The following is a 55867-nucleotide window of genomic DNA, read 5'->3' on the forward strand; positions in this document are numbered from 1 at the left end:
CAGAATTGACATTGCTGTATCTTTGTTGTAATGTGCTCTGTCATTTTGGGCCACCACACTGACTGGCTAGCTCTCTCTCTGCACTTAACTATCCCCTGGTGCCCGTCGTGTATTCTCTCTAAGATCACCTCCCTCATCTCTGTGGGAATGACGATACGACTGCCTCTGATGACTAAACCATCTACCTCAGATAACTCCCCTCTCACCTGATAAAAGTCTCTGACTGTCTCCGGCACTTTATCGACATACTCAGGCCAGCCGTGTCTGATGAAGCCCAACACTGCCTGGCGCTGCAGATCCCCATCTGTGCTCTGTTTTATCTCCTGCATCCTTTGAGGTGTGGCAGGCACCTGGCACATGATGGCATCAATGTGCGCTGCAACATCATCATGAGAAGCACCATCTCCGTAGCGCTGCTCTGGGCCTCTGGAGAGTGCGTCAGCCACAGCTAAAGTTTTGCCTGGTGCGTATTCAGCCACTGCATTGAAACGCATCAGCCTCATTAACAGTCTCTGGCACCTAATGGGCACATTATCCAAGTCTTTGCTGTTCATGAGAGGCACTAGTGGTTTATGATCGGTGACAAGTCTGAAATTGTCAAGCCCAAACAAGTACTTCTCGAACCTTTCACATGCCCAGACGCTGGCTAACCACGGAGGAGAAGCAGCGTTATCTGCAAAAAAATCGAGTTTTTAGAATTGGATCCTTATCTTCTATCCAAAGACCAATTAACCCCACTTCAGTCTGCTATAGATCTTCCTAATTTTACGTTTCACGACGTTTACGTGTACCTCGTCCACAATCCCTCGCCATACTCAGGCGAAGCCCCGAAAGCCTTCAAAAGCACTGAAGCCTACCGCTACTTCACCGCAGGATGGGTAAAGGACGTCAAAGTGAATCATGTAAAAACGAAAAAGACTGTTCGTCTTTACAGGAAGGGTAAGTGACAGTCTGATGATAAATGTCACATTAGCATCAGTGCACAGGACACATCTATGAAGCTAGCTAGCCTTGCAACAACACTGTCTTGTTACAAGGCTGTGAAGCTAACGCGGTAGCCAGCTAGCTAACGTTAGCTAGCTAACGTCAGCTTACTTACCCGAAACAAAATGCTCACTGCATAGCCTTGGCGTGTTCTGCGGGAATCCAGTGGTCCCTTTTGATCGCTGCGATCCGTTTATTTCGACGATCGTGGTTTTTAGGGATTCTGTAAAATTGTAATCCATTTGTTTGTGACTTTTTGTGATCACAACCCACAGCACAACAGATCGAAGGCATTTTGGCATCCGTTGGTCCTCAAGATGGCGGCGTGACGCGCCACTCAAATGACGTGAAACCATGAAATGGGTTTCCTGTGTAGGGTGACTGGGCTCAGCCTTAGCGATAGGGTGAGGAGCTCGAACATCCGGAGGGAGCTCGGAGTAGAGCCGCTGCTCCTTCGCGTCGAAAGGAGCCAATTGAGGTGGTTTGGCATCTGATTAGGATGCCACCTGGGCGCCTTCCTTTGGAGGTTTTCTGGGCACGTCCAACGGGGAGGAGACCCCGGGGTAGACCCAGAACTCGCTGGGGGGACTACATGTCCAGTTTGGCCTGGGAACGCCTTGGGACCCCCCAGGAGGAGCTGGAGGGCGTTGCTGGGGAGAGGGACGTCTGGAGTGCCCTACTTAGCTTGCTGCCCCCCGCAACCCGACCCAGGAGAAGCGGCTGATGATGAGATGAGATGATTTTTTTTCATCTTTTTGTCTTTATGCATGCTCAATAATCCAGGTAAGGAAATCACAGAAAGGCGAATCAGTCCATCTGGACACAACGTTTGTAATAGTTTTTTTTGGTGTATTTCTTGGTTCACACTCCAACACAGTAGATGGCGGTAATGTGCATTAACGCTGGTTACCACCCATCATAAAGTGGGAGAGGATGAAGAGAAGAAGAAGATTTTTTTTTTTAAGAATTAGAAGAAGAATTGGAAGCCGAAGGGGAGAGGAAGCGGAAGAGCGAACGTTGGTAACGATACGGAGAAAGGGAAAGTAGTTCCTCAGTCAGCTGTCGGACGCTGGAAGTCGTTGACGTTCCCGCTTCACCGGGTTTCGGGCCAGTCTATCTAGCTATAGCAGAGATGTCGACACCACCTCCTGTAAGTTATTGAGCTGGCGAAAGGAATTTCACTCCTAAACCGATTTAATTTACCACAGATGTAATAGACTACACGACTTCCGACCATTTCCCAGAGCCGCGGAGTTTAGTGTTTCTGAATAGGCTTTTTGCCCCCCTACCTTTTAGGCAGCCGTTGGTTTCAAAGTTACGTTAAAACTGCGTTATCCCGAAACGATGACGTAGTCTGACTAAAAAAATAAAATAAGAATAAAGGCGACTTAATGTTCAGAGTGATGGATTACCTGTTCAAGTCTGTAAATATCTCGCTGACATGAATGGAAGCCAGTGGCAGTACAGGAGGTGGGGATAAACATTCAGAACACCCGAAACACTTCAATAGTCGGGAGTGATGCGTTGTAAATTGGCTAAAACATGCAACAACCCCCCCCCCAACACCCACCCGAAAAAAGCAAAACAAAAACAGTGTGGTCCTTTAAGTATTCCCGTCTATCCGTTAGTGTGGTGGTTATTAAATTCTTTTCAAATGTTGTCTTTATTGTATATGTAACTAGATCAGGACAATTTACAAAAGGCTGGTTGTCACTCGGGCGGCGCAGTGGTTAGCGCGGTCACAGCAAGAAGGTCCTCGGGTTCGAGCCCCGGGGTAGTCCAACCTTTGGGGGTCGTCCTCTGTATGGAGTTTGCATGTTCTCCCCTTGTCTGCGTGGGTTTCCTCCGGGTGCTCCGGTTTCCTCCCACAAGTCCAAAGACATGCAGGTCAGGTGAATCGGCCGTACTAAATTGTCCCTAGGTATGAGTGTGTGTGTGTGTGTGTGTGTGTGTGTGTGTGTGTGTGTGTGTTGGCCCTGTGATGGTCTGGTGGCCTGTCCAGGGTGTCTCCTTGCCTGCTGCCCAATGACTGCTGGGATAGGCTCCAGCATCCCGCGACCCTGAGTTCGATAAGCAGTGTGGATAATGGATGGATGGTTGTCATTCTGTTTTTCATTGCGAGTAGATGCGGTTTGGCTACTTTGTTGAATTTTTGCTCAAATACATCCAAAACACAGATTGGTACAATGTAAATGAAGAAGGGCCATATGAGTAAAGCGCTTCCATTAATATTTTCACTTGGAGTAACAATGAAATTAGTTTGTTGTTAAAGAAGTATTTATGGTCAGATAATCAGAACACCGAGAGACGACGAATGCAGGCAGTAATGTGTTGAATGTTATAAATAATGGAGTCAGTCATGTTACACCTGGGAGTTACTGAAATATTTAGACTGTTATACAGATTCAGTTGAAATATTATCAAGTTGAGAATAATATTATTGTTGGTTAGACTGGGTGGAAAATTTGGGTCCAGCTTCCATTTTTTGCATGACTTTAGTTTTCAGGGAGTGAGCGTGACCAGCATAAGCGCATATCTAGCCGCTCAAATCCTGGATTCCTTGAGAGACTCAGTGACACGGCTGGTGGAATGGTTGTCGGCGTTGCTTTGTTCTTTCTCTCATTTTATATTCTCTTCACCAATGAGGTGAGCAAGCCATATATTAATTTCATATCCAGTGTCATGTTATGCAAACCAGAGAAGAGTACTGCATGCTAATCAGACCATTACTCCACCAAGGGAAGGGCGCTGCGAACAGCAGCATCCTTGGATGAGGGTCTTTCTCAGGTTGTGTCCCTGGACCCATCCTCCAGCCTAGATTACCAGTACAACAACCACTTAGTCCACCTCTCTGCACGGCTACATACCTCACAGGTAAGGCGATGCACTGGCTGTGTCCTCGGCCTCTGGCATTTTCAACACTCTGTTGTGTAAAACCACTTCTTGAAATGTTCTTTTCATTGCGTCTTCTCCAGTGTTTTTTCAAAACTATTTCGCTTGTTCAATCCCCTGCCTTGTCTGTGTATTTAGCCCCTGCATGACCCTAACTATAGAGTTGTGGTGCAAGCAGTGAAGCTGAAAAGACAGGTGGAGATGTATCAGTGGGTGGAGTACCAGGAGAGCAAGTGAGTCAGTGTTGTGTGTAGGTCTACAAACAGGTCTGGTTGGGTTGGGTCTAAAGATATTCACTGAAATACAGATAGTAATGATCTCAGAAGTATTTATTGTGACATAACTCATTTCAGGGACTATCAAGAGGGTGGTGAGACCAAAACTGAGACAACATACACATACAGTGAGTTTCAGTTCTAAAGACTATTCCTTGTGAGAGAAACTCCATTGTGTCTTTATTTGACGCACATGGTTGTTTAATTCACACTAGTGCAACTAATATTAACTGAAATGATTGGATTGTGAGGCATGACAGTATCGTTCCCTTTCCTCAGATACTGAATGGAAGTCCGAGTTGATTAACAGTCGCAATTTTGACAAAGAAATTGGTCACACCAACCCAAGGTATTCAAATGCACTTTTATATTCATTTAATGTAATTAAATTTGATTTAACTGATAACACATTTGCTTTTGAATTGTTTTAAAGTTTGGCGAGTTTGACCATAAAATAGCTTGAATTGTGGTATTGTTTTTCCATTAGTGCCATGGCGGTTGAGAGTGTGACAGTCGTGGCTCCAGAGGTCCACGTTGGGCCTTTCATTCTGTCTAAAGGTATCTACCTAAAGGATAACACAAACAGACAACTGCCACAATTCTCTCAAAGTTGTGCAGTTAAGTTGTCCGTTGTGTATTTAGTTAGAATTCACCCTTCTGTTTGAATTTACGACAGGACTGGTGGAGCAGATCAATAACTTCCAAACACTGAGCCTGAAAGGCTTCCCTCCCCCAGATTCAAGCTCATTTCTCACTATTGACGAAGACTATTTCTATCACACCCCATACCCACGCAAACCAGAGGTGAGAGTCACGATACAAACACTCAGAACCATCCTGTGACTTTCTGGTTTTACTGTTAGCCAGTTACAATTCCATCACATTCATTCCCAAATCCCTTTGATCTGTATTATTTATTCCATACTAGTGTGCATGTTGCATGGAAGCATAATTTGTTTGGTGTTGTTTGTAAGGTGGGAGATGTGCGTGTGAGCTTCTCCTATGCTGGACTCAGTGGTGAAGGGTCTTATCCTGGCCCGGCCCAAACGGTGAGTGTCTGAGATGCTTTGTTTTTCAACACGTGTGGCATTGTTACTTCAGAAAGTACCACTTCGTATTTACAATATTTTGTCTTCAATATTAACTTCTGGACTCAATGATTAAATTAATTCCAAACGAATATGTGCTCATTTAATGTATTTGCGATAGCACCAGTTGACCCCCCCCCCCCCCATACAGCACAGGATTTGTTTTCGCTTATATTTTCGGTCGTCCTCTTCAGTTGCCAGTGAAGCTCCTCTTGTTCTTCTCAGGTCAGTGTTGTGGCCAAGCAGAGAGGTGAGAACCTGACGCCATTTAAGACCAAGTCAGGAGACATTCTAGAGATCCTCTACCCGCAAGAACTTTCTGCAGAGGTTGGTGTGCTTTTTCTTTATAAAAAATTAAAGGAAAAAAGAAGCACAAACATTAGATATCTATAGAGATCTGCACACAAAGTGTAAACTTAAATGATTGACAGTGTTTATTCCATTTTAACATGGACTTTCAGCTTTTTCAATTTCTAATGTCTGGTACTTATTGTCGTAGTACACACATATATACACACTTTTGTTTCATAGGAGATGTTTGAGAAAGAGCAACAACACAATGCAATGAAGACGTGGGCACTTAGGGCTGCAGGCTGGGCGCTGATGTTCCTCGGCATTAGTTTGACCACACGTATTGTCCACACTTTGGGTAAACGCGCTCTCCTACAGGCACGACATACTTCAGTCTAATTCACTGCCAGATCAGCTTTGAAAGGGTCATACAGTCCTGGAAAATTTATGGAAAATTTTATAATTTGGAAATGTTTTGGAAAAGTCATGGAAATCTGACTAAATCATATCGACTCTGTTTAAGGCAATTAAAGAAAGTAAAGTAACATCGGATAGAACCATTGTGGCAGGGCTTTAAAATGTCAATTTTGTGTGTATGCGCACACAAGTTTGACACACAAGCTAGCTAGCTAGCTTGACAGTTTGTCCGGCAAGTGCAGTTTCAACAATCAGTGTCTTCAATGGACAAGCACAAAATATGGCTTGCCAAAGTTTTTAAGAGTGGCTCAAATACAGTATTTGAAATATGAACTGACTTTCACATCATATATAGCATTAAAACACACCTTGTCAATTGCAACTCTTAAAAAATAATTTCTTTTGGTCAGGGAAATTAAGCTAAAAGTTCTGGAGGTCTTGGAGAAGTAAATGAAAACCATCGGTGATAAGTGTATGAAGCCTAGTTATAGTAAATGATGTTTACTCTCTTCCGTTTTTCTCCTTACAGTGGACTGGATCCCAATCTTCAGAGACCTGGTTTTCTTGGGACTGAAACTTTTTGCCCTGTGTGTCTCCTGCTCGCTCTCCCTTTTCACCATCGCAGTGGGTTGGCTCTTTTACCGCCCCTTAGTGGCGGCAGCTTTGGGGGCGATAGCTGCACTGCCTTTGCTTATTGCCCGCTCTCGGGTTCCAGCTAAGAAGCACCAGTGACTCTGGGCCACTGACTGGCATCATGGGGGTGGGGTATCAGCAGCTCTTTTGCACAAGTTTGTCAGAAAAAGTGAAGTTTTGTCATTACGTTGCCTTACCAAGCACTTCATCCATTTGAGGTTCATCACATTCTGTACTCAGTTTTTTACTTATTTTAATTGTGGTAATTAAAGTGTAACTATATTTTCTTGAGTATAACTTGGAGATGTTCCACGGAAATGTTTCACAATGACAGGTGCAGTAATACACCTGATCAGATACCTTGAATGTCCTCAGAACTGATTCAGATGAATGAATGTGTAGAAATATTTTAGTAGAGTAACGGGTTTCGTTTATCATTCTCTTACTCTATTTCTGTGTTCAATGCAATCATACTAGTGCAAACTCTGCGTATGTCAACCATGTGGACTCCTGGGAAATGCATGTGTGCTTTTGCCCGACGATCTTTATTTTTTTTGTGGCTTTTTTTTTCTCCCCAAATTGTATCTGGCCAATTACCCCACTCTTCTGAGCTGTCCCGATCTCTGCTCCACCCCCTCTGCCGATCCAGACTACCACATGCCTCCTCCGATACATGTGGAGTCGCCAGCTTCTTCTTTTCACCTGACAGTGAGGAGTTTCGCCAGGGGGATGTAGCGCATGGGAGGATCACGCTATCCCCCCCCCCCCCCTTTGAACAGTCGCCCCGACTGACCAGAGGAGGCACCAGTGCAGTGACCAGGACACATACCCACATCCGGCTTCCCACCCACAGACACAGCCAATTGTCTGTAGGGACGCCAAGCCGGAGGTAACACGGGGATTCGGACTGGCGATTGCCATGTTGGTAGGCAACGGAATAGACCACCATGCCGCCCGAACGCCCCCTTGCATGACAGTCTGAAGAGGCTATATCTTTGTGTTACTTGAGCCAATTTCATCATTCTTTGCTAAGCTTTACTGTTTGCTCACTCACTGGACTGTTGTTGACCAGAACTATGAAGTAACAGGAGCAGTCAGTTGCTTCGCACCGCTCTCGTTCATTATAGAAACGCACCTGATGTGTAAATGAAAACAGTTTAACCTGTTGTGATGACTTTAGACCATGTTGGCAACACGCCAGTGGAATTAGGTTTGTTACAAAGAGCCCACAGCACTGAACCAGACAGCTTTACTTCATGTGCAACAGCTCTTCTCATCAGCTGTATGGCTATTTACATTTTGTCACTTGAGGAACAAACTTGTGGGCTGTTTGTAATTTAAAAAATGTGCAAGGATTTTTTTTTTTTACTGCAGATTTGGAAAAAATATTATTGTATTCTGGTTTATTAGTTGAATATGCTATTATCTTTTGGAAAATAAAGTGTGATGCAAATATGTGTTCCCATGGCCGAGCCTGTTTTTCCCCGTTACGCCTCGTCTGGTTTCCTGTTCTTAGAATACCTGTTATATCTTAAACTAGGCGTCTGTAACTCTTATTTCAGCATTCCCGGTTTTCCATAGAACCGTGCACTACACAGCTGAAAACGGACTTCCTTTGACCTTTTCTAGGCGGTCCACTGTGCAGACATTTGCCGGTTTACAAATCTCTCACTCCAGACAAACGCCTTCCGTGACCAGGCCGCAGACATATTCCTGACAATGGTAAACTTTGGGTGAACCTGTGCATCACTAATTCCAGTTAAACAGTATTGTGAAACCCAGCTTGGTACCGACGGGGGTGATCTAGTTTAGAGGATTCTTGACTCACCTGAGGTCAGACTGATAAAATACACAAGTTTCGTCGGGACTTAAAATTTTTAAAAAAAATGCCCTCTACCGAAAGCATGTGATGCAACTTATGAAGATTCTTACAAAGTAATTTATTACACAAAAACACCAAGTTTCTATTTGTAGTTTATCAAAATGAGTTTCCAGTCTTTCCAGATCGTGCATGAGATCATAATGCACGTCGGGTTTTTAACATGAAGCACATAAAACGATTTCAACTTCATGTGCAGGATGGTTTCTTCAAATAATTTCAGGACTACAGGTCACAGTGTACAGGTACCCCACCGCAGCTGGCTGTGGAAACATTCCTCAGATCAGCAGACAGGGCTTATGCACTTAGTATAGTTGGCAGGTACGACACGAACGGTCCCCTGGCTGACCTTCTGGATTACATTGTATATATGGATAAGGGAGGTGTCAATATGGCGGATTTTACTCATGTTAAAGTACAAAACAAAGCATTTTACATAACCTCGAAATGGAATACTGACAAAAACCTGACTACTTTTGCTTTAAGACAGAGAAGTAAAAGCGTTACAGCTTTAGTAAAAACTGGTGAGCTCAGTCTTTTGTGTGGATGCACTTGGGGTGGGGGTCGGTTGACCTAATATTCCTTCCTCCCCCTCGCCCCCTTGTAGGAAGCAGTCCTCGTGCCTCCTTTTACAGTAGGAGACATTTACTGCTCTTCTTTCCCCGCCGGGCCTGTAGTGCGGCCCTGGTGGCCATCTCAAACACTTCCCTCACGCCATCCTTTGTTTTTGCAGAGCACTCCATGTATCCAAAGGCACTGATCCTGTTGGCCATATCGCGTCCCTCCTCTGGTTTCACTGGTTCCTTCAGGGCAAGGCAAATTAAGGGAGTTTTAGGGAACGTGCACAGAGCTGGGCAATACATCGACAGAATATCAGTATTGCGATGTGAGACTGGATATCGTCTGGGATTTTGATAATACTGTGATACAAAGTGTGAAACCTGACATTGAATGGTGAAAAGCAGGGTACTGAACTGCACATCTGCGACCAGCTGGTTGCTGGTGCCAAATGACATATCTTTGTGAAGCGTACAATAGATGGTGACGTCACCTGGCACCAACAAGCAGCCACTGCAGACGTGCAGTTCAGGACCCTGCTTTTCACCGTTAGATGCCACAGATTTGAGGTTGGATTGTCAATTTCTGACATTAAAGGCTGGATTACCATAAAGTCACATGATTTTCTTAACTTATTAAACTGTTTTAGCCGAGTGAAATGAACAGCGAATGCCTCATCCTGCTTGATCCCCATATTACCACTAACTACTAGCAATTACAAATGATCATTACTAATAATCATTAGTTTTCTTGTAATCCACAAAATATTGTCACATTATTGATAACAACGTATTCAGTAAAAAAATATAATTTGATTATGCCATTATCGCCCAACCCTAAATGTGCGTTTATCATGAAGTTAATGCATGTGCAGGTTTTACTTATTTACCTGTTTCATTTTGGCAAGCTCCCTGCGGGTGTGCTCATCATTACGCAGATCCTTTTTGTTCCCCACCAAGATGATGGGTACGTTAGGGCAGAAATGTTTGACTTCCGGAGTCCACTTCTCTGGGATGTTCTCTAAACAATGGGAAAGAAAGGACAACAACATTAACCATACAGAAATAGTTTGGTAGTACCTGTGCTCAATTCTACTTTCTAACAACAATCATTAAAGGAGATGCTCTGTCATGGAAAGTCAAATCACTTTATGGTAAATCCCACTAAATAAATATCTTTTTGCAGTATAAAGCCCAAGTACATGCCATGTGGAGCACCAAGTGACTATGAGAGACAGGAGGCTTTCAAGGAGCGGTATGCCAGTACTTTCATATACCCACCAGACTGCCAGTAAATGTTCTTAGATGATTTGAGGATAACATTTCAGTTTTTTGCGTTACTGTTTGTCACTTCTGCTGGTTCCCTATATTTAATAATTATAAAAATATTTTTGTGTGTCCCATTTATTAGCTTATTGCCTGTATTGCGATTATTTTTGAGACACTGATAACTGACAGTAACTATTAAATGTTTCTTATGAATTTATCACACATCCTCTTTACCCACAAAACCTTTGTATAGGCACACATAAAATTCAAGAACAAAAAACAGACATACAAACCTTACATACTTTGTCAAAGGATATGAATTCTGAGCACTCTAGATAAGACTTTGTTGTCATTGTGCGCACACAACGAAATTACATTTGGTGACTTTCAGACCAGCAGCACTAGACAAGGTAAATGATTAAAAAAAATACATATTTTTTTTAAACTATTATTGCTTACCAAGACTGTCAGGGCTATCAATGGAGAAACACATGAGAATGACATCAGTATCTGGATAAGAGAGTGGACGCAGTCTGTCATAGTCCTCTTGACCTGCTGTATCCCAAAGCGCCAGCTCAACCTATCAAAATAACAAATAGTTTACAAAATATAAAGACAGCAACATTAACAATGCCTCTGGCCTATTATGTCAAAACCACTCCAATGCAATGAGTGCATACCCATGAAAAGTACCCTGTAATTATTCAAATCAAGTATTTAATTTTTTCATTTGGCGTAAATTAAGCCTTTCCCCATTTACAATAGACCAGATAAGCTACTTCACAGAAATGTGTATATATATCTTGTGCATTACTGAAATTCCAAGTCAATTACAGATCATTCTGATGTCAACTCTTTAAACAATAAAATGATTCATACCTGTTTACAATCCACCTCGATATCAGCAACGTAGTTCTCAAAGACCGTGGGTACATAGACCTCTGGGAATTGGTCCTTACTAAACACAATGAGCAGGCAGGTCTTCCCACAGGCTCCATCTCCCACTATGACCAGCTTTTTTCTAATTGCTGCCATATCTTCGGATAAAAAGATATGAAATGACACTGGTTATGAAGGAAGAGGGCCACTTGCTTCTGCCTGGGCATGACTACCATGAACCCAAGGAAAGGACAAGGCTGGTTGAAGCAAAGCTGCGTGATGCTGGACGGAACATCAAAATTGTGCAATAAAGACTTCAAGATGACTACACATCTTATTACTATGACTTTGCTTAAATAAAGCAGTCAGGGGTAGGCAATTCCATACATGCAAATAAACAAGAGGCGATCTTGGTGATAATCAAGTTATATTGTATACACTGCTCCATGCAGCAAGGTGGTCAGTCAACATTGTGACGCTGTGTTGGGTGTAAGGCTGCCGTCAACGAGTACCGAGTCTTCCACGATGTTGCATTTCCCTTCCAGTCAACTCACTGCCTTCCCGACCCACCCGAGTGGCAAGCCTGATTCGTGGAGGATAAAACGTGTTTCCAGTCGACTAAACCCCAAGACACTAACAGCTGAGCACAGTATGAAAATCTGTAGCAACTCCTGCCAACATTAAGCTAACTTGGAATTCAATTAGCCCTGCTAGCGTTAGCCTCTAGTTAACCTGAGAGGACGTTCTGTTTACAAAAGCCTGGGGTAACGTTAGCTAGCTGCTGAGCTGGCTAGCGCAAAAAACAAAGTTGCAACGTAAAGAAAGGAGCCACTTTAAGCGAAACGGGAACGCGGCACTTTCCGCGGCAAGCCCCCGGCTGTTTAGATCATTCTCGACTTGCGAGCCAAAACCTGGCTTGTCGCCGCAGGTAAGACTGAGATCGAGCCCGACGACCAACCCGCTAACGCTCGCCAGTCGACCCCAGAGAGTTTAGCAAGCTAGCTAGCTAGCTAGGCGGAAGTAAGGGAGACTCTAAACGTTAGCTGGTCCGTTAGCCGACGAGACGCGGTCTCGGTGGAAAATACAGGTCGCGTCTCGCGTGTGTAACCGTAAACTGGTGGCAAATTGGTTGCCGACGCGCTGGTTCGCCGATCGACGCTTACAGAGACGTTACCGCTTACCTGGAAATTGGTTTTAAAAGCTACTCAAATGAAGTCCAGACAGTAGCACTTCGCTGGCTTCCTCCGTCGCTCACTTCAGATCGGCGACTGCGCTGTTCCGCCCCTGGTTGTTGGGTTTGCTGAGGGGCGGGGGGGGGGACGGCCGTGTGAACGGCTATCACCCCCCCCACACACAACAACAACAAGGATAAAAAAACAACAACAGTCTACTCATATATATTCGTAATGTGTGTGTGTGTGGTGTTACCGTGTGTGTGTGTGTGTGTGTGTTAGTTAGTGTAGATAGCGGACCGAAAACTAAAGCATTTATGATCCTAATTCTTTTTGGAGGTGGTAGGTGTTGTCTCAGAGAGTAAGGGAAAAATCCCAGACAATTAAAATTATGCATAATTATGCATAAATATGCAAAATATGCCTTTAAAAAAAGGCTAAAAACCACGTTTCTCGGCATTTCAGATGATTCTGAGCATCTTTGATTTTTTTCACCTATATAAAAAAAAATTTCTGGGAATTGGAAATGTTTTGGCATTATGCAAAATATATATGCATTTTTGCACAAATGCACTTATGATCCTAATTTTTTTGGAGGTGGTAGGTGTTGTCTCAGAGAGTAAGGGAAAAATCCCAGAAAATTAAAATTATGCATAATTATGCATACATATGCAAAATATGCATTTTTCTAAAAATGGCTAAAAACCACCTTTCTCGGCATTTCAGATGATTCCGAGCGTCTTTGATTTTTTCACCTATATAAAAAAAATAGAAGAACCCCGCTACAATGTAGCGGTTTGGTTATCTACCCGTCTAAATCTCCCCTCTCTTCATCCTGCCAGCTAACCGCCTTCCCCCTGCCCCTAAACCCCCCCACTCCAACTCTCCCCCCCCCAATGCTCAGAATCATCTGAAATGCCGAGAAAAGTGGTTTTTAGCCATTTTTAGAAAATGCATATTTTGCATAATTATGCATAATTATTGTAATTATTTTAATTTTCTGCAATTTTTCTGGCCCTCTCTGGAACAATACCTACCACCTCCAAAAAAAATTAGGATCATAAGTGCATTTTTGCAAAAATGCATTTATTTTGCATAATGCCAAAACATTTCTTGTCCCAGAAATTTTTTTTTATGTAGGTGAAAAAAATCAAAGATGCTCAGAATCATCTAAAATGCCGAAAAAAGTGGTTTTTAGCCATTTTTAGAAAAATGCATATTTTGCATATTTATGCATAATTATGCATAATTTTAATTTTCTGGGATTTTTCCCGTACTCTCTGGAACAATACCTACCACCTCCAAAAAGAATTAGGATCATAAGTGCTTTAGTTTTCGGTCCCGCTATCTACACTAACTAACACACACACACACATTCCGAAAATATATGAGATTTTCTGGGACTTAGAAATGTTTTGGCATTATGCAAAATAAATGCATTTTTGCAAAAATGCACTTATGATCCTAATGTTTTTTTGGAGGTGGTAGGTATTGTTCCAGAGAGGACGAAAAAAATAGCAGAAAATTAAAATAATTATAATAATTATGCATAATTATGCAAAATATGCATTTTCTAAAAATGGCTAAAAACCACTTTTCTCGGCGTTTCAGATGATTTTGAGCATTTGGGGGGAGGGAGTTGGAGTGGGGGGGGGTTTAGGGGCAGGGGGAAGGCGGTTAGCTGGCAGGATGAAGAGGAGGGAGATTTAGACGGGTGGATAACCAAACCGCTACATTGTAGCGGGGTTCTTCTAGTTTTCATGGTATAATAAAGCTGGGCAAACAATGCACGCTGGCGCATACGCTGCTCACGTCTACGGTTGACGGGCGGCGACAGGAACACGCAGCACTTCCTATTTTGAGTGCAACCTACAGGAAGTTGCTCCTTACTCGTTTAATAATCACGTTTTTGGCTTCCCAAAATAATTTTGATAACTGGTCTTCCATGCAATAACAACTCTTTAGTCAAATCAATACGTTTGATCAAAACTTACACGGTACAGATATGTTTTAAAAGTAACTATATAATTGCTATGGTAGAACTTCAGTATTTTTATTTAGAAGTTTGATGTATTTTTTATAGTTTGTTTTTTTAACTACAAACTTGGTCAATTTCAGCGGCATGGTGGCGCAGTGGTTAGCGCGGTCGCCTCACAGCAAGAAGGTGCTGGGTTCAAAACCCGGGGTTTTCCAACCTTGGGGGTCATCCTTTGTTAGGATTTGCGTGTTCTCCCCGTGTGACTGCTCCGGTTTCCTCCCGCAGTCCAAAGACATGTAGGTCAGGTGAATCGGCCGTACTAAATTGTCCCTAGGTGTGGATGTATCGGCCCCGTGCTGGTCTGCCGGCCTGTCTAGGGTGTTTCCCCACCTGCTGCCCAGTGACTGCTGGGATAGGCTCCAGCCTCCCCGCGACCCCGACTGGGATAAGCGGCTTGGATAATGGATGGATGGATGGTTAATGTCACATACTGTGGGCTGTCATGTCTTGAGTTATAACAGCCGAGGACAACTGAGTTGATAAATTGACCCCAAGGCCTTCGACTATAAATCACTACAATTTCAAGGCATTACACTCAGATACCGATTGGACTGGTCTGGTCTTCCCTTTTAATGGGAACGGATTCCGTATGCTTGACTATAAGTGACACAGTACAGATACGTATGTCTTATAAGTAACTACTATAATGCTGCATACAACTTTTGAGGCCTTTTTATAGTTGTTTTTTGTGTGTGCAAAAGCCTGTCTTTTGTACATAGATTTTTGTGTCTCACATTACAACAGTCGAGGACAACTGTGTTGATAAATGGACCCCAAGGCCTTCTACGATAAATCGCTGCAATTTCAATGCATTGCATTACACCAGTCAGACTGTCCTGATGGTCCCTTTTAATGGGAATGCATAAAAGTAACAGCAGTTGTAAATTTTTTTTGGGGGGGGGGGTCACACTGCTGAGGGAATTTAAGAAAAACCTACTGAGGACTGTATGAACTGATGTGTGTGACATTTGTGACATTAGTCAGTTTCCAGAGAGAGAGGGAGAGAGAACACGGTCATCCCTTGTTCCTGTTGTGGTGTATGAATAACTCCAACACTAATCCTGATAAGAAGCTTTCTCTGTGCTGCTGAAATCCACGTCATGGACGCCAACTCAGGCGTGTTGCCGTGGAAGTACACAAAGTTGTGTCACAGCCAAAGCCGCTGGTTTGTGTTCATGAACATTTTTTTTTCAAATGACCGTTGCTTTTAATGATGGAAAAGCTGCATTTCCATGTTGATAAATACATTTCTGATGCGCTTTTCTCAGTAACACGAAGTGTTCCCATCCCTAAAATGGAAGCATTTTGTAAAAAAAAAAAAAAGGTCTAAAAGTAGCAAGACTACTGATAACAGTGTTGATCATGGTTTACAGTATGCTTTGCTGTCATGTCAGCAATGTGTTCATAAGTTGTGGTTTTTTTAAATGGCAGATATGAAATTGTGTTCAAATGTTCTGAATTTTTCTGAAAAAAAACCCCCAAAAAAACAAAAAACAAAACTTGACTCCCCCCCTTTTTCTCTCCAGTTGTATCCGGCCAATTACCCCACTCTTCCGAGCCGTCCCGGTCTCTGCTCCACCCCCCTCTGCCGAGCCGGGGAGGGCTGCAGACTACCACATCCCTCCTCCCATACATGTGGAGTCGCCAGCCGCTTCTTTTCACCTGACAGTGAGGAGTTTCACCAGGGGGACGTAGCGCGTGGGAGGATCAGAGGAGGCACTAGTGCAGCAACCAGGACACAATTGTGTCTGTAGGGACGCCCAACCAAGCCGGAGGTAACACGGGGATTCGAACCGGCGATCGCCGTGTTGGTAGGCAATGGAATAGACCGCTGCGCTACCCAGATGCCCCTAAATACTTGATTTTAACCATTTCAAATATTCATATATACTCACTTTTCACTCATATACTCACGTTTGTATATTGAATATTGATATATGCACATTGATATATACAATAATATTGCATATTCATCGTGTTTTCTATAGAGCGCTCTTGCCCCGAACTGCAAGCCCACCCAACCCCGTCTCTCCACGTCACACAGCCTGACACCGAGCAGCTGCACATCCCTGATCAATATCGTCATTGATCTTTTTAGTTTCGTCTCTGTCAGTCATCCTAAATCCTAAAGTCTTGGCCTCATGATTTGCTTTGTCCAACAAAACACACAAGAGGACCCACAAATAGCAGGAGGAGACCGTCTTCATCTGGACAGTATCTTGGAGTTGTGAACTTGAGTCTGCACAAAGTGGGCTATTTATTGAACAACCAGCACTACTGGTACCATATCAGTTAGCCGAAGCAAACACTTCTTATAATGCCATTTATTATGTGAATGGGACATCAGGTGTTGTTTAAATATATATATATATATATATATATATATATATATATATATATATATATAAAAGGTATTTGTATGTACAACGGCCTGAGGTTAACCGCACTATTTACAAACTCAGTGTTGACTTAGCCAGGGTTCATTGGGGACACTTCGTTTTTGTGGAAATGGTCTAAATGTTATTTTGCTCAGCTGTGGCCCCAAACCTTTGGTCGGGGCCTCCTTCAGGAGTTGCAAAGATCTCCAGAAGAAACGGGCGGCTCACAATGATTGAGGGACATAAATAATTGAGGAAAAATGCCCAAATCTTCTTTTAATGGTTGATTCACGTAAGGCAGCACGGTGGCGCAGTGGTTCGTGCGGTCGCCTCACAGCAAGAAGGTTCTGGGTTCGAGCCTACCAGAGAAGCCTGCTCCGGCAAACACGTACCTGTGCTGTTTACAGGCGTACTTGTTTATACGCATCTCTAACTGTTGGTAACTTCACGTCCTGAAGGCCAGAGAGAGATGGGGGGAGTGAGAGAGCGAGAGAGACAGACACAGACAGAGAGAGAGAGAGAGAGACACGCACACACGGATCCTCTATATCTTGACAGCCCTGGAGCTTAAACAAACACGTGCACGTGGGCATACAAATAAAGACAATGGCGATGGAACATGAATACAGAAAAAGAGGTTTAATTTGTAGGACATGGGGGAAACAAAGTCAAGCCTGTCAGACGATGCAGCAGGCAACTGGATGCCCTGAAAGACTTGACATGGGGTAGAGAATGAACCGTGGACACGAGAAGTCTACCAGTTAATATGAGAGATCACATAACCCGTCCAGAGCCAGAGGCCGCGTAGGCATCACCAGACGATCTGGAACGTTTAACCAATCATTTACTACATGAACAACTTTTAGCCAGCAACCAAAGACTGAAACTGTAATATGTGATATCATCAAGACACTCTCTGGTACGATATGATGGCAAACTGGTGACATGTGGATAATATTTACCTACATTAAAGATGGAAAATAATCTCCTTAATGGTTAGCTGATCAAAACAAAGATGGATAACACCATAGAGTTATTCAAACAAAATTCTGTTACATATTAATTGTCAATTAATTGAGTTTGGCATCATATAATTACCCACAGTTGCCTTTTCATTTATTTTATGTTTGTTTGGTTGCTTTTAAGCAGAATTTTATAGCAGGTAATATTGGTAATTCTGAATGAAAAGTCTGTCCATGTGATCATTAATCACTTTTCATGTGTCGTGGCAGTTGCAGTTTGATCTCGTCTCGTGTCAGTGGAGCAGCTCCAGGACATTTGTCTTGGTGATGCCACAGGTTAGCAGCTCGTGTGTCACTGCGATGACAGGAAGGCTCGCTTTCAAATTTCAGACCAGATTTTCAAGCCCCATTAGAATACGTACGACAAGTCTGCTTTGAGGCGGATTTTCATGCAAGGCGGGCTATACCCTACCGGTGACCCCTTTTCATACATTTTACTGTTAATGTATCCAATTATGTATCCAATATGTATCCAATGTGTATCCAACTAATGTATCCAACTTTAAAATTAATTTCTTTGATTATTCTAGAAAATAAGGTTAAGGATGTGCAAAGCCCGAAGCAACTGCCTATTGAGCCTGTAGGAGGTGCTGGCTACAAAAATGTGTCCATATAGATTACAAGTTAAAAAAAAGAAGAAGAAGAAGAAGAGGAAGACGAAACGGCTAGATGCTCAGCAGTCAAAGGACAAGTCAATTCATAGGTTTGCTGTTGGTTTGCTTGTGTACATGTTGATACAAATTGTTGTCTAACTTTCCTCCCCATTCTCTCCTGCACCCTTGATGAGCCGCTTGTTGCCTCTCTTTCCTCCTGGTCCACGTGGCTTGGAGAATGCCTGCTTCAGTGTGTGCTCCATTGGATGAACCTCTTCGTATAGAAAGTCTTCTGTCAGGCCATCTCCACTGTCAATCTCCATCTACACACACACACACACACACACACACACACACACACAAAATAGATAAATTTGCACTAACATTTAAAGCATTAGGGGCGTCTGGGTGGCGTAGTGGTCTATTCTGTTGCCTACCAACACGGGGATCGCCGGTTCAAATCCCTATGTTACCTCCGGCTTGGTCGGGTGTCCCTACAGACAGAACTGGTCGTGTCCGTGGGTGGGAAGCCGGATGTGGGTACTATGTGTCCTGGTTGCTTTACTAGCGCCTCCTCTGGTCGGTCGGGGCGCCTGCTTGGGGGGGAGGGGGAACTGGGGGGAATAGCGTGATCCTCCCACGTGCCACATCCCCCTGGTGAAACTCCTCACTGTCAAGTGAAAAGAAGCGGCTGGCGACTTCACATGTATCGGAGGAGGCATGTGGTAGTCTGCAGCCCTCCCTGGATCGGCAGAGGGGGTGGAGCAGTGACCGGAGTGGCTCGGAAGAGTGGGGTAATTGTCTGGATACAATTGGGGGGGGGGGGTACTAATTTTTCTATGGTATGGAAGCAGTGACGACAACTGAGAGGCTAGAACCTCCATTGCAGGTAACAGGGATGAACATGCTGCGTTGGTCCTTGGGAGTGACTACAAAAGACCGGAAGAGAAATGAAAAAGTGAGAGCTGCGTTCAAGACCAGAGGAATGGATGAGAAGTTGAGAGAGACAAGATTGAGATTGTTTGGACATGTACAGAGAGGAGGCGTAGGCTGTATAGGAAAGAAGGTATTGGACCCGGAAATACCTGGCAAAAGAAAAAGAGGGAGACCGAGGGAAAGATGGAGAGACCAGATCGAGGAGGACATGAGGAGGGTTGGAGTGCGGGAGAGAGGGATGCGTCAGACAGAAAAAGCGACGGAGGGCAAAAATCCGCGGTGGCGACCCCTGAGAAACAGGGAACAAGCTGAAAGAAGAAGACATTTAAAGTACTCGTGTTTATACAGCATTGTTGGTATCGCCGGCCTACTCGCTGTACATTTTGTTAGTCCGCACCTTTTTGTTGACCTCTAGTTGGTAGTCTCTCTCCACATCCTCCAGTAGCCGGTTCTTACAGCTGGAATATAACATCCGCTCCTTGATGCTGCAGCTGTAGCCAGGCATGGAATATATGAACACTGAAGGAGAAAAGAAGACCGCCTGGGTTAAAACGCTGTCATGCTCCTGTGTGTCACGGTTCAAATACAAGGCAACATTCAGTTATTTGATGGGAGACAACGTCAGGTGTGTCCCTATCAAATACACACTATTCTACGGCTGCAGAATAGGCTACAGTAAAGCTGGGGTACATGTTGACCGTGCTCCTCACAGGCTGATTATGCTTAGTAAAGGAGCATCACCAGTCAACAGCCAGCCAACAAGCTTCACTGAACAGGTCTTACCGACTTTCAAAATCAGACTGGAATATTTCAGCTTGATAAATATTTTGAAATTAAGCGGTTTATTGAGTAAAATGTTGCTTTAAATGTATAATATCTTAACTATGTAATATTCAATTTTCCTGCTGGGCATTGTCAAAGGCATGTAATTTGCTCTAATTCAACACCAGCTCCTCTGTGACTCCTCCCATCATCATCATCATCATCATCATCATCAGCGGTCACTCGGGGTCGAGTATGACTGTCCTCCTTCTCAGTCCTTGTGTTTATCCTTGCGGGAGGACACCTGCGTTTGACAGCCTTTTACGTGGACTGGCTGATACGCCTGCAGCCACCACACGGTCCTTGGCAGGGGGTGGCCAGAGTCCATTGTCATGGAGAACCAAGATGGTTTGGGGACCACCCTCTGTTGCAGCCTTCATCCGCCTTCACTGCTGTTGTGACCTGGAGACAGCCTCCACCAGTTCCACCGTTGAGGTCTTCGTTTGATCGCACTTTGTCTGGAACCTATCTGCCTTGGGTGACCCTACCAGAAGCCAAGCTCCGGAGGGCATAGCTCTTGGGATCATTAGTACACGCAAGCTTCTCCACCACGGCAAGGTGGAGAGTGGGTGGGTGCAATTTTCTTTGTCTGACCCAACAAAAGGGGTGGGGGGGGTGAATGAGTGATTGGCTGAGCTATCTGACATGATCCTATTCAACAAACAAAGCCCTCCTTGTTGCTTTTGCTGGCCATGTTTGAAGAGAGTATGGTGGTCCTTTCAGAGCAGCTCATAGTTGGCTTGTCAGTTATAATCGAAAGGATGTGGTTTTTTTTAAAATTTTAAGCTATGAAAGGCTTAGACAAAAATAACAGCAACGGTTGGCTGGTGACATAGATCAGACTGTCCGGGCCTGTGCAAACCTCTGACATACTGTACTCTAACAGACTTGTCTAGTTGGAGTCAATGTTGGCAGTTAATGGCGATATTAACTCATTCATTATAGCTACTGTTTGTACAGAAGGCTGGAAGGGTCAACGTGTGTTTAAGCGTATGTGTGTAAGCAGAGACCCTCAGTGCTTCACCACAGGACCTCAGTGTCAGAAGCACCACCCTGGTAAATGGCCACCAGCCACCACTGTTAGTTAGCATTACAAACCTTGATACCTTTTACTGCATGTTGGTTTGTTTTTTCATTGTAATTGGCACATGTGGATAGATTGTCTCTGATTCTGTTTGTGATATTCATGGACAGGACCTCAAGGCACCGCCAAGGTGAGGAGTGTGCCCGTTTTGGGAACCTCAGAATTGCATCTCTGCTCTTCGCAGATGATGTAGTATTGTTGGCTTCATCAGAACGTGATCTCCAGCACGCACTGGGGTGGTTTGCAGCTGAGTGTGTCAGCACCTCCAAGTCTGAGGCCATGGTTCTCTGCTGGAAAATGGTGGATTGCTCCCTCCAGTTTGGGGATAAGTTGTTGCCTCAAGTGAAGGAGTTCAAGTATCTTGGGGTCTTGTTCACAAGTGAGGGTAGGATGGAGCGGGAGATTGACAGATGGATTGGCCCAGCATCCGTAGTAATGTGGACATTGTACTGGACCGTTGTGGTGAAGAGGGAGCTGAGCCGGAAGGCAAAGCTCTCAATTTATCCGTCAATCTTCGTTCCAACCCTCACCTATGGTCATGAGCTTTGGGTAGTGACCAAAAGGGTGAGATCACGGATACAAGCGGCTGAAATGAGTTTCCTCTGTAGGGTGTCTGGGCTCAGCCTTAGAGATGGGACGAGGGGCTCGGACATCCGGAAGGAGCTTGGAGTGGAGCCAGTTGAGGTGGTTCGGGCATCTGATTAGGATGTCTCCTGGGCGCCTTCCTTTGGACATTTTCTGGGCATGTCCAACTGGGAGGAGACCCCGGGGTAGACCCAGAACTCACTGAAAGGATTACATGTCCAATCTGGCCTGGGAACGTCTTGGGTTCCCCCAGGAAGAGCTGGAGGGCGTTCCTGGGCAGAGGGATGTCTGAAGTGCCCTACTTAGCTTGCTGCCACCACGACCCAACCCCAGAGAAGCAGCTGATGATGAGATGAGATGAGACACACGGATAGTGCCTGCACACCACTGTCTGGAGTGGAGGAACTAATATTCAACAATGCTCGGTATCCGGCTCTGTTGTCTTTTGTGTGATTAAACCAGAGCGAGCTCAGACATAGAAACCAACCTTGAGTAATAAAAGAAACAGGTATGCCAGAGATAATGTGAAGCAAATATTTACCAGCAAAACATTCGGTCCTCCTTCAGCACATAAGCTCATGTAGAAGTCTCAAAAGTAATTTCTTAAACATCCCCCCACAGCTCCTCTGAGACACTGGTTACTGGTACTTACCCAGCGCCTCCTGTAGTTGCCCCTGGTGGGAGTGTTTGAAGATGAAGAAGTGGTATCTGGGTGAATCAGTGGGAATCCTGTAGGGAAGCTCGTGTGTCTCTGTCGGATTGGTGTGGACCAACTCAATTGTCTCTTTGTCAACATCCAATTTCTACAACACATTCAGACATAACCATTGTATTTCAACTAAACATGGTCAGTGGGGTGTGCAGTCAATATTTCCTGCCTCTGTTTTCAGCAATTGTAAAATAATAGATTTTGGCATAGAACAGCCAGATCAGACCGGAGTATATTATATCCGTCCTTTGGCTGAGACGTTAAACCGAGGTCCTGACTCACTGTGGTCATTAAAGATCCCATGGTACTTATCGCAAAGAGTAAGGGGTCCCCCAGTGTCCTGGCAAAATTCCCAACATGGCTCTCTGCATCTGGCCACCTAGTTATCTCCCCCCCCCCCCGTAATTCACTCAATGATTAATCCCTCTCCACCTCAAGCTAATGTGTGGTGAGTGTTCTGGTGCAAAATGGCTGCCGTGCATCACCCAGGTGGTGGCACACACTGGTGGTGGTTGAGGTGAGTTTCCCCCTTCATTGTGAAGTGCTTTGGGTGTCTAGATAAAGCTCTATATAAATGTCATCCATTATTATTATTATTATTATTATTATTATATATCACTGGTGCTACTGTGTTAAAAATACATCTCTATTCAGACACGATTTTTTCTTTATATAACTGCAGTATGTTTCTTGTCATGAATCGTTAATGTTAATGCCTTTAAAGCTCACCAGCTGTATGTAGTTGATACGCCTCTGTTTGAGATGTTGCAGAGCTCGTTTGGCCTCCTCTTGCAAGGGGAAGGCAAGACCCTGAAGAGTCTGTGCCCTTTTGTCTAAGCCGAACTCCATTGTCACCTGCAGGGGGGGGGCAAAAATGGCATAGCTCACTATACTGATGCTCTAAACAAGTGGTCTCCAAACCACAGAGAGCCACATGTGTATTTCAGCTATTCGCCACACAAGCTTATTTTACTGACAAGTCAGCCCTTCTCAGGTCCTCATCGTTGAACTTGGCTGGTGAGGTGTTTGGTTGTAACCGGAATGAACATGGATCCCAGTGGCACATAGTTGGAGGCCCTTTCTTCTTTTTTTGGGGGGGGATTTTTCCCCCCTTTTCCCCCCAGTTGTACTCGGCCAATTACCCCACTCTTCCGAGCCGTCCCGGTCGCTGCTCCACCCCCTCTGCCGATTCGGGGAGGGCTGCAGACTACCACGTGCCTCCTCCGATACATGTGGAATCGCCAGCCGCTTCTTTTCACCTGACAGTGAGGAGTTTCGCCGGGGGGGACGTAGCGTGTGGGATGATCATGCTATTCCCCCCAGTCCCCACCCCCGAACAGGTGCTCCAACCGACCACAGGAGGCGCTATTGCAGCGACCAGGACACATAGTACCCCCCCGCAGACACGGTCAATTGTGTCTGTAGGGGCGCCCGACCAAGCCGGAGGTAACACGGGGATTCGAACTGACGATTCCCGTGTTGGTAGGCAACGGAATAGACCGCTACGCCCCCCGGATGCCCCCGGAGGCCATTCTTCATAGCACTCGCAGTAGCTCTGCCGGATGCTACATGCCCTCAAAATGACACACCAAAAATGAGGGGGGAAATAAGTACGCTATGCATGCTCTCGGACATGTAGATGTCTAGACACAGAACATCTCTAACCTTTGCTCGGCCTGTCGGTGTTCCAATTCGTCTACGTTCATCCTGGGGACACAATGGAAAAAGTTGCTTTTTAGTCTCTCTCAGCTCTCCCCATCTCCAGTCTAAAGCACAAACCCATACCCCGACACACAAAATCATCAGAGGAAGAAAACGAACATACCCATGCAACTTTATCCTGGTGGGAGACAAGAGGAACACACGTAGGTTAAGTGAAAATAAACATGTCACACATGCACGCTGGATCAAGTTCAGACTCCTGCGTGCACCTCATTTCCATCCCCACCTCTGTGACTCGGATTCTTTGTAGTTCCTGTTCGGCTGCTGTGAGCGGCGCAGGGCAGGAACAAGAGGACATGTGGCGGAGATAGCCCTGGAAACACAGGTCATCCTGCAAACACAGGCCCACTTTCATGAACGGATCAAGACTGAGACTTTTTTGGTAGAAGACCCCCCTGTAGATCTGGTCAGGGTGGTTGTTGAAATGGGAGGATTTTTTTACACACCTCTACTGTACCGAACATTTCATCTTTAATGTGGCCTCCCCCGAACTCTTTCTTCAGCGTGGCACGGGTGGCTGCGTACACCATCTTCTGCCTCACCTGGAGTGGGACATGACAAACAGACAAGACGGATAAGCTGGGACTGGGAATGGGTGATGGAAGGCGAGACATTGGCCGGTGAAGCTGACAATGTCGGAGCCCTCATCTGCGGAAGATGAGCAAATGATTATAGTGCTTTTCCACATACTGGGGACTGATCAGGTGACCAAGCGATGAAGAGCCACTCGTAGCCGTGTGCATTCTGGGAATCGAGACGGTACAGGATGTAGCAAGGCTCCTGGGCGATGAGCAGGGGGAGTAGGAAGTGGTCATAATCCTTGTCCCAGCTCTGCGCCGGCTCCCGGTACGAACCCAACACTAGCTCCTCTGCACAGACAAACAACCGCGTTATCGCAACGTTTGGACCCAGTCGAACGATGGCACACGTGTATCAAACCCGTTTCGACAGGATCGGGCCACTTATACAAGGAAGAAAAAAAAACTATGCTCACCATTTCTGATGATGATTTTCATTATTCTTATGGCACCTCCCCTTGCCCTGGCCAGAAACTCCTTAAGCTCAGATGATGCTAAAGTAACCAAACATAAGACAGAAAAGTCACAATTTTGGATGGAGGGATGATCGTGAGACAGAGAGAGAGAGAGAGAGAGAGAGAGAGAGAGAGAGAGAGAGAGAGAGAGAGAGGAGAGGAAACAGAGTTGGCTAAGTAAGAACTTGAGACTCCACTCCAGGGAGAGAATTTGATCTACTGCCAGGCAGACATGCCGGCATCACCAAATGAGACTTGGATGAGAGGCATTTGTGCCAAATAATGGCCGAGACTGTTCAGCGGGTAAGGTAGGCCGAGCTTCTCCTTACTAAGGAGCCATCGAACGTGGAAATGGCTGCAAAAATGTGACGTTTCCACATCTAAAGCTAGTTACCTCTCTCGCAGTCTCCCGTTCTGGCTCTCCATGGTTACCAAACAGTGGCTTCATAAATGATGTAAGATGAATTGAGAAAGGTGAGAGAGATATGCTTCCGCCAACCCCCCCCCCCACTCCAGTTACCATAAGCAGTGCATTTTGCTCACATACCATCCATAAATACCTATGGGTCATAAACATCACGTAATTAACGCCACATCACTGATCACAGACTTTCTAATCATAATCAATTATGAAACACTCTCACAATCCAGTAGACACAAATCAGCTGTTGCCTTGCCAACTTCAAATGCTGAAGGCAACACGAGATGAAATCTACATTTTGTCGCATAGGGGAGAAGCCTCACAGGGTCAGTCGTCGGTGACGACATGAAAACAGAGGTCAAGGGACACAGACAAAAGGAGAAACGGGGATGCCAAAGAGAAACCATTTCAGATATCAAGACGCTTGAAGACCTCTTTGTCGACGCCCATGCAACAACAAAAAAAATGTTGTACCGCTCCTATAAGTTACCATGAATTCCAGTTTGGTGGGACATCTTTTGGCCGTCTCAGTGTCGCCGTTTGAAAATCCTCTCCTGCAACAAGGAGCCCGTCCAGGTCCTTAAGTCCTCACGCTTGTGGCTCGGCAGGTAGCCTTCCTTCTCCACTGGCGACACACGGAGGCATGGACGCGCACGCCACTGACAAACGCCTGGTGGGTGACTTGGGAGATTCCTAACACCTGAAATGCGATCTGCGGAACTGTGGCTGATGAGTAATAACGTACCTGTCAGTGGATATGCCACCCCAGTCACTGATCTAAAATTCTTTGCGTATCAGTGACTACAACCTTGAAGGTCTCGCACTAAGGGCGCCTCTCCAAAACCCCCTTTTGAGTACCCTCTGTCAAAGGACAAACTGGACTTTGGACCAATCCCCCAACTCGTGACATTGGTGCTCGGCACAAAGTTTGTTGTAGATGCTGTTAAAACAGTGCCTATGGGACATTTTATCATTCACATGATGTGCCCTATCGGCTCACACAGACACAACTGCATCATATCAAATTCCAGCCGCCTGGTCGAAGAAATGTGATACCAAACAAGTATCTGACCCCCAAATTTCAACATCGCTCCTTGTGTGAAAATGGGGGGGGGGGGTTAATGTGATTGTGCTTAATGTGGGCATTCACTTTGCTAAGTCGTTTTGGATGCCTTTGACAAGTTGATGTAAAAGACAAATAAAGATAGTTGCTATGGCAGGAGGCTTTTGCTAGTTACAAACGCAAAAGTGTAGATGCAGGAATATCTGCCACCCTCATAAAATGAGGACGTGATGTAAATCGTAAACCCATTTAATCTAATGTGATCTATGTAAATGGCTTGAGTACAGTGCAGTGAGTGTCTTTTTGTATTCTATTCAATGAAAGAAAAGGCTCCTCAACTGTCATTTCAAATAGAGCAAACAGGGACCGAAGACAAAACTCACTCGTATGAGGGGCCAAGCCATAATATATTCTTGCCCTCTCATATACATACATTCTGGCTACATATATTATGGCTCATATACATACATTCTGGCTACATATAATATGGCTCATTTACATACATTCTGGCTACATATATTATTGCTCATTTACATACATTCTGGCTACATATAATATGGCTCGTTTACATACATTCTGGCTACATATATTATGGCTCATATACATGCATTCTGGCTATATATATTATGGTTCATTTACATACATTCTGGCTACATATATTATGGCTCATATACATACATTCTGGCTACATATATATGGCTCATATACATACATTCCAGCTACATATATTATGGCTCACATACATACATTCCAGCTACATATATTATGGCTCATATACATACATTCCAGCTACATATATTATGGCTCATATACATACATTCTGGCTACATATATTATGGCTCATATACATACATTCTGGCTACATATATTATGGCTCATTTAAATACATTCTGGCTACATATACTGTGGTTCATATGCATACATTCTGGCTACATATATTATGGCTCATATACATACATTCTGGCCACATATATTATGGCTCATTTACATACATTCTGGCTACATATAATATGGCTCATATACATACATTCTGGCTACATATATTATGGCTCATATACATACATTCTGGCTACATATATTATGGCTCATATACATACATTCTGGCTACACATATTATGGCTCATATACATACATTCTGGCTACATATGATATGGCTCATATACATACATTCTGGTAACATATATTATGGCTCATATACATACATTCCAGCTACATATATATGGCTCATGTACATACATTCCAGCCCCTCATACTTTTGTTAGTAATCCATACAAATGTGTATATGCAGGCCCGTGCACTTACCGCAGGGGGGAACAAGAGAGAGAGAGAGAGAGAGAGAGAGAGAGAGAGAGAGAGAGAGAGAGGAGAGCAAAAGTGGGAAAGGATGGTTGAAATAAGTGGAGTGACAAATACACACACTAGCACAACAAATTATTCAAACCTCTTTTCCTTTTACTCACACACCACCTCTCTCTCTCACTCTTGCGTGCACACACAACAATCACACAGATAGGTGGGTGAAAGAAAGATAAGTGTGTACCTGTGAGGTTACCTGTGATGGGATCATCCATTATTTACTCAGTGGTGAGTACACAACCCAGGGGGCTATACATTATTCAACAGATGTCCCCTCCACTACAAACAGACACACATTGTATGTGCACAAACAGAAACATAAAGTAACCGTTCATTAACAGCTGCATCAAATCTACACAACCAACCTTGGGTTTCCTTTGTCTACCGCTGTTTTAAATGTGCACGGACAAACAGGATGTGCAGAAACTCTGATGCATTCATTAACACAACTAATGTAAATGTAACGTTGCTGTTGCAAGAGCCCGGCAATGCCATAATCCCATAATCATCTATGAAGACTTATTATCACTGTGTTTAAGAGTCTTATATTCACCTACAAATAATATTGCATGTTAAATGTTAAGTCTGAAACACAATTTTGTCCATTAGGTAAATATTCTTTACCTAATGGAGAAAAGAATTTGAGAAGACATTTTGAGCCGATGTCTATTCTATCATGGATTTGTCTATCATGGATGTCTATTTTGTCATGGATTTATGTCAACTTTATAATGACTCCTATTATTTGTATCAGCTAAATGTATTTGATGGAATGCAAATAAGAAACAAACAACTTTTGCTTTTAAGTGAACACAACTCAATGTTTAATGTTCAACAAAACATCAATCAAAAAAAAAATAAACATATCAATGTCTACAAGTCAGTAGTACTACTAATGTCTACAAGTCAAAAAAATACTGCTCCAAGGCGTCCGGGTAGCGTACCAACACAGGGATCACCGGTTCGAATCCCCATGTCACCTCCGGTTTGGTCGGGCGTCTCAACAGACACAATTGACTGTGTCTGCGGGTGGGAAGCCAGATGTGGGTATGTGTCATGGTTGCTGCACTAGCGCCTCATCTGGTCGGTCGGGGCGCCTGTTCGGGGGCGGGGGGAGGTAGCATGATCCTCCCACGTGCTACGTCCCCCTGGTGAAACTCCTCACTGTCAGGTGAAAAGAAGCGGCTGGCGACGCCACATGTATCGGAGGAGGCACGTGTAGCCCTCCCCGGATCGTTGGACGGGGTGGAGCAGCAAAGGGGACGGCTTGGACGTGCGGGGTAAATTGGCCGAATACAATTGGGGAGAAAAAGGGGGGGGGATACTGATACTGTTCCATAAGATAAACAATGCTGAACCTTTTTCCCAATAAACAAGTCAAAAAAACAAAAACAAACCCATAGCGTTCTGACTGTGTTCTGAATGTGACTGTGGATGTTGTGGATGAGGTGAGGGACATCATCATGGAGGATTAACCAATTGTCTCTTATGACGTTACGTCCCTCTTCACGTGCGTTCCTGTTGATGAAGCAGTGGAGGTACTCCGTATGAAATTACAAAACGACCCCACCCTTTGCAGTCGGACCACCCTTAACAATGACCAAGCATGTCTGCTCCTGAAGCTGTATTCAGTCCATGTAATTCACCTACAGGGGGCAGTATTACAGGCATCTAGATCGAACTAGACGGAATTCTTTGTAAGAGGCAAACAGTCACTTGAACGTTGTATTTAAAAATGTGAAACCCCACAAATGTCTGCTTGGTTAAGATTATTTACTTTCAGGTGCAAAACTGATACTGGGGTAGTTTTTTGTTCTCAGTTTTTAAAAAATATATGTATAACATGCAAATGAAACACAAAATCAATTCATCTAGAAAGTTAAACCGTTGGGCTACCACTTTGACTTAAACCACTTTGTCTTACTCTTTATATGTCAGTGTTACAGTATTTGTCTTTTTTCTCTTACGATTATTTTCATATTTCAAAAGTGCCAGTAACTTATACTTGATTCATCATGCTGAATGACGAGATGTCTCACAGAATTTCTTCTCTAAATCTAAAGTAATCTAATAAAGTAATCTAAATCTAAAGTAATCTAATAAAGTAATCTAAATCTAAACTAGATCGAAGAGAGCAGAAGGACAACAGCTGCCTAAGTGTAAACCAGTGCTGATATGTATGTTGCGAGAGCGTCGGAAAAGCTGAGATGTGTATTTTTCAAACACCATGTCTCATTCGCTTTCAAACCCCAAAACAAGCTACGCCAGAAGTTGGTCCACCCCAAGGATTGGTTCCCCCGGCACAAACAGAGCAATACCAAACTAACCCATATATCCAAACTAAACAAAAATCACTGTCCAAGGGAACGAACGCCAGCCAGGATGACTGTTGGAACTGCCAGTCTGCATGGGTTAGCGGTTAGCTTAGCCCACCCGGCTTCCGCGTCCTGTCAGACCGCCCTCCGTGTTTCCTCCTCGGGCGCAGCTCCAGGCAGGGGCTGTGGTCCCGAGGCCCACCGGACGAAGCAGACCAAGCTCTCCCTGCCGATCCAGCGCCAGTTCCCCCAGCCAGACTCCCTCGACACACCTCCCCGCACTCCTCACGACCACATCAAAAACACCACAGTCAACATCAGGTGAGGCCGCCGCAAGACCGCCCTCGGTGTTATCGGAACTGCTGGTCTGCATGGGCTAGCAGTTAGTTTAGCCTGCCCCGCTCTCCCAGCCGGTCCGGCGCCAGCTCTCCCAGCCATCAAACGAAGACAAAACTTAGACACAGATGTGGACAAACACACTGCATGGACGGTACTGGGTGAGGCCGCCACAAATAGGAACTCGTGCCACCATCTTCCGACACCGGCACTGGGCGAGGCTGCTGCAGACACGAATTCGCGCAGCCATCTTCCCACACCGGAAGCGGAAGATCAATGTGCAGAGGGGACGACCATCCTTGAACCGAGGAGGTTAATAGTACATCTGTCGCTATCTTGCAATGCTGTGATTGCAACTATTCTCCAGTCCTCTGTGAATAGCACACATGGCCATTGAAACTCTAGTTAAAGGTCACACCCATATTTGATCATGAAACTGGTGGTTGGTTTCAGTTGTTCGGCAGTGTATTGTACTGTATTGTTTATAAGGGTGGGGATACCTGCAGTCAGTTGAGACTGAAGAGGTCACTTAGCTGAGTGATGAAACGTATCTGTCAATAAACGTTGTGTCCAGATGAACTGATTCAACCTTCTTTGATTCAATAAAAGTAATTTTTATTGCCTAGTGATACCAAACATAGCTGGAGAGACCAAAACACTGCAGGAAAAACACTGCCATGTTCCGGGTCTCAGGGGTTTGTTTTTCCATGATAATATTAGCATATCGTTAAAGTCACAGTATCTCATAGCTTATTTTGAAAAAGCTTGGGGCGCCCCAGTGGCTCACCTGGTGGAGTGCATACCACATATAAGGCTGAGTCCTTACAGCAGCAACCTGGGTTCGAATCCGACCCGGGCCCTTTCCTGTCTCTCTCTACTACCGCTATCTAATAAAAAGGCGGAAAATGCCAAAAAATAAAATAAAATAAAATCTTAGAAAAAAGAAAAAGGACTATGCTGCGAATTTAGGTCTCACTGCATCCATAGTCTCCAATGTGTCCATTCCTTTATGGGCAGGGCAGTGATGTGGTCTTACTCGGATGACATTTTGGTCCCTCTCCTCTACGAGTCATCAACACATGGCAGCCAAAATGTCTGTTGAGAGAAAGTGAGCAGATAGTAGATGCGGGTGCTCATCTGAGTTTCTGATTCAACGTATTTGCGCTACCACAGCAGAGATTGTTGTGTAGGAGAGTCATGTGGTATGTGTGTGGATCTCACCATGTTAACACAGGCGCTGGCAAACGTCATGTATCTGGGGTTAAACTGGAGGGTGTTGATCGGTCCTGTATGTTTCCCATCCAAGACGGCGACCTTCATCCCGCTCTCAGTGTTCCAGACGTGGACCCTCCCGTCCTCTGATCCTACAGAAAAGTTAGAACAGCAATTTCAGGACAAACCAGCCTGTTGTGTTCAGACATTGCAACCCATCCATCCATCCATTATCCAAACCGCTTATCCTGCTCTCAGGGTCGTGGGGATGCTGGAGCCTATCCCAGCAGTCAGGCCACCAGGCCACCACAGGGCTGACTCTCACACACACATTCACACCTAGGGACAATTTAGTACGGCCGATTCACCTGACCTACATGTCTTTGGACTGTGGGGGGAAACCGGAGCCCCCGCAGGAAACCCACGCAGACACAGGCAGAACATGCAAACTCCACACAGAGGACGACCCGGGACGACCCACCAAGGTTGGACTACCCTCGGGGCCTCAAACCCAGCACTTTCTTGCTGTGAGGTGAACGCACTAACGACTGAGCCACCGTGCCGCCACATTGCAACCCTCGTTCATCTGTCATTATGGGATGGGTTGTTTTTTGGTGGCTGAAATAACGCATTAAGGTATGTGGTCTTACCGATCATGACGAACTGTGAGTCTGGAGTGAAGCAAGCCTCCAGAGATATGCCTCTGCTATTGTTGTAGCCCTTTAAGATTAAAAGACAGAGGACGTTTTAGATGCAGGAAGTCATTCCAAACGTGTCTATTAGACCTCTATTATCCAAGGTGGATGTCGTTTATTAAGATCTCGGTGATACAAACATGTAATTATGGTGGGTGTCTTACTGAAAACGTGTGCAGCACAGATCCGTTGAAGGCATTAAGGATGCAAATGACGCCCCCGTTGGTCGAGATGAGAATCTGTTTCCCATCTCTGCTGAATTTGAGTCCCGTCCACTCGCAGACGCGGTTGAATCTTGTCTCAAAGGAGGCAAACGGCCCCTTTCCACAAGAAAAGAAAGGCAGGTTATTATCAAGTTGAAGGAAACAACTTTTAGTATCAGGAATCAAGAACATTTATTTGTCATTTATTTTCCCCAGCCCACAGCAGTGCAACACAAAGACAAAAACACATATCCAAACTACAAGAACACATATATCCAAACTACAAAAAAACTACAAAAACACAACACACACACACACACACACACACACACACACACACACACATATATATATAAAGAAAATTCACTGTCCGAGAGAGCGAATGCCAAGATGACAGTCAGAACTGCTGGTCTGCATGGGCTAGCAGTTAGCTTAGCATGCCCAGCTTCCACGTCCTGTCAGACCGCCCTCGATGTTTCCTGCTCAGGTACTGCTCCAGGCAGGGCTGTGGTCCCTGGGCCCACCGGACGCAGCAGACCAGGCTCCCTCAGCCGATCCAATGCCAGCTCTCCCAGCCAGACACCTTCGATACACCTCCCCGCACTCCACAAAACAACACCAAAAACACAGTCAACGCTAGGTCAGACCAGCCTCGGTGTTATTGGAACTGGCTGTCTGCATGGGCTAGCAGTTAGCTTAGCCTGCCCTGCTTCTGCGTCCCCTCGGTGTTTCCTCTTTTTGTGAAGCTCCAGGCAGGGCCGTGGACCCTGGGCCCACCAGATACAGCAGACCAGGCTCCCCCGGCCGATCCAACGCCAGCTCACCCAGCCAGACACCTTCGACACACCTCCCTGCACTCCACACGACGACACCAAAAACACAGTCAATGCCAGGCCAGACCGCCTTCGGTGTTATCGGAACTGCTGGTCTGTATGGGCTAGCAGTTAGCTTAGCCTGCCCGGCTTCCAGTCAGACTGCTCTTGGTGTTTTCTCTTCGGGCACAGCTCCAGGCAGGGCCGTGGTCCCTGGCCCCACAGGACGCAGCAGACTAAGCTCTTTCAGCTGATCCAACGCCAGCTCCCCCAGCCATCAAACAAAGACAAACTTAGATGCAGACATGGACAAAGACAGTACATGGACGGCACTGGGTGAGGCCGCCACAAACATAAGTTTGCGCTGCCACCTTTCCACACCGGTCCTGGGTGAGGCCGCTGTAAATGTGAATTCCTGCTGCCATCTTCCCACACCGGAAGCGGCTAAGCGGAACCGGTATCACTGACTAACTAAAGAATAGAAACTCTGTATATGTTACTGGCCACTTTTCATCTCGCCATGCACTGCAGGCTGATCTTTATTTTACCTTGTCATAAGCACGAAGGTCATACAATTTGATTGCCTGGGAATCCACTCCAGCAGCAAATATCAACCCCTCTGGATCAAAAGAGCACACAGGCTTTCCTAGTGGATTAGTTAGACCCTAAAACCCACATACACATACAGACACAAAGAAAGCAGCAGAAAACGAAGGTTGGTCATTGAGTTTGAAAAGTGTCTGATTAGAATAGCTGACCGCAGCGCCCAAGTTCAAGTGTCAGAACTCACCTGACAGTTTGGAGATCGCAGGTCCCAGATTCGAATGGTGTTATCCAATGAGCCCGAGATAAACGTGCTGTCCACTGGTGACATCGAAAGAGCAACAACCCTAAAGAAAATCCATACATCACAAACTCAACTTAAAAAGGAATGAATTTCAGTATTGAAGATAAATATTGAGGATAAATACATCGCATCAATGTAGCAGTAGATGGCAAGATTGAAGGCCAACTGCAAAATCAACAAGTTGAGAAAAATGTACTCAAAAATCAGTCCAGTACCATCGTGGGTTGCTGTATTACGCCACAGTGGTTGGACTAGTAAGTGACAGTGATGAGAGGGTCTAGAGGAGGGAAGTGGAAGATTTAACCTCATGGTGTCATGATAACATCTCTCTGCATGTCAATAAGACAAGAGAAATCATTGCTGACTCTAGAGAGATCCGAGGAAATCACATCCCTATTTCCATCAACGGGTCATCTGTTGAAATTGTGGACAGTTTTAGGTTTTTCAGTTTACACACCACAGACAGCCTCACATGGTCTCTCAACACCAACTGCATCCTCAGCAAGGCATGGCAGAGGCTGGATTTTCTGAGGCATCTCAAGAGTTTTGGTCTGAGTACCAAGACTCTTATGAACTTTTCTGACAGTACCATGGAAGTGTCTTGACAGGCTGTAGCACAGTGTGGTTTGGCAACCTGCTGCTCAAGACTGCTGCAAAGGACTATAAAGACAGCAGCAAAAGTCATTATGGAACTTGCTGCAGAAGCAAAGCCCAAAACATCATTAAGGACACCAGTCATGGGGTGTCCGGGTTGCACAGCCGTCTATTCTGTTGTCTATCAACACGGGGGTTGCCAGTTCGAATCCCCATGTTACCTCTGGCGTCGTTGGGCGTCCCTAAAGACACAATTCGTTGGCGTGTCTGCGGGTGGGAAGCTGGATGTGGGTATGTGTCCTGGTCGCTTCACTAGCGCCTCCTCTGGTTGGTCGGGGCGCCTGTTCCGGGGGGAGGGGGAACTGGGGGTAGTACCACGATCTTCCCACATGCTACGTCCCCCCGGCGAAACTCCTCACTGTCAGGTGAAAAGAAGCGGCCGGCGACTCCGCATGGAGGCATGTGGTAGTCTGCAGCCCTTCCTGGATCAGCAGAGGGAGTGGAGCAGAGACCGGGACGGCTCAGAAGAGTGGGGCAATTGGCCGGATACAATTGGGGACAAAAAGGGGGGAGAAAAAAAAAGAAAGACACCAGCCACCCCACTCATGTTCTGTTCTTGCTCCTTCCATCTAAAAAACATTACTGGGGTCACAGACCACACACCATCCGTCTCAGTCAGTTTCTTTCCACAGGCAGTCAGGCAGCTGAACAGCTGATGCACCCATATACACCTTACATTGTTGTGTTATCGTGTACTGTATATTGTGTATATAACGTATGAATTCATTGTGTACAAAGTCTATGTACGTCTGTAGTGTTATCTTTTTGTGCGATGTTGTGTATGGGGCCGTTATTGTAGCAGAATCATTTGCAAAAGTGTGCGGAGAGTTGTGTAACCATCTCCATCCGCGTGTGCGTAGTAAGATTTGCAAAAGAATCTCTAAATGCGTACTGAGATTTGTGAATGTGTACAGGAACCTGCAAATGTGTATTCGGGATCCGTGTGACTGAAAAGTCCAAGTATTTCCCTCCTTCCATCCATCCATCCATCATCCAAACTGCTTATCCTGCTCTCAGGGTTGCGGGGGATGCTGGAGCCTATCCCAGCAGTTACTGGGCGGCTGCCAGGCCATCACAGGGCCAACACACACACACACACACACACACACACACACACACACACACACACACACACACACACACACACACACACATTCACAACTAGGGACAATTTAGTACGGCCGATTCACCTGACCTACATGTCTTTGGACTGTGGGAGGAAACCGGAGCCCCCGGAGGAAACCCACGCAGACACGGGGAGAACATGCAAACTCCACACACAGGACGACCCCCAAGGTTGGACTACCCCGGGGCTTGAACCCAGGACCTTTTTGCTACAAATTAGGCGGGCCTCTCAAATGACTGTCTTTTTACCTGTGGTTTTTGTTACACTTCTGCCGTGTGGGGGGATATTGGTCAGCAAGCGTACCGCTCTGCCCTCGCTGTGCCTCAGTAGCTATACAGCCTACATACCACAAGGCGGCAGTAGCACCCAGTGAGTTGAAGCGTGACATTGCTGGGCTGAGCTGAGGGCAGACTACAGTGAGCAGAGCGGACATAGGAGAGGACGTCCTGTATTGAAACAGTCTCGTCTACGATGGACTCTCTCGTCATGAGCTCTCCTCCACCCAGGCACGGCATTATGGGTGGGCCTGACGATCCTAGGCCCGCCCACTTTTCCACCAGGCCCACCCTACAATTTTCATACCCAAAAAAAAATAAATTATTTTTTACAAATTTTCATTAAGTCATAAATGATTCGAAATCAGCCAATAATCACATGATTTTGTGTTAAAATAGTTTTATAAACATAATTTTATATGTTGATGTTCATGCGTAAGCAAGTTCACGAGACACGTGATGTGATGTTCGACGCCGGCGGGACAGGCTAGGCTAGTTCCAACCGCCATACCATGAAATGCCTTTGCAATGCAGCCGACTTTGTTGCTAGATGGTTTGAGGCTGAGCCATGTAAAAAAGAAAGGCCGATGTTCATTACTACAGGATGCCTACTATGTGATGACAATACATTGTTTAATGCATCTTCTCTATGTGCCTTTATGAAATCGAAAAAAACCCCGGTGTTAATGAAATCATCTAGCATAGCCCATTGTCTTGTGATCATAGAGATTTGTAGACTGTGATTGATAGTGATTGATAATGAACTCTAGTAGCATGTCTTTACATGACAGATAACGATATGAGCGAGTTCTGAATACTGGCTCGCTGCTCTGCTCGCGTTACTCAGGCATCCCAATTCAATTCATTTAAACCTCCTTCCCAAAGGGGACTTTGCATGCCCTACGCAATGCTGTAATACCAAACTGCACCACTCTAGGTAGCGCGTAGGGTGGGTATCGGGACAGGGCCTTTGATTGGGCTGTGGTTGCTTGGTCACAGACCTGTTGCGCCCTCTATTGGTCGGTCAGTGATAGAATTATAGTTCAAAATGGTCACTCACTGGCTTTCAACGTTGGCAAGTGATGGTACTGCTGCTGTTCAAGCAATATACATTTTACACTGAGTAATTTTTAACATTTTGGCTCATTTCGTCAATGTTGCATGAATTATGAGGGGTTTTTTTGTGATTACATTTGTTATTCTATCTAGCTCGATGTTGGTCTTAAAATGCACCAAATTGATGCATTTCAATTGTCAATATTGAAAATTTTTCTTCCGGGGGAGCATGCCCCCGGACCCCCCTAGGGAATTCCAGGCCCATCCATAATTGGCCTGGCCCACCCAAAACTGAAATCCTGGAGCCGTGCCTGCCTCCACCTTAAAAAAAAACTAACTGAGGTGTAGGAAGATATCCTCTATATCTTCTAAAGTTCTTCTAGATAATAATAATGTATAAAGTAATGTGTAAATAAAGTATAATTAATTATAAATACTGTAGAGGAAGACGCTTAATGTAAGATAACGTCCACACTCACAGGTTTTCGGTCTGGACTTTTTTGACACAGGTGGAAGTGTTTATGTGTTTATGACAAGAGATCCATGATCCAAGCCGCTTAGCTGAATTTGGGTCGCGGGATGCTGGAGCCTATCCCAGCTGTCATTTGGCAGCAGGCGGGGAGACACCCTGGGCAGGCCGCCAGTCCATCACAGGACAGGGTCAACACACACACATACACACACCCAGGGATAATTTAGCACGGCTGAGTCACCTGACCTACATGTCTTTGGACTGTGGGAGGAAACCGGAGCCCCCGGAGGAAACCCACGCAGACACGGGGAGAACATGCAAACTCCACACACAGGACGACCCGGGATGACCCACCAAGGTTGGACTACCCCGCGGTAACCACTGCACCAACGTGCCGTCCATGACAAGAGATGTCCGAGAGAAATTTGGTGATCATTGATCGCTATTTTGGTAAATGAAGCCACACACGCACACACACGCACACACACACACACATACGTGTATATATATATATATATATATTGGCTTTGATTTTTTTGACACATTAATGACAAAAGCTGTGTGAGAGAAATCTGGTTATCTTTGACTGACATCCTGGTACATTAAGCCACGCTAAGCTTTTTTCACGTTAAGCATTTTAGAAGGTCCCATGTGGACCCGTGAGCCTGATCAGGGCAAGCAAAACCCTGGAGTTGCATCCCCCCCCCCGCCACACATTTGCAGATCGCCACGCGAATTTGCAGATCTGCTACAACAGCAGTATAGCAAAAATGACGTGTGAGAAGACAGCCATATGAGAGGCCGGCCCGAGTCGTAAACTTGTCTGTACTGCCGGCTCTCACAGCAAAACTTCTCAGCCACACGGATTCCCAATACCCATCTGCAGATTCCTGTGCACATTCACAAATCTCAGTATGCATTTAGAGATTCTTTTACACATGTGCAAATCTGATTATGCACACACAGATTGAGATACAGGTACATAGCTCTCCACACACATTTGCAGATGACTCTAATGGCTCATATGCCGTTGTGTTAAGGCAGTGAGAGCCAGAGCACAAGAATTTCGGTGTATTCTAATACACATGACAAAGCTGAATTTGAAGTCTGCACCTTGTCCCTGCCACACCAAGCACGTATCCATGCAGTCAACAAAGTCGAGTGAAGTACGGCCATGCTTTTTAAATGTCCTGCATTGCAATGCATTGTTCCACTTTTTAAATCATAAATTTCATTGCAAGGTGCAAAACAACCTTCCAGCTTTGGTTGGAAAGAAATGAGTATTACTCTGTCCTATTCTACATCTTCCATCCATTTTCCGAACCACTTATCCTGCTCTCACGGTCATGGGATGCTGGAGCCTATCCCAGCAGTCATTGGGCGGCAGGCGGGGAGACACCCTGGACAGGCTGCCAGGCCATCACAGGGCTGACACACACACACACACACACACACACACACACACACACACACACACACACACACACACACACACGCACATATACACATTCACACCTAGGGACAATTTAGTATGGCTGATTCACCTGACCTACATGTCTTTGGACTGTGGGAGGAAACCGGAGCACCCGGAGGAAACGCAGGGAGAGACAGGGAGAACATGCAAACTCCACACAAAGGATAACCCAGGACGACCCCCAAGGTTGGACTACCCCGGGGCTCAAACCCAGGACCGTCTTGCTGTGAGGCGACCGCACTAACCGCTGTGCCACTGTGCTACCCCTATTCTACATCTTTTAGACTCTAAAGATGCCCCTAAAGGTCAGCCTACTCCTTTGTAGGGGACAGACAGAAAGGCACTGATGTTGGAAGTGGACAAATCCTTTACATCAATGGAAAACCCACCTTTAAAATAGGAATCTCTTGTTAAGTCTATACGGGGGAGCTCATATGCTGGTCAGTGGTACAGTTAGTTATACTCACCGTGCAGTGTGACCAGGGAAATAGCGGATGTACTTGTTGTCTGTGAGTGACAAGTAGCGAATGGTATCTGGAAGATGGAAAAAAAAATGGAATCACCAAAACATAGCTGAGGACATGCATAAACTAAGGGGCAGAGGCGGTTTCTCTCGGAGGCCAAGGGAAGCCTGGCCTCCCCACCCATAAATACATATTCTAATAAAGAAAACAAAATTTATTATTCCAACGGCTGTATCTTTATTGAGTTCTGCCATTTTCCTTGTTTGCAAAACATTCCACGTGTTATGATATTTTTCTCCTATAGCTGGTGTAGCAAGCGAAACAGCACCCCCTCTGCATGCATTACAATATGTAGTTGATGCCCTCTGCGCTGTCTAGCGGTCAGTGAAGCGCTGCCTTTGCTCAAAGGAGGCCAGCTTTCCCTGGCTTCCTTTAGAGAAACACAGTAAAAGTTTTAGCCAATCAGATTGAGGCCAGCCTTGACCGAGCTAAACAATAAATGGTCAATTCATTGTTAAAAAAAAACCCCCGTCATCATCATAAAAAAAGAGAGACCTGCGCTGAATCTCCAACCAGCTAGCCTACTACACGTAGCACAGGTTGAAACAGTTAGCGTTAGCAGAATGGACGGAGACAGGGACCTACGAGTTTCTCGTAAAAACTGATTTTACTAAGCTTGCTTTTGAGGCGCAACAGAAGCTCAAACAGAACGGTAGGCCTATCCCGCAGCTGTTAATATCCAATTATTTGTTATATTTATACACAACTGGGTGGAATTTGGTGAGAGTGAAGGCAGAGCCAAGGGTCTATTGGTGGAAGTTGAAGAAGGAAGACTGTCGTGTGGAGTACAGGGGGGAGTTAAGACAGGCACTGGGTGGTAGTGAAGAATTGCCGCATGACTTAGCAACCACTGCAGAAATATTGAGGGAGACAGCTAGGAAGGTACTTGGTGTGTCATCAGGACAAAGGAAGGAAGACAAGGAGACTTGGTGGTGGAAAGAGGAAGTACAGGAAAGTATACGGAGGAAGAGGTTGGCAAAGAAGTGGGATAGTCAGGGAGATGAAGAAAGTAGACAGGAGTACAAGGAGACGCAGCGTAAAGCTAAGAGAGAGGTGGCAAAGGCAAAGGAAAAGTCGTATGGCGAGTTGTATGAGAGGTTAGACACTAAGGAAGGAGAAAAGGACTTGTACCGATTGGCTAAACAGAGGGACCGAGCTGGGTAGGATGTGCAGCAGGTAAGGGCGATCAGGGATAGAGAGGGAAATGTGCTGACAAGCGAGAAGAGTGTTATGAGAAGGTGGAAGGAGTACTTTGAGGGGCTGATGAATGAAGAAAATGAGAGAGAGAGAAGGTTGGATGGGAGCAGCCGAACTTGGTAGGAGTAGTATATACGCAACTGGGTGTGTCTGAAAACCCTCAGCTATGTGTTCGTTCTTTAGATGATGAGAAGAAACTCAGAGGCAGCATCATGTTTTAGCCTTCGTAGATCTAGTCTGTGATTGTGCATGTAACGGCATTGTCATTTCTTGCTGATTGCAGTTATATTGTTGGAGGTATGCCCTCATAGGGGTATGCACATAATTCATCGGTGACCAGTGCTTACGGCTGTGAGAAGTTTGCACATGTTTTTGTACAGTATGCGGAGGGAGAACTTAAAATCGCACCTCGTGTTGTTTTGTAGTCCACAAGCCTTACAAATGCCGTGGTTCCCGAGGAACAGAATATAGGCGAGAATGAGAAGCATTATCCTAGTAACGGCACGTATTTATTCTGGTTTGTCAAAGCAAGTAAGTGTGATATCTCCATCGCTGTCATATGGTGATATATGATTGCAATACCAAGCTGACTGGCTTCCTCAGTAAATTTGGCCACTGCCACTGCTGGGTGGGGGGTTACTCTCTATTACCGGCTCACTGTCAGTATTGAGTCATTACCATCTTGTTTGTTACTGCTGTAGACCACAGTGCTTGCATCTTTGTATGTGTAGCGGATAAGATCCACTCCATACTTCTTGCTGTATAGGGTCTTTTTGGCACTACAAAGAGCACAAACATGAAATCATATTAAATAAAATCTAAAGAATGAGAAGGACAGTAAAGAAAAGCAGTAATATGCATTCCATGGTAGTTATATGAGAAATACGTACATTACCTGTTTATCTAAACATAAAAGAATTACTTGTAGAGTATACTGGTTCCAAATATGTTAGAAATTATTACAAGTAGGATTTAAACATGCGAACCACTGTAAAGGTTGAACGAATAGGATTTCCCTAAAAATCAATGTGTAGACGTCTTCATAAACAATCCCTCTCAATCACAGAAAGTTCATCTGGACACGACGTTTATTGGGAGAAACTTTTCATCACTCATCTAAGTGACTTCTTGAGTCTCAACTGACTGCAGGTATCCCCACCCTTATAAACAGCACAGCCCTGTGATGGCCTGGCGGCCTGTCCAGGGTGTCTCCCCGTCTGCCGCCCAATGACTGCTGGGATAGGCTCCAGCATCCCCGCATCCCTACTACTACGTTCGGCTGCTCCCGTTAGGGGTCGTCGCAGCAGGTCATCTGTTTCCATCTCTTCCTGTCCTCTGCATCTTCCTCTGTCACACCTGCCACCTGCATGTCCTCTCTCACCACATCCATAAACCTCCTCTTTGACCTTCCTCTTCCCTGGAAGCTCCATATTCAGCATCCTTCTCCCAATATACCCAGCATCTCTCCTCCACACATATCCAAGCCATCTCAATCTTGCCTCTCTTGCTTTGTCTCCAAACCGTCCAACCTGAGCTGTCCCTCTAATATACTTGTTCCTAATCCTGTCCTTCTTCACCACTCCCAATGAAAATCTTAGCATCTTCAACTCTGCCACCTCCAGCTCCACCGTCTCGAAACCGAGCGGTCTGGATAATGGATGGCGTTGCATAACGACCGAAACCAACGCTCGGTTTCATATGCAAATTGCCGTGACCATTAACTATAGCAGTGTTTCTCAACCCAGTCCTCAAGGAGCCCCTATCCTGCATATTTTCTTTGCAACCCTGAATAGGCACCTGTTTGTAGTTATTCAACCAATCAGCAATGAATTTTGTCAGATGTTGCACACCTTGCATAATTAAGTGCTGCGAGATGATTGGTCGAGTAAGTACAAGCAGGGCTACCTATGCAGGGTTACAATGAAACTCTGCAGGATAGGGGTTCCTTGAGGACTGGGTTGAGAAACACTGCACTAGAGTTATACTATTCACAGAGGATTTGGGAATACTTGCAATCACAGGATTGTAAAATGGCGACAGATGTACCCCCCCCCCATACATCGGGGAAACCAAACAGACGCTGGCGAGGAGGATGGCACAACACAGAAGAGCACCCTCGCCGGGCAGGGACTCCGCAGTCTACAGCCATCTACAGGCCAGCGGCCACTCTCTCAAGCGTGCGGCTCCGCACATCCTTGATAGCAAGGAACGCTGGTTTTAACGTGGAAGCAAAGAGGCCATTTATGTAAAAAGGGAACCACCATCCCCGAACCGAGAGAGGTAGTCCATGGGCTAGAGCCCAAAATTTCCTATTTCGGTACACTCAAGGTGGCAAAACTTACTTATAATTTTTGAAAGGATCCATGTCTGTAGATGATATTTTGGTATGATAACCATTCCTGAGTGGCAGCTGTATCACAGTTATCAGCTCATGAAGTTAACCACCCCCTAAAGTAAATTGCATTTTAGACGCTGGTGCATATCCTGGTTTAGCCTCATGGTCAGGACATTTTTCAATGTTCTATAATATTGTCTTTGGTATCATTTTAAAGGGGACCTTCTTAGCTTTCATTCAAGCCCTGTTGTGGATATTTCTCACAAATATACAGGTCACTTGAGCTCTTCAACCCGTCAATAACACACATCTTTCTGCAATGTTCGCCTAAACTATATACTTTCTTTTAGCCCTGTGGCATCTAGGAATATCAGGGACACAAAACACAAAAACTGGAATACTCACAGGACTGTAAAGATTCAGGAAATGTATAATATACCCATACTATTTCATTGTGTGAGGTGATTGTGAACCTTAAATCAGAAGGGCATTATTACTAAGAAACTAACTAGACCAAAGCCAGTTAGTCCATGGGTCAGACCAGATATCGATATCACCCAAGGTGACACAACTTCACTGGTGCCATTTTATTTGGTACACTAACAGAAGTAAAATAATACATGATAACCTTTCCAAATGGGCAGCTATTTCATTTTTCTTTCAGGAAACCTGTTTCTGTGCCTCTCACGATTGTGTATTTGCCCAGATTTTTACAAATATAGCATTTCAACATCCCTGGTACTGATTAGCCTAGCTTAAACTCTGGGACAGTTCTTAGTTGGCCAACAACCAAGGATAACCAGTACTGTGCACTTCCATTCATTGTGCTAAGCTAGGCTAACGTGCAGCCAGATAGCTTTCTACTAAACACATATAGAGGAAACTGGTATCTATCTTCTTGTCTCTCTCTGGAGAAGATTGTAAGCTAATTTCCCATAATGTTAGCATGTTCTTTTAACGTATATGTTAATATGATTAGTTAAAGTGGCTACGAGGAACTTTCATCTTGTGTTGATTTTAGCGGCCTCATGTGGACAAAATACAGCTGTTGCATAGCAACTAGGTAATGTATCTATTTGTGGCTATGTAAGATAAATAATGGTAATATGACGCTGGTGAAGCAAAGTAAACTTTGTTTTAGTAGTGTTCATACACCTAAGTTACATGTATTTGTTTGTATGTGGCAGGTGAAAACTGACTGAATATGGCCACTGGTGAACAAGCAAGTTTTTATCCAATACCAAAGCGCCCACGGGTGGAGTGCATTATCCACTGTTCTGATGATACAGATAAGCTGGTTTCACTACAAAGTGTCGACTCATGGAGAACTCTGCTCAGGGCAGCTCAGATACGAAATCATGCACCAGTTTTGAAACTGGCAAAAGACATTCCTGAGGGACAGATTCCAGCAATCTACTACCACAGAAAGTGTCGCAGTATCTTCACTATGAAGCAAATTCTTGATGGCCTCCTTGCAAAAGAAAAGAAAAGTTGTGTCTCTGCTGAAGAGAAACAATCTAAGAGAGTAGCTCGACATGCTCCAAGTACATCTAGGACTTATGATGCAGAGTGCATATTTTGTCAGAAAAACAGCAAATATTCCAAGAGACAGAATACGAGAGAAGTACTGGTGCAGTGTCGAGAACTGCGAGCTGATGCAAAGATCAGGAGTGCAGCCACAAAGAAAAGGGACAGCAGAATCCTTGCCATTGTGAGTAGAGACCTTGTAGCAGCTGAAGGGCACTACCACAGGTCATGCTATAGACTTTACACCAAAGAAGAGGTTTCCAAAGGAGAGGTTGCCAGCAATGAAGATGATGATGCTGCAGCCCAGTATGAAGCTGCTGTGAATAAGGCATACAGTGAGCTGTTCCTCTTCATCAGGATGGAGCTTTTTGGCAATCCTCAAGTGATGACAATGACTGATCTCTCTTCTAGACTGGTAGCTTCAATGAACTCCCAAGGCATTGCCCAAGTCAAGGAATCAACCAAGAAGCACATAAGGCGAAACCTGGAGAGTGAGTTTGCTGGAGCCTTGCAGATATTCCCTGATGAGAAAGGAAAATTCCTCCTCTATCTCGATAACTTGTCCATGAGGGAACTTGCCAAAGAAAATCAGTCTCTCAAAAGGGAGCTGCAGACCCTGAAAAGTGTCAGTGCACAAGATGTTATAGCCAAAGCAGCCATCAAATTGAGAGCAGACATTAAAAGTCAAGATGTTCCTAAAACCTGGCCGCCTGAAGTCAAACCAGAAGCAGAATGTCCTACCATTCCAGAGTCGCTCATTATCTTCCTGTACTCTCTACTCACAGGCTCAAATGATCCTGATCATGCATCCCAGAGAGTGCAGTGCCTTCTGCAGTCATTTGGCCATGACATAGTATATGCAGTGACATGTGGAAATACCAAGCCTTCCAAGCACATTGTTCTGCCATTCAGTGTCAAATCGTTGACAGGAAATGTAGAGTTGATAAACATCCTCAACCGACTTGGTCACAGTGTGTCCTATTCACAGATGGAAGAGATCAACACTGCCCTGTGTCTCCAGAAACTCTCATCATCAGGGAGTGGCATTGCCCTTCCAGCTAACATCCATCCTGGCATATTCACAACTTTAGCCTGGGACAATATCGACCGTCTTGAAGAAACTGTCAGTGGTGAGGGAACATCTCACAGAGTCAATGGGATTGCTGTGCAAGCAAAGCCAGTCAACCCACTTCCTGTCCAACCCATGCCCACTGTTCCCAAAACAAAGAAGAGAAGCATTGATGGACCCCCACCAATGTTACCAACTTACAATGCTGGACAACGGGTAGGGCCACCACAAAGCAAAAAGTCAGATGCCGATACTGCAGCCAATACTAAGCTTGCCAGAGACAAAAACCTTCTTTGGGTCCTAGCACGCATGTCACAACAAGAAGAACAGTCAGTCAGCAGCTGGACAGGCTTCAACATCCTGACTCGAGGAGAGATGACGGTCATCCCCGACAATATAGGCTATCTGCCTACCATCAATGATCCAGCGACACAAATGTCTACTGTCAACGAGGTGCTTAACCAGTCACTGAGCATCATGCAGTGCTTAGGCCTGAGGAAGATTGTCTGTGTCTTTGACCAAGCCCTGTATGCGAAGGCTGTCGAGATCACATGGAAACACCATGACAAGTTCCATGATATCATCGTTAGGCTTGGGGTATTCCACACCATCTGCACACTGCTGGCAATAATAGGAAAGCGTTTCCAAGATGCTGGACTCAAAGACCTCTGCATTGAGTCTGGCATGATTGCAGAAGGCTCAATTGCTGGTGTTATGGATGGCCGCAAGTACAACAGGGCAGTGCGACTACACAAGCTCCTGTATGAGGCTCTCATGCGACTGACCTTGAATGGTTTCCTGTCCTGGTTGGAAGAAACTCACAGGAATGACATGGTTCACCTGAATGAGACACTGAAGACCACTGACAGCCTTGGGAAAGAAGTCTCACAACATGCTTTGAAGGAGGTCCTCGAGAACAGCTCTTGTACACGCATCATGGATCTATTTGAAGTCTACCGTGAGTTCCTTAGAGGTGGAAACGGCAGCCTCTCGAACTTCTGGATGTCCTATTTGGACATGGTTGAAATCTTGTTGGGGCTCATCCGAGCATCCAAAGAGGGAGACTGGATGCTACACTTGGCTAGCATTCGAGCAATGATCCCATGGTGCTTTGCTTATGACAGGATGAATTATGCACGCTACCTCCCCTACTACTACGCCCAGATGTCTGAGCTGCCCATCACACACCCAGATGTGTACACAGAATTCATGGAAGGAGGCTTCTCAGTCCAACTGGGCTCCACCAATCCCTTTGGCCGAATCCCTGTTGACCAAGCTATAGAAGAAACGGTGAACAAAGACACCCAAACAGCTGGAGGGACAAAGGGATTCAGCTTGAAGCCAGGAGCTGTGACCAAATATTATCTCACAGCTGAGTATAGAAGCATGTACCTCAGACAGCTGAGAGACCTGACAGGTCAAGGCAGGTGCAAATGGTCTCATCCAGATCTACAGAGTCCAAGGATCAAGAGAGATGAAGCAGATGTCCAGTCTCTCATGGACCTTATGGAGAATAACTGGCTCAATCCTATGTCCCCTGATGAGATTGATTTGGTTAGCCTCTCCACTGGCAACATGGCTCCACCTGATGTGACCATAGATCTCTTGAGAGCTCTTGAGAAAGGAGAAGAGGCCTACCAAGCATTCCAGCAAACAAGGTTAGATGCAGACCCACCACCTGTGAAATTCCACGACAAGATGACCAAGCAAAGTCTGAAAACATTCTCCAATGTCAGCACAAAACAAGCTCATGGAAAGAAAGCACAGGATGTGGTTCTGAAGGCAGATAGAAACCTTTTCAGTCACATGATCCTGGTGGCTGAAAGCAGGAAGGTGAATCTGAAGGATGTCCTTGCCTACCCATTGGGCCCACTACCATGGGCACTGGCAAATGCTGATGGGTCCTTACGAAAAACAAACAAGGCTGCACTTGCCAGAGAGCTTGAAAAGAATGTATCTCCTGCAGAAGACATCCCAATCCCATCTACTTCCATCATTGATGGGATGAGCCTGGTCCAAAAAATGAATGGCAACAACAAAACCTTTGCACAGGTGGCAGAGTCAGCCTTGACCCAGGTCCTCCATGAGGGAGCACAGAGTGGGAGGATGGATGTTGTTTTTGATGTCTATCACCAGACTTCGATCAAAGATGCTGAACGACTGAACCGGGGTGGAGACATCACTCTCCAGTACAAGAATCTTGCAGGGGGACACCACGTCCAGCAGTGGAGAAAATTTCTGTGCAGTTCCTCCAACAAGACCAGTCTCATCAAGTTTCTGGTGGAAGAGTGGAAACTCCCACGATACAGAGCTATGCTGCATGGCAAGGTGTTGTACATGACCTGTGAGGAAACCTGCTACAAGTTGACAGAAGATGGGTGTGAGGAAGCAGCAGAACTGCACTCCACACATGAAGAAGCTGACACCCGTCTGCTCCTGCATGCATTGCATGCAGCAAATGCGGGCTCAAAGTCAGTTATCATCACAGCTGAGGACACTGATGTCATGGTGCTTTGTCTTGGCTTCCAGAAGGACATCACCTGTCCCATCTACCAGAAGTGTGGGACTCAGAACCGCACACGGTTTGTCGACATCACCAAACTGGCAAGTTCACTTGGAGACAGCATCTGTGACAGCCTAATTGGCTTACATGCCTTCACAGGCTGTGACACTGTCAGTGCATTCGCTGGTCGAGGGAAGCTGAATGCCCTGAAGATAGTGAGAAAGCACACTTCCTGCCAAGAGACTTTTAGTCAACTGGGACAGACATGGAATGTGAGTGATGAGCTGTTCCAGAAAATTGAGCAGTTCACCTGTCGGATGTATGTTGCTAATAGCAGCACTGCTGAGGTGAACAAACTGCGTTACCAGCTCTTCTGCACCAAAAGGGGAGAGGTTGAGTCCAGCCAGCTGCCACCATGTAGAGACTGTCTCTTTATGCATGTTCAACGAGCCAACTATCAGGCAGCAATATGGAAGTGCTGTCTGCAGGCTAACCCTGTGGTGCCAAGCCCTACTGAGTATGGATGGACAGACGATGAAGGCAAGCTGGCCATTTACTGGATGCGCTCCCCACCTGCACCAGATGTGGTCTTGGAAATGCTAACATGCAAGTGTGTGCATTCATGCAAAATGCCAAGCTGCATGTGCCTGTCAAATGGACTTCCATGCACAGACATGTGCAGGTTACAGACCTGCAGTAACCAAAAACAGCAGGACGGTCCAGAACTGGACTTTGAACTTGGGGAGTCAGATGATGAGAGAAACGAGCAGTTTGATGAATGACAGTGTGATGATTCTGATGGTATTACTGTGGTAGTAGTCTATTGATGCACAGGATGTTGATTCTGGACTTGGTTACCCAGAGCTTGATAACAATAATGTAACCATATTCACATATACCCATTACCCTACCCATTACCATTACATATACCCACTAATGATATGGGATTACATGTATCATTGACTAAGTATATGTAAATGTCAATGTTGTTTAAAATATTAAAATAGTTCATTACCTCACTATGGTATTCCTTTTTATCATGTATTTTGATTGTGTATTTAAACAAATGTATAGAGACCAGTTTGTGACCTAACTGGCTTTGGTCTAGTTCTCATTTAAGGCTCACAATCACCTCACACAATGAAATAGTATGGGTATATTATACATTTCCTGAATCTTTACAGTCCTGTGAGTATTCCAGTTTTTGTGTTTTGTGTCCCTGATATTCCTAGATGCCACAGGGCTAAAAGAAAGTATATAATTTAGGCGAAAATTGCAGAAAGATGTGTGTTATTGACGGGTTGAAGAGCTCAAGTGACCTCTATATTTGTGAGAAATATCCACAACAGGGCTTGAATGAAAGCTAAGAAGGTCCCCTTTAAAATGATACCAAAGACAATATTATAGAACATTGAAAAATGTCCTGACCATGAGGCTAAACCAGGATATGCACCAGCGTCTAAAATGCAATTTAGTTTAGCGGGTGGTTAACTTCATGAGCTGATAACTGTGATACAGCTGCCACTCGGGAATGGTTATCATACCAAAATATCATCTACAGACATGGATCCTTTCAAAAATTATAAGTAAGTTTTGCCACCTTGAGTGTACCGAAATATCGTCTGGCCCATGGACTAAGGGGGAAGGTGGTGGTGGTGGGGAGGGGAGGGGAGGGGGTGAAAGTGCATCTGTCGCCACCTTACAGTCGCCATTGCAACTCTTCATTGATGGCCATGGCGATTTGCATATGAAACCAATCCATAGTCCGTATGTGAGGTCGGGGATACCTGCAGCCAGCTGAGACGAAGCCACTTCTCCCACGACACGTTGTGTGCGGATGAACCGACTCAGCTGTCTGGACTATATCCGAAGTAGCTTGGGGTGGAGGAGACGCTATTAGGTTTACCTTCCGTCGCGGATGTCGTACAGCTGTATGGAGTCGTCGTCGCTGCCCGACACTGCGCTCTCGCCATTGGGGCTGTAATCCACGCAGTTGACTTTCTTGGACGACTTCCCACGATGGACCCTGGCAACCCTAAAGTTTCGCAAAACGCTGTCTGTGATTTTCATATTTGCAGAGGCATTCGCGATCCCTTGAGACCAGGTCACTTAAAAGTACGAAGTAGGACCTATCCTGCAAATTGTGTTCGACCATCAAAACGTGAATTCCTCGCTGGTCTGCGGGTACCTGCCGCGCGGGGGGGGGGGGCAACACGTTTGTAAACACAGGATATGCGCAAGACCTCCGGGAGGGAGACCGCGTGGAGTTTGATGTGCTCTCGGGGCACGCGAGCCGGGCGGTGTTTCTGCAACTCCGCCGTCATTTGGTCATTTGGTGTCTTTGGCTCCTAACACGGAGAATCACGCGACAAGAAATGAGCAAACCCGCTAATAAAACCCGAAAGTGACGACACTTTACAGGAACGGCTTGGAAGGCGGAAATGGCGTCAGAGTCTTTGCTTTTCTTTTTCTTTTTTTTAGGGCTAATGCGCTGTGTTGTAGCCTTATTCTATCATCATATCACCTCATATCACATCATATATCATATATCATATCCCATCATATCATATCATATATCATTATATCATAGCACATCATATCACATCATATATCATGTCGTATATCATTATGTAACGTGCATGGATAAGCAGACACGTTGGTCCTCGACTAACGGGTCTGACCCTGTAGTCGAGCGGTTAGAGATGTCTTCTGCGGTGCGGGCGATACGGGTTTGCGTGTCGGCCGCGGCAGTTCCTGTGGTTGCCCCCCGAATTCGCTACATTGCGGCCAGAAGTGGGATGGTGAGACCGTGAGGTCATCGGAAGCGCGTGCGTCCAGAGGCGTGAGGGAGCTGATATGCTTAAGCGCGGGGATGCGCTTTCCGAAGGAGGGTGGTAGTGTAACGTGCATGGATAAGCAGACACATTGGTCCTTGATTAACGGCTCGGATCCTTTAGTCGACTGGTTAGCGTTGTCGCTTGCGAAGTGGCAGCCACGTGTTCGCGTCCCGGCTGTGGTGACGGTCTCCCGGACTGCCCCCCGAATTCGCTACAATTATATCACATCATCATATATCATATCACATCATATCATATATCATTGTAACCCTGTGGTTAAATTATAGGCCTTAGATATATTACATTGCACTATTAGATAAGAGTTTGGCCTATGTTTGTTATTTTGTATACCTTTTGAATATGAATATATTATATTGTTGATATTGTTCTGCAAAACAGTTGTTTACCAATGTGAAATGCATTTACTTTTAGTGTTGAAAACTTACCATTGTTGTGATTGGTTGGCTGTGGAGAGAATAACTTACCTTGAATGTGATTGGTCGAGAGGGCAGCGGGGAACGTCAGCGCGAGCAGACTGAACGGGGAGAGAGAGGAGGTCTCTCGTCCCTTGAGTGAGCCAAACGGAGCAGTTTGATGTCGAGTTGTTATATGCTATTTTGCGGTGAGAGAAATGTAATTGAAGTTTAGTGAACAGTGATGTGTGCGGGTGTCTGACCGAGACCCATCCTGGGAACTGTTCGTGTGGATTGTGGAGACAAACTGACTACTCGTCAGTCCCATATGTGGACCCAGCTACGTTACGGAGCGAGCTAGCCAGTCGGTGTTCGTTGCTAGCACAGCAAGACGCGCGAATGGACTGGATGCGGTAAGGGGCTCTCCCCACAGTGAGTCGGGCCGTCTTCTAGTTTAGCGAAGTAACGTTATCAGTACAGTGTAGTGGTGGGTTCATGCGACCATCGAGGAACGCAGAAGGAGTCGTCTGTTGCCGTGTTGGGCTGCCGAAGCGAGCGCACGGTTCGACCGTGAGATGGTGCTAACGGCTAACGGCTAACTAGCCAGTTAGCTAGGAGGGCTGCCGGCCTGACATTCGCTGCGGTGGGAAACGCGAGACGAAGAGGAGCATTCATTCTTTGTGAGTACAAGCTGGATGTGCGGGCTTCCAAGGGGAGCGAAGAGGGCTGTTTAGGGTCCCAACGTACCCGATAAAGAAACAGGCCTGCAACTGGGGGTTGACTTTCTTTTATTTTATTGCCGGCTTAGTTATAGGGTTATTGAGCTGTATGCTAATGTGTTAGTCTGATTAATTTGTGTATATCTGAATGCAGACACTTGTTAGCCATTGAGGCTTATCACTTTCATTCATTCTAATAATTATTACTCATAATACATTTGTATATATAATTCTATGTACCTGTGTGAGTGTGGATTATTCATGTGTGTTTATTCCTGTGGTGTCTAGGCTATGGTAAGTGACATGTTGAGACAACCTTAAAGGGCTAGCCCACCATTTTAATATAAGTTACTCGGTGACACATTGAGGTGTCTAGACCATGTTAGATTGCCTTAAAGGGGTAGTCAACCTTTTTAGTTGGAGTTACCAGATGACACTGTAAGACATTTAGAGCCTTTAGAACATACTTTAAACACATAAAAAGCGAAGTTAACATACTTCAATAGTTTATTGGATACCGAGTTGTATAGAGAACTCAGGAGCGTTGTCCTTGACAGTTAAAAAGGATAGATAGCGCTACATAAATGGAGGCACCGCTGGGATCTTTTTATGTGTTTAGCTGTATGTAAGACCCGTACATTTAAGTCCAAGTCATTAAATTAGTCATTAGTCAGTTACCTGAGCCAAGAAATTAGAATTGAGTCTTTATTAGTAAGTTTACATAGAAATACAAGACAACAAGCAAACATGGAGTTAGTTAGTGATCTAAAGAGCTGGTGCAGAGGTGAGGGCCTGCAAGAAGACCGTGCAGTAATGGTTCTAGCACCTGAAGATACCGAAACTGCCAAAGTTGAAGAAGCCATGGAAACCATCAAGTGTTTGGGAAGAGTACGAGTTAGAGGAAGGAGGTTCAGTACGAAGCTAAGGAAGCTGATGATGCTGTGTGAGTGTCTAGAGAGCGTCAGGTCAGAGACCGTCCCCCCTGAAGTGCTACCTATCGAAGGACAAGAGGCGTGGCCCATCGTCATGGTAGGGGAGCCAGAAGCTACAGTTGAAGACTTCAATAGTAAATTGAGAGCCTTACTGCGAGCTGAGGGGAAGACAGAAGAGGACCTGCAGGCTTTCGTCGCCACTACTCCACCCGCAGCCGAACCCCTATCAGCCACTGAAGCACTCCTACGAGTGGTCAGCGTCCTACTCGATAAAACCTCCAAGCCTTCCTCAGACAGTGGTGGCTTCCGGCGACTACGGATCTTCTCAGGAAACCTACCCACGCCAGCTGGTGAAGAGCCATTTGATCACTGGCTAGAGCAAGCCCAACTCATGGTTGAAGAGAGTGACTGCAGTGGCAAGGAGAAAAGGCGACGGATCATGGAAAGCCTCAAAGGGCCAGCATTGGAGACAGTCAAAGCTGTGCGAGTGTCCGACCCCAACATGAGTCCTGCAATGTGCCTGGAAGCGCTGGAGCGCGCGTTCGGAACAGCAGAGTCAGGGGAAGATCTGTATTTCTCCTTCCGCTTACTACAGCAGAAACCCAGAGAGAAGCTGTCCGAGTTCCTGAGACGCCTGGAGAGTTCCCTCACCAAAGTAGTGCAGAAGGGTGGACTTCCAGCCGACCGGGCTGACCGTGCCCGTGTAGAGCAGCTACTTCGAGGCGGGATCGAGGCTGATCTGATGCTCATCCGGCTCAGACTGAGAGAAAGGACGGACAAGCCTCCCAACTTCGTGGATCTGCTCAGCGAAATCCGCAGTGAGGAAGAGTATGAAGCCTCTCGGAGTAAACTGAACCCCTCAGTGCAGACTATCCACGCCAAACATGATGATAGAAAGCAGGACGAGATCCAGAACCTGAAAGCCGAGATCAAGGAGCTAAGGTCAATGTTCGCTACCATGTCAACAAAGGGCCCCTCTGTCGCTGAAGAGGTTAACGTCGCCAGAGTCAAACAGGAACACTGGCAGGACCCTGAAGTGTCAGCCCTAAAGAAGCAAGTCAAGCAGCTGCAGCATAAACTCTCACACCGACAAGTCAGTCCCCTAGAGAACCAAGCAGCAGTTATGACAGTGGAGACAACACGCCCTGTACGTCACAGGCCCCAAGGGCCTCGCAGTGGCTCCGATGAACACTTCTGTTACCGGTGTGGTGAAAGCGGCCATTTCGCTGTTAAATGCCGAAACGCTGAGAACCAGAGCAAGGTGATTCAGAAGCTGATCCAGTCACGGAAGAGAGGCCAAGTCACGAGCCAGAAGCCTCCCAGTGATAGTTCTACTGGTAATGTGACTGTCACGTCCAAGAAAAGTGCTGTTGACGTACAGCGAGGCCCAAACCTGCCAACAGGCTTAATCGGAGCCCCATCCTTCGAGCCAGTGAAGGTGAATGGACATCTGTCTACTGCCCTACTAGACAGTGGCTCTCAGGTCACCATAATCTTCGAAGGCTGGTACAAGAAGTACATACCTGATGTACCCATCTACCCAGTAGACGGCCTAGACATCTGGGATTTGAGTGAGTCCAGCTACCCCTACAGAGGATACGTTGTGGTGGAGATGGAATTCCCCCAGAAAGTCACTGGTGCCCCTGAGACGATCTCCGTGCTCGCCCTGATCTGCCCGACACCGAGGCCCAGAGCAAACACCAATCATTGTGGGGACCAACACCAAGGCCAATCTACCTAAGCATCTCGCACGTCTGTATGGAGAAACGGTGGGTGTGCACCTCGCCCAAACCATTGAAGTCAAGAAGATGGATGCTGGGACAAAGACCGGACCAAACCTCCCGCTACACGATACGGAAGATGGAGACGAGGGAGTGGGATATGTGAAGTGGCTAGGTCCAGGCTCGCTCATTCTACCGCCTGGGGCCAGCCGTGCAGCTAGCTGCAAAGTAGAGTTCACCCAGCCAGTGGAGAAAGAGATCCTGATGATGGATGACTCTCCTACCAAACCCCTCCCTGCTGGCATGCTACTGACGTCAATAGTAGTGCCCAGCTATGATGTTGACCCCAAACAGTTCACAGTCCTGCTGCGGAATGAGTCACTCAAAGAAGCAATCATACCTGCTGGAGCAGTACTGGGTCACATGTATGCCACAGATGTCGTTACCTCCACCCACAAAAAAGAACCAAATTCAGTGGAGTGGGATGCCAGCGAGATTGACTTCGGTGACTCGCC

At 45.7% G+C, this 55867-nt stretch overlaps 4 protein-coding genes across 6 annotated transcripts; 1 reads left to right on the forward strand and 3 right to left on the reverse strand.

Annotated features, from left to right (window-relative positions):
* The first annotated feature begins 1993 nt into the window (after positions 1 to 1993).
* Positions 1994 to 8121, forward strand: LOC130107574 (transmembrane protein 43). Of its 3 annotated transcripts, none has more exons than XM_056274235.1 (12): positions 1994 to 2134; positions 3484 to 3630; positions 3724 to 3858; positions 4015 to 4109; positions 4230 to 4279; positions 4431 to 4500; positions 4639 to 4709; positions 4828 to 4955; positions 5126 to 5200; positions 5465 to 5566; positions 5771 to 5888; positions 6477 to 8120. In XM_056274235.1, exons 1-12 carry the CDS (start codon positions 2117 to 2119, stop codon positions 6677 to 6679), a joined length of 1212 nt encoding a protein of 403 aa, XP_056130210.1. In that variant the 5' UTR covers positions 1994 to 2116; the 3' UTR covers positions 6680 to 8120. The 3 variants fall into 3 exon arrangements, with proteins under 3 accessions (XP_056130210.1, XP_056130211.1, XP_056130209.1); XM_056274234.1 differs by lacking the exon at positions 1994 to 2134 and adding an exon at positions 2154 to 2871 and having other exon boundaries at positions 6477 to 8121; XM_056274236.1 differs by lacking the exon at positions 3484 to 3630 and having other exon boundaries at positions 6477 to 8121.
* A 356-nt stretch (positions 8122 to 8477) lies between these two features.
* LOC130107575 (transforming protein RhoA-like) lies at positions 8478 to 12429 on the reverse strand. Its single transcript, XM_056274237.1, has 5 exons — positions 12346 to 12429; positions 11165 to 11322; positions 10745 to 10865; positions 9907 to 10037; positions 8478 to 9262 (listed from the first exon to the last, which is right to left on the reverse strand). Exons 2-5 carry the CDS (start codon positions 11318 to 11320, stop codon positions 9089 to 9091), a joined length of 582 nt encoding a protein of 193 aa, XP_056130212.1. The 5' UTR covers positions 11321 to 11322; positions 12346 to 12429; the 3' UTR covers positions 8478 to 9088.
* Positions 12430 to 18522: 6093 nt separating this feature from the next.
* Positions 18523 to 26194, reverse strand: LOC130107856 (twinfilin-2-like). The gene is made up of 9 exons (XM_056274634.1): positions 26170 to 26194; positions 25220 to 25297; positions 24916 to 25094; positions 24672 to 24767; positions 24452 to 24556; positions 23233 to 23358; positions 22447 to 22597; positions 19701 to 19822; positions 18523 to 18690 (listed from the first exon to the last, which is right to left on the reverse strand). The coding sequence occupies exons 1-9, from the start codon at positions 26192 to 26194 to the stop codon at positions 18523 to 18525; spliced, it is 1050 nt and encodes a 349-aa protein (XP_056130609.1).
* Positions 26195 to 28904: 2710 nt separating this feature from the next.
* LOC130106624 (WD repeat-containing protein 82-like) lies at positions 28905 to 50926 on the reverse strand. Its single transcript, XM_056272805.1, has 9 exons — positions 50637 to 50926; positions 41975 to 42075; positions 40043 to 40109; positions 34462 to 34561; positions 34220 to 34336; positions 32821 to 32976; positions 32612 to 32681; positions 31971 to 32113; positions 28905 to 31844 (listed from the first exon to the last, which is right to left on the reverse strand). The coding sequence occupies exons 1-9, from the start codon at positions 50798 to 50800 to the stop codon at positions 31812 to 31814; spliced, it is 951 nt and encodes a 316-aa protein (XP_056128780.1). The 5' UTR covers positions 50801 to 50926; the 3' UTR covers positions 28905 to 31811.
* Positions 50927 to 55867: the final 4941 nt, after the last annotated feature.

This window comes from Lampris incognitus, chromosome 2 (assembly GCF_029633865.1).
Source record: "Lampris incognitus isolate fLamInc1 chromosome 2, fLamInc1.hap2, whole genome shotgun sequence".
NCBI classification, from domain to species: Eukaryota; Metazoa; Chordata; class Actinopteri; order Lampriformes; family Lampridae; genus Lampris; species Lampris incognitus.

Bases quoted from the DNA above. Each gene is read 5' to 3' on its own strand.
- LOC130107574 (XM_056274234.1), top strand. From the start codon at position 2,800: ATGTTCTCCCCTTGTCTGCGTGGGTTTCCTCCGGGTGCTCCGGTTTCC. The intron at 3,631-3,723 runs GTGAGCAAGCCA...TACTCCACCAAG, and splicing joins ATATTCTCTTCACCAATGAG to GGAAGGGCGCTGCGAACAGC. The intron at 5,889-6,476 runs GTAAACGCGCTC...TTCTCCTTACAG, and splicing joins ACGTATTGTCCACACTTTGG to TGGACTGGATCCCAATCTTC.
- LOC130107575 (XM_056274237.1), bottom strand. From the start codon at position 11,320: ATGGCAGCAATTAGAAAAAAGCTGGTCATAGTGGGAGATGGAGCCTGT. The intron at 10,866-11,164 runs GTATGAATCATT...TTATTTTGATAG, and splicing joins TCGAGGTGGATTGTAAACAG to GTTGAGCTGGCGCTTTGGGA. The intron at 10,038-10,744 runs GTAAGCAATAAT...CCCATTGTTTAG, and splicing joins TGATAGCCCTGACAGTCTTG to AGAACATCCCAGAGAAGTGG.
- LOC130107856 (XM_056274634.1), bottom strand. From the start codon at position 26,194: ATGTCCCACCAAACTGGAATTCATG. The intron at 24,768-24,915 runs GTATGTGGAAAA...GTCCCACTCCAG, and splicing joins GGTCACCTGATCAGTCCCCA to GTGAGGCAGAAGATGGTGTA. The intron at 19,823-22,446 runs GTAAGTACCAGT...TTTCTCCTTCAG, and splicing joins GCAACTACAGGAGGCGCTGG to TGTTCATATATTCCATGCCT.
- LOC130106624 (XM_056272805.1), bottom strand. From the start codon at position 50,800: ATGAAAATCACAGACAGCGTTTTGCGAAACTTTAGGGTTGCCAGGGTC. The intron at 34,562-40,042 runs GTGAGTATAACT...GATTTTCTTTAG, and splicing joins TTCCCTGGTCACACTGCACG to GGTTGTTGCTCTTTCGATGT. The intron at 32,977-34,219 runs GTAAAATAAAGA...TCTTGTGGAAAG, and splicing joins ACCTTCGTGCTTATGACAAG to GGGCCGTTTGCCTCCTTTGA.